General features: G+C 44.6%; 1 long non-coding RNA gene and 2 pseudogenes across 2 annotated transcripts; 2 read left to right on the top strand and 1 right to left on the bottom strand.

Annotated features, from left to right (window-relative positions):
- Positions 1–27,121: 27,121 nt before the first annotated feature.
- On the bottom strand, positions 27,122–31,763 carry LOC110347204 (uncharacterized). Of its 2 annotated transcripts, none has more exons than XR_002391654.2 (3): positions 30,326–31,763; positions 29,301–29,508; positions 27,122–27,686 (listed from the first exon to the last, which is right to left on the bottom strand). It is a non-coding gene; the product is annotated as an uncharacterized LOC110347204 (long non-coding RNA). The 2 variants fall into 2 exon arrangements; XR_002391653.2 differs by having other exon boundaries at positions 29,301–29,501.
- Positions 31,764–56,610: 24,847 nt separating this feature from the next.
- On the top strand, positions 56,611–57,345 carry LOC101696890 (small ubiquitin-related modifier 2 pseudogene; annotated as a pseudogene).
- A 7,176-nt stretch (positions 57,346–64,521) lies between these two features.
- The window catches only part of LOC101699228 (solute carrier family 35 member G1 pseudogene), a 1,157-nt pseudogene continuing 1,081 nt past the window's right edge, over positions 64,522–64,597 (top strand).

Below are 64,597 nucleotides of genomic sequence, written 5' to 3'. Positions count from 1 at the left end.
CACATTTCATTGCTATTTGAAAAACATGTTAATGTTGTAGCTATTGCCTCTAAATGGGAGCCAGGAGGGATGACTCCCTGTGATCTGTGGCTATTTAATACTCCATCCCAGTGGGAATGGCCAATTCAGCTGGAAGAAACTTAGCCTTGAGAAACAAAGAAAACTATGTCTGTTATTTAACTTCTTGTGAGCAAGAGATTATGAATTTTATTTATTATTTTGGTTTTTTGAAACAAAGTCTCATTGTGTAGTCTAGGCTGGCCTTGAACTCACTATGCTGCACAAGCTAGCCTTGAACTGGTGATCCTCATGCCTCTGCCTCCCAAGATCTGTGATCACAGGCATGTGCCACCACACCCAGCTTTTTTTTTTTTTTAAACTATGAGTGGAATTTACAACATTAAACACTGACGTTTCTTACTTCTAGAAGCTTCCCTCTCTCTATACGTTGCTCGACTTATCTGTCTTGGAAAACTACCTTTCTCTTGCCTTAGAAAACCTGACTGGCTTTGCTCTTGACTGCTTTTGAGTTTAGCTTTCTAAGGAGCATTGGAGGAACTGTACGAGATAATGTGACAAACTTGGCATTCCTAACACCAATAAAACTATCAGTTTATTTTGTGTGTGAGACAATTTAAGAGAAAGCAGTATGAATCAACCTCAATTATTTGTAAGTAAAATTAGCTTCAATTTGTCACCTTCCTCTGCACTGTTATTCAAACAAATTGGGAGAATGGTGTTCGGTTTGGATTAGGGAATGCATGATTCTTTTTTTTTCTTCTGGTGCTGGGGATCGAACTCAGGACCTTGCGCTTGCAAGGCAGATACGATCCCACTGAGCTAAAACCCTGGTCCTGCATTAGGGAATGATGGGAGCACAGTCTGGACCTAAACTAGTGATTTTTTTTTTTTTTTTTTAAGACAAGGTCTCACTTTGTAGTTCAGGCTGGGCTTGAACTCACTATGTAGCCCAGGGTGGCCTTGAATTTGGGGCCATCTTCCTGCATCAGTCTCCCAAGTGCTGGGATGACAGGCGTGTGCCAACATGCCCAGTTAAATTAGTAAAATTTAAAATGGAAAATCCTTTAACTCTTAGGGGTGGCACAGTGTAGTTATGAAGAAGGTAGATTCTGGTGTTGGGATATCTGATTGGAGCTTTTTCTCTGCTACATGTTTTCCTGAAAATAAGACCTACCTGGAAAATAATCAGCCTTGAAAACCAGAGATCAAAAATACCAGCCTGGAACGGACTCAAGTTTGATTAGCCCGGCAAGGAGCCAAGTTTGATCCTCTGTACAAAAACAAAAAACAAAACCCCAAAACCCCAGTGGGGGTGGGGTGGGGGTGGGATTTAGCTCAGTAGTGCTGCCCCCTGCCTCACCAGTGCAAGGTCCTGAGTTTGATTCCTGGTACCAAAAAAAAAAAGCTCCAATTAGCCTATCCTTCCTCTACCTGCCATCATTTTTCTCTTGCTTGGTGACTACTCTGTAAGGCAGGTTATTATCTGTTAAGCGGGGATTGTTTGGGTTTGCAATGCCCCAGGAACAGAACTTAGATTCAGGTTATTTATTTGGCAAGCATCCAAGAAAATGTGCCCTGGATGCAATTAAACAGGCAAGAAAGACTTCAATCTGTTTGGGGGCTGAGGGTGCAGCTCCGCAGTACAGCCCTTGCCTGGCACGTGCAAGGTCCTAGGTTCATCCCCAGCACACTCTCCCCCAAAGTGGTATATACACCCATAATGGAATATTGCTCAGCCTTCAAAAGTAAGAATTCCTGCAAGATGGGAAGTGGGGGTGATTTAGGGAGCTCAGGTTGTTAAGAAACAACATAAACGGGTGGTATATATCACAAGCATTCATTTCTCACTGTCCAAGTTTAAGGTGGGGAAGGTTCAGTGGTTGGCAAGGGCCAACTTTCCGTACCTCCTCACTGTGCCCTCATCTGGAGCAGGCACCAGGTGTGGTGGTGCAAGCCTGGCATCCCTGCACTCAGGAGGCTGAGGCAGGAGGGTCACCATGAGTTCAAGGCCAGCCTGGACTACCCAGTGAGACCCTGTCTCAACTCCCCCAATCCCCCAAATCTGGATTTGCTGGTCTTTGTCCTAACTCTTGGCAACCTTTTTCAGAACTCTAACCTCTGTTGTCTATTCTCCGCACTGCAGCCAGAGGGAGCCTTTGCTTTTATGTTTTAGCAAAAGTTTTGGGTTTTTTTTGGCACCAGCGATCTAACTCAGGTCCTTGGTTTGCGCAACAGGCGGTGAAATCACTGAGCTAAATCCCCGACCCAAAAGTTTTGAAATTTGCGTATCACTTTTTTTTTTATTTGAGTCACAAAACAAAATCACATAAATCAACCCATTTACTTTTCTTCCCCTCTGCAGTAGTGGAGATTGAACCCAGGGCCTTTCCACTGAGCTCCATCCACAGCCCTTTTATTTTTATTTTTGAGACAGGCTCTAAGCTGCTAAATTACCTAGGCTGAGCTTGAACTTGTGATCCTCCTCCCTCAGCCTCCCAGAGTGCCAGGGTTACAGGTGTGCGACCCTCCAGCAAATCCACTCACTTAAAAGCCGCAACTGAAAAATCAACCAACCAACCAAACAAAAAGATACCATTGAGTGACATTAAGTACATTCTCAGTTGTATAGAACCACCATCTCTACCTAGTTCCAGAATAGTTTTATCCCTCAGCAGGAAATGCTGTCCTCGGGGAATGTGTGCGCTACTTGGAAAGCAACTGGCCATGATTTTGGGGCCGTGTTCTCACTGTGTCCTTACAGTACCCATCTTTGCTCTCCCTGCCTTCTTGTTTCCGTGTGAGCTGTGTAAACAGTTAATGAACACACCCATTGATTAGTTCATGGACAATCATTAATTGTGTGGATGACTGCTCCAGATGGTGAGGCTCCCTCCGTGCGGCATCCATCCTTGCCTCTGACTGGTGAGTCAGATTAAACCACACAGTTCAGGACCAGAAGTGCTTAGGGTTTCTGATTTTGGGATATTTGCATGTGCTGTGTATATGTTGGGGATGGCACCCAAGTCTAAGCACACAATTCCAGCCAGGTGTGGTGGCGCACGTCTGTCATCCCAGCACTTGGGAGGCTGAAACAGGAGGATCGCTGCAAGTTCGGGACCAGCCTGGGCTACATAGTGAGTTCAAGGCCAGCCTGGACTACACAGTGAGATCTTGTCTCAAACAACCAACCAACTGCCAGGGATTTAGCACAGTGTTTCTGCCACCTGCCTTGCAAGTGCAAGGTTCCAAGTTCAAAAACAAAACAAACCAAAAAAACCCCCAACCAAACAAAAACCCACAGGTTTCCCTCCTACGTACCTTATATGCATAGCCCAATATCAGTCACCTTTCCATCACTTTGACACTTTCCCTACCTCAGGGTCCTTATGAAGAAGCAATTTATTTTTGGCTCATAGCTCTAAAGGTTTAAGTCCAAGATTGGGCAGGTGAGGGTGGCACGTGATGGCAGGATGAGGGAGAAACTGGCTCTGCAGAGCTTAGTAAGAGAGGAAAACCCAAGATAAAAATACACACTAGAGGTCATAAGCTGGGCTATCCTAAGGAAAGCGAGGACGGCAAATTCCTCCTGGCATCTGTGTCTTTTTATACTGTCTACATCTGGAGGAAACCCACGAGAACTTCTACAGATGGGTTCTGAGAGGCAGTGCTGGGAGCTCACGCCTCAGGGCTGGGCCTCCTGTTGAAAACTTGCTTGAGTTCTCTGGAGAAGTCCACGTGCAGGGCTTTTGCCCTGTTGTTTGAGGCAGGAGGTAAGCTGTGGAATTTTCCATGTTGGCATCACATCGATGCTCAAAAAGTTTCAGATTTTGCAGCATTTTGGATTCCATATTTTTGGATTAGGGATGCACAGTCTGTATATATCAGAGGCCCACAAACTATCAGCAGAGGGCCAAATTGGGCCCTTGTGTATGTGTTTTCTTTTTTTGTTGTTTTTTGAGACAGGGTCTCTCTATGATACCATGTACCTACCAGCCAAGCAAGGTGGTGCATGCCTGTAATCCCAGCTCCTTGGGAAGCGGAGGCAGGAGGGTCACAAGTTCAAAGCCTGCCTGGGCAATTTAGTGAGACTCTGTTTCAAAATAGAAAACAAAAAATGGTTGGAGATGTAACTCAGTGGTGAGTACTTGCCTAGCACACACGAGCATCTGGGTTCCATCCCAGTGCTGAAAAAAAAAGCACCTTCTGCTCTCAAGAACACTTGTGTAAACAGCATTCTGTGTAAATTGAGTAGTGCATCCAATTTTTTCCTTTTGTTTTTAATCAACCAAAATTTAGTGCATATATTTCTATGGTAAAGTGAAAGGTTCTGGCATATACATCCATCATGGAACTGTTGAACTGAGCTAATTAACTTGTCTGTCATCGTGCACACTTGTCCTCTGATATCAGTGGGGTTTGGCCCAGGACCCCCACAGATGCCTAGCTGTGCGGAGCACAGTATTGCAGGTCCAGCTTCCTATCACCCTTCAGCCGTCTCTAAATTCTGTACAATATCTAAAATGTCAACGATATGAAAATGACTGTCATCTCGTGTTGTTTGCGGTACAATGACAGGAAAAGATAGTCTGTGCAGGGGGCCTGGTAGCATAGCCTGTAATCCCAGCACTTGGGAGGCTGAAGCAGGAAGATCAAGAGTTGGAGGCCAGCCTGGGCTACATAGCAAGATCCTGTCTCAAAACAAAAACAAAAATAAAAACAGAAGAAACAAAAAATCTGTGTATGTTCAGTATAGGTGCAAGTTTTTCTCTGAATATATACACTTTGTTTTTTGAGAGAAGGTCTTGCTATGTTGTTTAGGCTGGCCTTGAACTCGAAGTGACCCTCCTGCCTCAGCCTACCAAGTACTGGGATAACAGGCATGTGCCACCATACCCAGCTCTCCTGCATATTTCTGACCCACAGTTGTGGACACAGATACCACAGAAACAGGGGCCGGCTTTACTTATGAGTTTGTGGTTGAGAACCTTTGCAGTTTTTTCTGCTAGTGATCTCAAAGTATACATGATGATGATGATGATGATGATGATTTTGTTATTGTTTTTTTTTTTTTTTTGGTACCAGGGATCGAATTCAGGATCCTGTGCTTGCAAGGCAGGTGATGGCACCACTGAGCTAAATCCCCAGCCCTGTTATTGTTGTTTTTTTGAGACAGAGTCTCACTATGTAGCTCAGCCTGGCCTTGAACTTACTATGTAGTCCAGGCTGACCTTGAACTCATGGCAATCCTCCTGCCTCAGCCTCCCAAGTGCTGGGATTACAGGCATGGACCACCATGCCTGGCACAATACGTGATTATTAACTGCAGTCATCGTGCTGTGAATGGGTCCCCAGAAACACATTCCTCCTGTCTAACCAAGGCTTGGGCCCTTTTGCAAACACCTCTCGCAACTCCCACCTCCAGCCCCTGATATCTTGTCTACTCTCTGCTTCTCTGAGCCTGCAATTTTAGATTCCGCGCAAGCATACGTGAGGTCACACAGTGTTTGTCTTTCGGTGCCTGGATTGTGTCACTTGCCATGACATCATCTAGCATCTCAATGGCATGCTAGGCTGTTCCCTATTTCCTTTTCTTATTTCCTTTCCCTTCCCTTCCCTTCCCTTCCCTTCCTTTCTTTCTTTTTGTTGTACTGGGGATTGAACCCAGGGCCTTCATACTGAGATACATCCTCAGCCTTTTTTTTTTTTTTAATTTTTAAATTTTGAGACAGGATTTCACTAAGTTGCAAACTTGCCCAGGGTAGGCTGGAACTTGTGATTCTCCTGCCTCAGCCCCCATGAGTTCTGGGATGACAGGTGCTGCTGATTTCTTTCACTCACTGGCCTCGAGGCTGCCTGGGACTGCACGGGCAGATGCGTGGCCCTGTGTCTGGTCCTCATCCACTGCACTTGGAACTGATTTGTGCCCACAGGAGGGTACAAGAGCTCCACCACGACATGGATCTTGGCAGCTGCCCCAGGAGGAGCCTCCCCCTCCCCGGAGCTGCGGGTGAAGCCTGGGCTTTGCTAGCTGGGCAGCCGCCCACCACTCAGCTGAACTGGCCCAGACAGTTTTTTGTAGCACATGCTTCAGTTTGGGGTTGCCTAGTGTATTCTGAGGATTTGATTCATGTTACGCATTTTTTTCTTTTTTGGTACCAGGGATCAAACTTGGGTCCTTGTGCTTGTGAGACAGGTGGCAGAACCACTGAGCTAAATCCCCTGCCCTTGTTTTTGTTTTTTCTGAGACAAGGTGTCGCTATGCAGTCCAGGGTGGCCTCCAACTCCTGGCGATCCTCTTTCCTCAGCCTCCCTGGTGCTGGGATGACAGGTGTGTGCACTGTGCCCAGCTGTTATGCACTGTTTGGAAGAACCCTTCAGTCATGATGCAGTGCCCTTCTGAGGAACAGCACCGGGGTGCAGGGTGCCTGTTTACCCACGCTATGCTTTGAACACGTGTTGGAAACTTGGTCCCCATGCAGCTGTGTGGAGTGGTGGGATCTTTGAAGGGAAATTGGTCACGAGAGCTCTTCCTTCCCCTTTGGTTAAGCCACTTTTATCCATCTACAGGTTGTCGATGGAGTGGCTTTGCTATAAGAATGAGGCAGGAGGATTGAAAGTCTGATCCCAGCCCGGACCACTTAGTGTACTGTCTTAAAATAATAAATAAAAAGGGCCGGGGATGCAGCTCAGTGGGAAGACCCTGGATTCAATCTCCAGTGCCACACACAGACACGCACAGACACAAAGACACACAAGAATGAAAGGAAAGAAAGAAGGCACTGCTCTAGCCACACTCGGGCGGGGGGGGGGGGCCCACCCTGCTAGAAGGCAGCGGTGCTCTCACCAGCCTTCTTGGATTTTCAGCCGCTGGAAGCCTCAGCAACACAGACCTCTGTTCTTCATGAAGGACCCGGTCTGCAGCGCTCAGAGGTGGCCACAGGAGATGCAGGAAGATGCCCAGTGTCGGCTACAGCATCTTGGTGCAAGTGCTCTGCCGTTTCTCCAGGGTACAGTCTGTAACACACTAAGTATCCTGGGCAGGGGTGACTTGAACTATGCTGACACCTCACTTTTCATCAAACCTTTGATGGTTTATTTATTTATGGTGGTGCTAGGATGGAACCCAGGGCTCTGCCACTGAGCTACATCCCCAGCCCTTTTTATTTTACTTTGGGACAGTCTCTGGTTGTGTTGCCCACGTTGGTCTTGAACTTGCATCCCCCCTGCCTCAGCCTCCTGAGTAGTTGCGATTACCTTGACCACTCATTTTAGCATCTACTGATGTTCTTCTTCAAAAAAATTATTACTGGGCCGAGGATTTAGCTCAGTGGTTCTGCCGCCTGCCTCGCAAGCGCAAGGTCCTGAGTTCGATCTCCAGTACCGAAAAACCCCCAAACAAACAAAGAAACAAAAAATTATTACTGTCTGCTTGGCATTTTTTTTATTGTGGTAAACCATAAGAATGTGGCAGCTGCCACTGTCCTTTCTGTCTCTATGAATCAGACCGTTCTAGGGACTCAGGCCACATTTGTCCCTTTGTGTCTGGAAGCTGGGGCTTACACCGACATCCGCCCCCCCTTCCCCTCCCCTCTGCTTCCCTCCTCTCCTTTCCCTTCCCTGACCCTCTTTTTTCCCTCTCCCTTGCCTTACTTCCCTCTCCTCCCTCCTCTCTTCTTTCCTCTCCAGCTGGTCCTTTTCAATCCCCTTCACAGTCATTAGACTCTTGGGTCCTCTGGGTCTCCGTCCTTATTCCTTTTTCCTCTGCTCCTAGTCTTCTTGCCCACACAATGTTTTGGCTAAAAATAGGATGCTCTCTCCTCTGTCATAGGAATGGCTTCCAAGTTCCCTCACCCTGCTGTTGCAGAGACCCCTCTGCTGGGCGATTTCTAAAGAACAGAGCTTTAGGGGCTGGGGATTTAGCTCAGTGGCACCGTACCTGGCTTGCAAGTGCAAGATCCTGAGTTTGATCCCCGGTACCACAAAAAAAAAAAAAAAAAAAAAAAAAGAAAGGCGCTTCTGTTACATGTGATGCTGGGGCCTAGAGCAGCCTCTGTGGGGACTCAGCGAGGAACTTCTAGCTGGGTCATGGCTCGGCAGAGGGCAATCTCCCTTTTTGTTTTGTTTTTGGGCATTGAACTCAGGGACTTCACACTGAGCTGCATTTGAGGCAGTCTTGCTGAGTCACTTGGGCTTACACTTTTTATCTTCCTGCCTCCGTGCTGGGATGACAGGCGTGTGCCACCAAATCCAGCTGAGGGCAGCTGTTATAACAGTTGGAGCCAGTGAATCTGTGAATGAAGTAGATTCACCCATTCCTGAGGGAGGAGTCCTCATACTCCAGTAACTTCAGAAGGTCCTTCCTCCCAACCCCATTCACACATGGCTTGGAGGACTGGGTTGTTAATGTGTGACCCCTATGGGTAACTCCAGGCCACAGTGGACACCCCAGAAGCTTTGACCTTGACTGTGCCCAAGGTTGACTTCGCTTTATCTCACCCAATCGCTCAATCTGACCCTGGCTTCTCCACAGCTTCCCTAGCCAGAGACTGAGTGTCCCTCAGCCTGGCTCCTGGACGTCTCTCTCCCTCACCAGTAGTCACCTGGCACCGTGGCTCCTGTGTCTTCTCTGACTGGCACATTGGGTTCATCTGGGTGTCACTTGGCCAGTACAGGCATGGTTCCCAGTGCACTCACTGCTGTGATCTTGATGCGGCAGGCAAAATCGGGCACATAAGAGCTATGAAGCAAACCACTGTTAGTATTTTGCAGTGCTGGGGATGGAACCCAGGGCCTTGCTTGTGCATAGCTGGCTCACCACTGAGTGATGTCCTCAGCCCCTAAACACATTCCTGATGCATGAAGGGACCCAACTGCAAATGCATTTCAGGTCTTGGTGACTCAGGGGTGCTGCTAAAATGAATAAACACAGCTGTGACAATAGGGAAGCATTCAATATAGACAGGAACTCAGTTCTGCATACAGCACTCCCCTGCCCCATTTGTGGTTTTATTTCCCATAGTTTCAATTACCCATGGTCCACTGGTCTGTAATATGAAATGGAAAATTCCAGGAACAATTTATAAGTGGTGGTTGTTTTATAGGATATAGTTGTCAATTCTATCCTACCAGAACAAGGAGTTACAGCTACAGGGGAGAAGAGGGGGTGATGAGGGGGGAACTGCCCAAGGCTGGAAAGAACTTGTTTTTCAAGTTAAATGTAGGGTCTGGTATATGCTAAGTGAGTGCTGTAGCACAGGGCAGCACCCCAAGCTAAATTCATAAGGTTTTGTTTTCTTTTTTCTTTCCTGAGGTATCAGGGATTGAACCCAGGCCCTTGGAACCGGGCTACATCAAGAGTCTTTTTCAGTTTTTAATTTTAATTTTGTTTTTGTGGTACTGGGATTTAACCCAGGGCACTCCCATTGAGCTACATTCTCAGTCCTTTTTAATATATATATTTTTTATTTTGAGGCAGGGTCTCATCAAGTCACTTAAATTGCTCAGATTGGGTTGGAACTTGTGATCCTCTTGCTTTAGCCTCCCAGAGCACTGGGATTGAAGCAGGACTTAAAGAAAAACAAGTTCTTCCCAACCTTGGGCATACAAGCCCACCCACCCCATCACCCCCTCTCCCCTGAAGCCATAACTCTTTGTGCTGGTACAGATAAAATTGACAACTATGTTCTACAAACAAAGTTTATGACACTGTGTTCTCATATGATTCATAAGTCTCTGTATTCTTTCAGGGCTAAATCACAAAACTGCCTGCCCTTGTCCTGATTCTATAAACTTGCTTGACATCACTAGAAAGATCAACCCCTTTGACCAAATGTATGAAAACCGGAGCTTCTACTTTGTTCTTTGCTCTTCCTTTGGACATGAGTCTGTCGAGCCAGTGTTCAACTAAAATAAAGTCCTCCTGTTTCCCATTAGGCTCTCTTGTCTCTCAGACTCTGCAACACGATGACAGGCTTGCACCACCACACCTGGCTACTTGTGAGCTCTCTTGAGAAGGTTTCTATTATCGATGACCAAAGCAGATCACATGGCCTAATTTCGGGGCATGAGGACTTTGAATTTGGTGAGAATAAGAGCAAATCTCCAGCCAGGAGCGGTGGTGAGCGCCTCTAATCACAGCACTCAGGAGGCTGAGGCAGGAGAATTGCTCCGAGTCTGAGGACAGCCTGGGCTACATAGTGAATTCAATACCAGCCTGAACTACTTAGTGAGACCTTGTCTCAAAAATAAAAAAAAAACAAAAACAGGAAAGAAAGAAAGAAAAAGATCAAATTTCCACGACACTGGGTTGGATGAGGGATTGAAGAAGTGAGACGGAGAATTCAATCTGCCATGTCACCACTATTTCTGTTTCTCTCACTGGTCTCAAAGCCCCAAGGGCAGATGCTGGGAGAATCCACTATTTTCCAAAGCTTTGAACATAAGCATTCTGTGAATGCCTGAGCCTGGTCAACTGCAGCCACACAGGGCAGTGACATTTCAGCCAATGACAGAGGGTGTGTCCTGCAGGTTTCACAAGAGTGTGCATGACATTGCTTTCTTCTTGGTGACAGGATCGCCTTACATTGCCCAGGATGGCCTGTAACTTGCTATCTTCCTGCCTCAGGCTCCTTTGTGCTAGGATCACAGGTATGCACCACCAACAAGCTCTGTGCCCTCGGCAGTGGAAGCTGGGATGGCTTGGACAGTGTGGTGCTGCTTCTTGGACCTATAGCTGAGATGGTGCCCTGATTCCACAGCTGGGCATTTTGACACAGATATGGAGCACAAGGAAAAGAATGTGTTTTGCGCAATGGCTTCCACTGGCTCTTGGCATCTTATCTCCTCTGGGCACTCTCAGGAGGCACTCGACAGTTGTGGTCCTCATGGGGAATCTGCCTGGCATGCTGGGAGGGCATGGAAGAGAAGACAAAGCTGCCAGTCCTGTGAAACCCCTGGCTTGATCTTCCAGAACCTCATGTCTGCTGCATTCTGTTGATCAGGTTTTTCTGTGGGGCTGAGGATCTAACCCAGGGCCTCCAGCATGAAAGGAAAGAGCTCTACCACTGAGCAGCACTGCCAGCCGTACTGGTTATTTCTTGATGGGAAGAATGTTAAAAATGGCCTCTGTAAAGCACCACACTACAATTTTAGGTGCTTTGAACTTTCCAAGATGAGAACCAGATTTTAAACTCTCTAAGGAGAGAACCAACAAACAGGATGTCTAGACTGTGCTGAGGAAACACCTACCTAGTCCTTGTGGTTTATTTATTTTTAAAAATTGTTTTATCTTAATTTTATTTTTTAAAAGTACTAGGGATTGAATGAATCCAGGGCCATCATCTCCAGTCCTATTTATTTATTTTTAAATTTTGAGACAGGGTCTTGCTAAGTCACTAACTTGCCTAGGGTGGGTTAAATTTGGGCTCCTTCTGCTTCAGCTTCCCAAAGTCCGGGGATTACAGGTGTGCACCACTACACCAGTTTCCTGGTGGTTTAAATAGGGACTGGTATACCTTTTCTGTCAGGGCCAGATGGTCGATATTATTGGCATTATGAGCCATATGACTCTGTTGCAATGATTTAGTTCCGTTGGAAGTCAAAATTAACAGGAAGATGAATCTGATTGGTAATTAAATGCTTGCACCCGGGAGGGATAGAAGATGTTTTTTCTTGAACCTCATTGGTCAGAACAGGTCATGTGACCCTCCCAAGGGGCTGGAAGTACTGTCTATCCATTACTTGGTAGACAGGAGCAGGGACTACACGGGAAACACCGATAGAGGCAGGGGAGGGATATTCCAAGCCAATGCATGCTATGGCAGCTGAAGTTTCATTTTGCCCAGGTCTCTGGGAGACAGCGCAAGGCTCATGCTTCAGAGTGGGCGCCAAGAAAAGGAGAGAGTGCTGGAGTGTTTATTCATCAGCCTTTGTCAGTTATTAGTTGAGAGCTCCTCCCAGGGGCATTAATTCCTTGAACTGAATGTGGCGGAGCAAAGCACAGCGGTAAACAAAAGCCCCCAGGACTGAAGCTAGGTGTTGTGGTCACCCCTGTCATCTCAGCATCCAGGGAAGCTGAGGCAGGAGGATTGAAAGCTTAAACTCAGCCTGGGAAAATCAGCAAGAACTTGTCTCAAAAGGTAGTTCAGTGTGAAGGCCCTGGGTTCAGTACCCAGTACCTACACATACACAAAGCCCCAGTTCTGGCAACTGGAAGACAGTCTGGGTGAACTTACCAGTAAGGGCAAGGGGGCACATCTAGATTACCTGTGCAATCAACAAACTGGAGGGAAATGGACATGTGTGGCATGGATGCCTACTGGACCCTGAGTACCCATTCTATCTAATTCTAACAGAATCCAGTCTTCATATCTCTTGGCAATGAAAGTATATTTAGCTGAAAATCTACGTTTCCTTTTCTTTTTTTCTTTTTTTTTTTTTTTCCAGTAATGGGGATTGAACCCAGGGCCTTCACACTGAGCTACATCCCCAAGCCCTTTTTATTTTTATTTTTAATTTAATTTAATTTTCTTTTGAGACAGGGTCTCACTTTGTAGTTCAGGCAGGCACTGAACTCACTATGCAGCCCAGGCTGGCTTTAAACTCTCAACAATCCTCCTGCCTCAGCCTCCTGAGTGCTGGGATTACAGGCATGTGCCACTACACCTGTTGAGCCCTTTTTATTTTTTTGCATTTGTCCTAGTTCCTTTTTTCTTAACATTGCCTGGAACATGGATATGACTGGAGCTACAGCAGCCATTCTGTGGTCATGAGGCAACCTTGAAGATGGAAGCCAAGATGACAGAGCAGTGGAGAATTGAAAGGCCCTGATAACTGAGTTGCCCAGTATCAAAGAACTGCCCACTACTGTGCAGCTACATGGCAGAAAAATATACCTTTTTCTTGTTTAAGTTACTGTTATTTGGGTTTTTTGTTCTATGCAGAATTGAATTCTAACTGTATTCATATACTGAAAAGGGAACTAACATTACTATTTTCTCCTGTCCTTTTCCCCCTCCTCTTCCTTTTTTTTCTTTTGCACCCCCACTTCCTTCTCTTTGCTAAAATGTGCTTTAAAGGGTCTGGGTGTTCGATGATCTCTGTGAAACACTGGTACCTAACTCTTTCTTACTAGGTTGTGACTTGGGTCAAATGAGACAACACACCCATAGCACACAGAGCAGTGCCTGGCACTGAGCAAGGGCCTAGATGGCAGCAGCTTTTCCTGTTCTCACCCAGAACAAAGCAGAAATCCCTCTTCCTCTAACGGGAACCTTTCAGTGCCTGTGTGCCGTGTGCTGATGAATTCGTGGCTTGGCATTCACCGTCCCAGGGGAAATAATGTACTGAAATGCTTTTCAAAAATCCCCAGCATTTGGCTATTTCTTTGTATGTGAAACCCCTAGATGGTCTGTTGATTTAATTGCCCTGATTGGAGCTGGAAGAAATTGCATGTAACATCTGTGAGCAAGGTTTTTATGATACGGGCTTTAGACGAGATCTGTAGGTCATGATTACCCCATCCTGACAGGAGGAGAGCCCCTGCTGGCAAGTTCTGATGTGCTTTGGACAAAAGCCTTTAGGGTTAAAGCTTCTTCTTTGATCTTGGATGCAATTCAGTATTCGAGGATCTCCCTGTTCATCTGCAGGGTACAGATTTTTGTCTGTGTATGCACGTGTGTGTGTGCATGAGTACTGCAAATTGAACCCCGGGCCTTAGCACTGAGCTCCATCCTCTGCCCTTTTTTATTTTTTATTTTGAGACAATGTCTCGCTAAGTTGCTAAGTTGCCCAGGCTGGGCTCTAATTTGCAAGCCTCCTGCCTCAGCCTCCCAGAGTGCTGGAATTACAGACATGCCCCTCCTTCTCACCACTTGCCTATATTCTTAGGGCTGAGAACAGAACTTGGCAAGGAATGGATGAATGGACAGATAGATGGACCAATTAATTCTTACATTTCACTAATTCCTCTTCTCAATAACTCAAATTTTCTCTATCTATTGACCCAGAAATTGGAGCTTGGACATTATAGGGTCACCAGAGAGGCTCTTGGCTTTAGACCTTTCCATTGGCAACCCTTGACTGCAGGTTAACTCAGCCAGACCTCAGCTCCTAATCTTAAGGCTACAGACAGCTCCATGCAGCCTCTATAGCTCCCAGCATCCTGGCTCTTTTTAGGACAGAGGAGGGGTGTGACTAAGAGTCACCTTCAGGGAGAAGCATCCCTTCCCGCTGGCTCAGAGAAGCCCACTCCTGGGAAAGACTCAGGTCTAAGAAGCAGATGGTCACCCAACATGTTTTCTCCTGCTGTGGGCCACTCCACCCCATCCCCTCCTGTACTGGGGGTTGAACCCAGGGCCTTTGTACTCAATTACATCCCCAGCCCTCTTTTTATTTTTTATTCTGAGACAGAGTCTCCTTAAGTTGCCCAGGGTGGGCTTGAACTTTTGGTCCTCCTGCCTCAGCCTCCTATAGTGCTGGAATTACAGGTGTGTGCCACCACACCCACTCTGATATGGGGTTTTGAATGTCGGGCAGATCGCCTGCTGTGCTGATATGAATGCTTCGAGATCACGTCAGAAAAGCCACAGAAGGCCCTAGAAAGACTCTAGATGTGTGGCACCAGCTGCCGAAGAGTTGTTTTGGATACTCAAGGAATGTAGGGATCAGCTCAGTCAGTTAATTAATTGCAGCAGGTGTGATTTCAGGCATTGGCAAACATCAGGGACTGAAATAAACAATTCCTGCCTTCACAGGGCTGGCAACTTAGTTGGGGAGTCAGACAAGAAACAAAATAAAGAGGGAAAGTATACACCATGCCAGATATTGGTAGTTAATATGAAGAACAATAAATTAGGCTGAATGCAGTGGCTTGTGAGTAATCTTGGCTACTCAGGAGGCTGAGGCAGGAGGATCACAAGTTCCAGCCCGGCGTAGGCAACTTAGCAAGATCCTGTCTCTAATAAAAAATAAAAAGGGCTGGGGTGTAGTTCAGTAGTTGAGCATCCCTGGGTTCCATCCCCAGTACTACACACACACACACACACACACACACCGCACATACACGCACACACACACACACAAACATAACACACAATCAGTTAAAGGAGAAGTGCAGGGCCAGAGTGGGTGGTTGTATTAACCATGTGTTGCTTTAAAAACTTATATTTTATTTTATGGTGCTGAGGATGGAACCCAGGGGTTCATGCATGCTGGCAAGTGCTTCAACACTGATTGTTCTGGTTTTGTTTTGTTTTTTTGGTACTGGGGATTGAACTTGGGTCCTTGCACTTGCGAGGCAGGCATCGAAACCACTGAGTTAAATCCCCAGCCCAGCACTGATTGTTAAGACTAATTGTGCACATAATTGTGTCAATAGATAGGCACCAATTATGTTGCATCAGTGGGTCTGGGGTCTAGGGGTCCCTAGCCTCACCCTCGTTGGGCTTCTCTCTCTCTCTCTCTCTGGCATAGAAAGAAGAGGAATCAGAAGACCAGTGCAAAGCAAAAGTTACTTTATTATAGGTATTGCAAGAGGAAGTGGTACAAGGCCATTCCAGAGGAGTAGGGGGCCAGAGCTCAGACACTGAGGAATCTGGGGCTTCAGTCCTGTTTTATGGGGTAGGGGCCCTGTCTCCTCCCCTCTGAGGGTCGACACTTGGTTGACTGGATATTGGGCTTATTGCTAGGGATTTAGTCTTATGGGCTAATAGGGGAATTAGGGTAGGCATGGCAACCTGCACTGGGAGGTACAGTGCTGCCTGCACAGAGGAGGATGCTAAGCCATAACCTGTCAGCTTCAAAAGAAAACCACAATGCTGCTGGAAAACTGCTTTCTGCTCATAGCCACACAGAGGCTGCTTTTTCCTTACCCTCAAAAAAGGCCCAGGAGGGGCTGGGGATTTAGCTCAGTGGTTCCCCCGCCTGCCTTGCAAGCGCAAAGCCCGGAGTTCCATCCCGGGTACCAAAAAAGCAAAAGGGCTGAGGGCTTTATTTTAACCCTACCTAAGGGTCCTTTCTGTCCCTACAAGTATCATGACAAAACTTAGTAATTGGCATATCCTCCAGTTCAACCATTTATCATTTCTTTTTTTTTCATTTATCATTTCTTTATGGTGGGAACATTCAAACTTCTCTCTTGTAGTTATTTGGATATTCACATTCTGTCTTGTATTGTTTTGTTTTGCTTTTTTTGTTTTTGGTACCGGGGATCAAACTCGGGACCTTGCGCTTGAGAGGCAGGCGCCGGAACCACTGAACTAAATCCCTGGCCCTTGTTTTGCTTTTTTTGAGACAGGGTCTCACTATGTAGCCCAGGCTGGCCTTGAACTTGCAGTGATCCTCCTGCCTCAGCCTCCCAAGTGCTGGGATTACAGGCGTGCACCACTGTGCCTGTTAGGACTTCATTCTTTCTTTCTTTTGTGGTATTGGGCATCAGACCCAGAGACTCACATTGAACTGGATCTTCAGCCTTTTAAAATTTAATTAATTTATCTTTTGTTTGTTTTGGGGTGCAGAGCATTGAACTTAAGGCTTTTGCACTGAGCTATATCCTCTGCCATTTTTAATTAATTAATTAATTTTGGTACCGGGGATCAAACTAGGGACCTTGCACTTACGAGGCAGGTGGCGGAACCACTGAGCTAAATCCCTGGCCCAGTTGCCTGATTTCTGACCACTCATTTGCCCTGGGGTCAGAGCACATCCAGGATGTGCCACCCACAAGGTCTGCATATCCAGGGCACTGAGGAGTCCACGATAAGTGCCTGGCACACAGGATGTGAGGTGGCCGTGACACCGGGCCCCCTTACCATGCATCAGATTGATCTCGGAGCCCAGCAGCAGGAAACGGATGAACTTTGAGGACATTTTGCTAAGTGAAATAAATCAGTCACAAAAAGACAAATACTAATGTGTATGATTCCACGTATATGAGGTCCCTGGAATAACTTCTTTTCAGTACTGTGGATCAAGCCCAGGGGTGCTCTACCACTGAGCTGCATCCCCTACCCCCTTTTTTTTTTGTACTGGGGATCGAACTCAGGTTCTGGTGCTTGCGCAGCAGGCGACGAAACCACTGAGCTAAATCCCTGGTCCCCCCTACCCTTTTTGTTTTATTTTGAGACAAGGTCTTACCATGTTCCCCAGGCTGGCATTGAACTTGCAATCCTCTTGCCTCAGCCTCCCAAGTAGTTGGGATTACAGGAATGTGCTGCCATGCCCAACAAACAGTAAGTTTATAGAGATAGAAAGTGGGATGGCGGGTGCTAGGGGCTGTGGAGGGGAATGGAGAGTGTCTTAGCCACTTTCTTGTTGCTGAGACACACTATCCAACACCCACAACTTAAAGGAGGAGAGGTTTTGCTTTTGCTCATTTTCAGAAGCTCCAATCAGCAGGCTCAAACACACTAAGGACATGGCAGAAGGGGCTGGGTGGAGGAGAGCTGCTCACTTCATGGTGGACAGGAAGTGGAAGGAGTGAGGAGGACTAGGGAAGGAGATATACCTGCCCAGGCTATGCCTCCCCGCAGCACACTCAGCAGCTGGGTACAGTGCTCCTACAATCCAACCACCTTCTGAAAGCCCTGTCTCCAAAACATGAGGCTCATGTGGGACAATTCCAGACCCAAACCTCAACAAGGAGGTAGAGTTTACATCAGATCAGTTGAGGAAGATGAAAAAGTTCTAGAGATTGGTTACACAACAGTGGATGTGTATAACACTACTGAATATACAGATAAATTTGGTTATGATGATAGTTTTCTTTTTTACTACAATTAAAATTCTTTGAGATTTTAAAAAAGAGATCTTTTTTTCATGTGAGTTAACTGTGGTGGGGAAGGTGGAGGGTCAGCTTGATTGGCTTTGGGAGTCACTCAGGGTAAAGGATACTTCTGGGTGTGTCTGGGTAGATCACAGAGGGGTGACCTTGGGGTCTCTAGCTGGTCCCTGCCTCCTTCCTCTCTGGCACTGCTTCTCTGCTCTGCTTCCTGTGCACCATGAACTAAGCAGCTGTGCTCCTCTACTCCCTTCCACCGTGATGGTTCTGCCTTGGAACCGGCTGACCATGGACCGAATCCATTAAAGCCATGAGCCAGATAAACCTTTCCTCCTTTAAGTTGTTAGTGTCAGGTATTGTGTCTCAGCAATGGGATAGCTAACTAAAACACTAACCTTGCCTGGTCTGTGGAGACTTAGTTTATATTGATCATGCGTTGCTGTACCACAAAAGCTTGCTGCTATATTGCCTATGCAACAAGCTCTTATCTCCTTCTAGAAGTTACACATAGTCCCTTACACTTTAGCAAACTTTACCTTGTATCTAGCTTCCAGGACCTGCCTTTCCTCATCCAGTTTTTCTCTTGCAGCCAGAGTCTGTTTTATCTTCTCTGTGATAGCTAGAATTGCTGGGGAATTAAAGTTTCTTGAGAGCATTCTTCTACTAGTGATTGTGAGAAGGGGTGGATCACTCCAGCTTCCTCCCCCTCAGCTGAGATAATTGTCAGTTGCATGCTGTCCTCTGGCTCCCAAACCTCCCTGGAGGATCAGCTTCTGTGTTCACAGGGGTAATTCCTTTGCTAATGCACCCTTTACTGGCTGCCTTGATAGCCCTTTCTTAATGCCCGCCCCCTTTCTCCTCCTGCTCCTCCTTCTCCCCTGGTTCTGGAGACTGAACCCAGGGCCTCTGGACGGAGCTACATCCGCAGCCTCTTTCTTAATTTTTAAAATTTTGAGAGATGGGGGTCTCACTAAATCACTCAGGCTGGGCTTGAACTCTTGATCCTCCTGTTTCAGCCTTCAAGAGTGCTGGGGTTACAGGTGTGTGTGAGCCACTACACCTAGCTTTTAATTCTCTATTCTTTGATGTTCCTGTGACTTCTTCCTAAATACAGTAATCTACTTATCCTCAAATCCTTGTCTCAGGTTTGGCTTCTGAGGGAATTCAAATTAAGATGCTTGCAGTATAGACTGAGAAACTTACATCTACCCAACTTGAACACGATTATTTGTGTGTGTGTACATATATAAATAAAATACACTTAAAAATTGTTTTTTGAAATACACTCTTAAAAACAGCTAGCTTGGGTGGGGATTTAGCTCAGGGGTTTCACTGCCTGCTGCGCAAGTGCAAGGACCCGAGTTCGATCCCTGGCACCAAAAAACAACAACAACAACAAACAACAAAACCAACTAGCAGGCAAATAAATTGGTCCAAACTGCCTTCCGGGCCATGAAACAATTTTTTTTTACTTTTTGACCTTGTAGAAATTTATTTGGTGGAAATCATCAGAATTATATACAAAGATATAACTAAAGAAAATTCTCTGCTAATTTAAAAACATAATTATTAATACATATTAATTCTACAGATTAATGGGATTCACTGGAGTATTTCCATACTTGCATATATTTGGAATGCATAGTTTAGGAAGGTGGGAAACTTGTAAGGAGTTGGGATGGTTCTTGCACAAGGCTTAGTTGTGAAATTTCTTATCGCTCATGGAGTTAAGACCCTGGTAGAGCTGTGTGCCCTAGAAATGGCTGAATTGATCTATGATTTGAATTATGGAAGAAAAAAATCCCATCTCTACTATCAACTCAGAATTGGTAAAAGTATCTTTTTTTTAAGTATTAGGGATTGAACTCAGGGGCCTTCACACTGAGCTACATCTCCAGCCCTTTTCATTTTGAAACAGGGTGTCACTAAATCACTAAGTTGTCCAGACTGGACCCAAACTTGAGATCCTCCTGCCTCAGCCTCTTGGAGTGCTGGGATTACAGGTGTGGATCCACCACACCTGGCTTCTTTTAGCATGTTGGAGGGTCTCCCTTCAGCACGCAACTGGATGGAGCCTCAGATATTTCTAAGCACTAAGAGCATCTGCTTACCCATCATGTGCCCACTGACAACATCAAAGGAAATTTTCTGTTTTCTGACCCTATTTTCAAAACTCCAGAGCTGTTAATATCTGTAAAAGGCTGAACAGTTTCTTGGCCAAACACCACTTTTTCCTTTTTTTTCTTTTCTTTTTGCATTGCTAGGATGTAACCCAGGGCCTTATGCAGCTGGCAAGCCTATCACTGAGCTACACCCCAGCCCCCAACACCACTCCAGTGGGAAGAAACTGTGTTTTCCAGCTCAGGGGCATGCACCTGTGTTGTTGGGCATCCCAGCTGGCTCAGCTGCTCTGGGGCTAGTGTAGGGCCGCCTGCCCTCCTGAGCACCGCCCCCGCCCCAGGCTGTCACCAGAGACTGCTAGCCCCTGCTGGCAGCTGCTTGCAGCTGTGCCCAGTGCTGGGTACCTCAGAGCAGTACCTGCTTGTTCCAGGGGCTTGGTCAAGAAATGGAAGCAGAACATGCATTCTTTTCTGTTGCACAGAAGTTGGCTAGCTTTCAAAGCAAAGGCTTTTGAGACACATGCTTGATGGGACTTTGGGCAGAAGTTTTTGCTGTTTTACTCTGGCTTTCAGATCACTTGGACAGGGACACCAAGAGGGAGGGGTTGGCAGTGCTTGGTGCTCATCTGAAGGAGGGACATCAAGGTTCTGCAGTCACCATTATGGATATGAGGAAAAAATGGGATTCTTTAGGTCAGATTGCCAGCTGGAGGAGATGAGAGACCTGCTCTGTGGAACATTTTAACTTGAGCAGATTTCTTCAGAATGGTGTGTGGTGATAGAAATCTGGAGAGCTATGATTAAAAATTGGTTCCTCTGGCTCGGCATGGTGGTGTGCACCTGTAATCCCAGCATTCAGGAGGCTGAGACGGGAAGACTGCCATGAATTCAAGGCCAGCGTGGACTATATAGTGAGTCCCTGTCTACAAAAAAAAAAAATTGGTTTCTCCATTGCAGTACTACATAGTAGGAACTCACACAGGCCTTGACTCCACCTCCATGTCCCCATGCCCTAGCTTCTTCACATTTGTCTGCCACCTGCTGTTATGGTAAATGTACCCCCAAACGCTCATGTTTTGAGTTTGGTCACCAGCCTGTGGTGTATTAGGAGGTGGTGGAACCTTTAAGATGTGGGGCCTAGTGGAAGGAAGTGAGGTCTCTGGGCCATGGCCTAGTGAAGGAAGTGAGGTCACTGGGGGTATGACCTCAGAAGGGATATTAGGATCCTGCCCCCGCCCTCTCTCTGCTTCCTGGCCACCATAATGTGAGGAGCTTTGCTCCATAAAACATTCCTGTCATGATGTTCTACTTCACCATGGTCCAAAGTGATGGGGCCAAGCAATCAGGGACAGAAACCTCTGGAACTGTGAGCCAAGGAAACCTTTCCTCCTTTTAGGTTGTTTTTCTCAGGTATTTTGTCATAGAGATGGAAAGCTAGCATATCTGCTCATACATGTCACTTTCAAAGGGTGGCTCCTGAGCCCTGGAGCTCCTTGGCCATCTAGAGGGCCAGAAGAATTTGCTCTTCCTTTCTGGGTGCGGGGGACAATTGCCTATGCATTTAGGGATTGGTTATGGACAATGTTTGTGTATCCCCCATTTACTGTAAAGCCCTGGCCCTCTAATGTGACTGTATTTGGAGACAGGACCTTTAGGGGGTAAAATTAAATGAACTTTAGTAGGGTAGGGCCTGCATGAGATAGGATTATATTCTTATAAGAAGGGACAACAGTAACTGGGGGCAGTGGTGTGTGTCTGTAGTCCCAGCTACCCAGGAGGCTGAGTCAGGAGATCACTTGAGCCCAGGAGTTTGAGGCCAGCTTGGACAACATAGCAAGAGCCTATCTCTTAAAACAATTCCCAATGCACTAAATAATGAGTATGGAAGAGCCGTGCCTTTCAGAAGAGGAGTCATAGCTCTTGAGTTTTCAAAGGGCTCATGACTCTAAAATGTTATGAACCACTGAATTATAGGAAACACGTTCCCATGAAGCTACCACCTGAGTACATTTGCAAAGGGAACTTAGGGCTGCTGTTGATGAGTGAAGCCGTGTATATTTTAATTTCTCTTTGGTGGATTTTCATGTGGGATTTTATTTCTTTTGCTGGTGTTGGTTCTGGATGCAAGTGATGCTTGATTCTCTTGCAAGTGGATATCGGATACCGTGTGAATGACAACTCAGTAGCCATATGGCTTCTGGATGCTAAAGCAATGCTTCTTGTATCAGTCAGTGATTGCTATAATAATGCTGTGTATCAATCACCCCAAATGCACTGATTTACTCACAACAAGAGACTTATTCTTTTAAAAATTAGAAAATTTAGGGCCAGGGATTTAGCTCAGTGGTTCCGCCACCTGCCTCGCAAGCGCAATGACCCGAGTTTGATCCCTGGTACCAAAAAACAAACAAACAAAATTTAAATGGACACTTGCAAACATAAAAGTATGACATACTTACAGGGTACCATGTTGTAGTTTGATACATGTATAAGTGTTTAATGTTTAAATCAGATTGAACATATCTATCTCCAGGTGGTCGCAGTGGTCATGCCTGTCATCCCAGCACTCTGGGAGGCTAAGGCAGGAGGATCACAAGCTTAAGCTCAGCCTGGTCAATTTAGCAACTTAGCATGACCCTGTCTCAAAATAAAAAATAAAAAAGGGATAGGGGGTGGAGCTCTACACAAAGAAGTCTGTCTCTCCAGTTGCCACTTCTTTAGGGTGAAAGCATTAAAAATTCAACCTGGGGCCGGGGATTTAGCCCAGTGGTTCCGTCGCCTGCCTTGCAAGCGCAAGGACCTGAGTTTGATCCCTGGTACCAAAAAAAAAAAAAAAATTCAACCTGTTGGCTGGAGTCTTGTGCATCAAATGCTCATCTGGTGAGCTATGCCTCAGCTCTTCTTTCAATTTTTTTGATTCAGAGTCTCACCATGTAGTTCAGGCTGGTCTCGAAATCACAGCTATCCTCCTGCCTCAGCCTCCCAAGTGCTGGGATTTATTTCTCTGTGTTGAAACATACACTACAGTATCATTATCGGTGGTCACCATATGGTGCAATAGCCATCAGAACCTTCTTATCTTAGTGCTGGGGCTAGAACCCAGAGTCCTGTGCATGTTAGGCAAGCACTGACCACTGAGCCACACCCAACCTGCATGTCAGAACTTCCTGGTCCTAAGTATAACTTAATGACCATTGCTCAGGCTCTCCCATCCCATCCACTCCCTTACTCTCCCTTGTCTCTAAAAACCTCCACTCTACCCTTCTGTGATAGCAACACTTTTAGATCCCACACATGAGATCATGTGGTTCTTGCATTTCTTTTTTTGGATCATTTCACTCAACATCAAGACCCCTCGTTCCAACTATGTTGTCACAAATGATAAGATTCCATTCTTTTTTTTGGTACCGGGGATTGAACTCGGGTCCTTGCATTTGTGCAGCAGGCAGCGAAACCACTGAGCTAAATCCCCCGTGCCAAGATTCCATTCCTTTTAATGGTTGGGTAGTATTCTACTGTGCCAATAATAAGCCTTTATTCTGTGCTCACGGTCTGCAGGCTCAGCGGATCTGTTCAGGACATGGATAAGTGACTTTGCTCAGGCTGTGGATTGGCTGAGCTTAACTAGTGCTAAATTGAGAGTTGGGCTTATTCTGCTCCATATTCACTCATCCTGTGGCCCTGGATAAAGAGAAAGCAACTTCCCAGGCATGCTCTTGTCGGGCACAATGCTAAATTGTATGGTGACATGTATGTCTGTTATTCATATAAGCCAATATCCCACTAGCCAAAGCAAGTCATAGTACCAAGCATACAGGTTGAGAATCCTTTATCCAAGCTGCTTGGGGTCAGAAGTCTTTTGGATTGTTTAGGATTTTAGAATGTTTGTGTGTACCTAATGAGATATCTTGGGAATGGGGCCCAAGTCTAGACATAAAATTCATTTATGTTTCATATATACCCCATACACATAGCCTGAAGTTATTTTTAATTTAATATTTTCATTAATTTCATGCCTGAAATAAAGGCTCATAGTGTGGAATTTTCCACATGTGACATCCTATTGACATGAGAAAACTTTTGGATTTTGCAGCATTTTGGGTTTTGGATTAGGGTTGGGCAACCCTAATCAATGTGGTGGGAAGATATATTTCACCTGCAGCTGGAGGTCTACAGTTCTAGAAATGTGATCCCATCCGCCTTACTCCCAAGCTGAGGCTAGCCCACTGGGGGCAGGTGGGTGGGATAACATCTGTGGCAGTCCGGAATCCAGCTGTGTTCTGAGCCCTGCTTATCCCTGGGCCTCCCAGAGTTATCAGCTGGTCAGCTCCCTTCTTTCCCCCCTCATTAAACCATTTCTGAATTGGGATCCTGTTACCCGCAGCTACCGAGTCTCAGTACACATTCCCCATGCAGTGAATCAGAGTACTCATGTCCCCTGCACTACCGCAGCACTTGGTATTTGTATTAGAGTTTCCATTGCTGCCACAACCTGAACCCCACAACGTTTTATGTTTTCTTTTTTATTAGCACATGTTTGCAGTACATATGTTTACATCCTCATGTGAGGCCGGTGCACGTACATAACATACTCTGATTCCTTTTTATCATGACTCTTCCCTCTTCTTTCTCCCCCTTTCTCCATCTCTTGATCTACTTCCCCTCTGAGAAACCTCTCTCTACTTCCTATTATCTATCTTTTATTTTGTTCTTTATTTATAATTTGGGTTTCTCTTATAAGAGAAACCATGTGATACTTAAACTTGTGGGTCTGATTTATTTCACTTAACATTATGGTTCCAAGGTGCATCCATTTTCCTTCAAATGACTCAAGTTTATCCATCTTTATGGCAAAGTAGTATTCCATTGTGTGTAAATACCACATTTTCTTTATCCATTCATCTGTTGGATAGGCCACTTCCAAGATAACTAATATGAGTTGTGCTTCTATAAATGTGGGTATGCATGGATCACTGTAGTATCACATCTTTAACTACCTGGAAGCTGGGTCAAATGGAACCTCTATTTTTAGTTTTTTGAGGAATCTCCATACTGTTTTCCATAGTTGTTATACTAGTTTACATTCCCACCAGTAATACAGAAGGGTTCCTTTTTTCCCCGCAGCCTAACCAGCATTTGTTGTTATTTGATTTATTGATGATGACCATTCTTTCTGGGGGTAAGATGGAATCTCAGTGTTGTTTTAATTTGGATTTCTCTAATGGCCAGTGATGTTGAACATTTCTTTGTGTATTTATTGGCCATTTGTACTTCTTCTTTTGCAAAGTGTCTATTCATTTCAGTTGCCTATTTTTTGACTGAGTCTTTTATTTTGGGGGTCTAATATTTTTTAGTTCTTTATATATTCCAGATCTTAGTTCTCTGTCTGAGGAATAGCTGGCAAACTTTTTCCCCATTTGGTGCTTTGTCTTTTTATTCTGTTGGTTGTTTCTTTTGGTGTGCAGAAGCTTTTAAATTTAATATGATCCTTTGTTGATTCTTGGTACTATTTCCCATGCAACTGGAATTCTGTTTGGAAAGCCTTTGCCTATTGTGACTTTAAGAGTTTTACCTATTTTATCTTCTAAAAGGCTAAAGGTTTCATTTTAACATTTAGTTCTTTGATCCATTTTAATTTTAGTTTAGTGCACGCTGAGAGATATGGCTCTAGATTCAATCTTCTGCATCTGCATAGCCATTTTCCTAGGAGGATTTATGAAAGAGGCTATCTTTCCTCCAGTATAAGTTTTTGGCTCCTTTATGACCTTCACAACTTATAGGAGGAGAGTTTTATTTTGGCTCATGATTTTTAGATAATTCAGTGCATGGCTGGTTGGCATGGCAGAGGGCCATGGTGGAAGAAATGCGCTCACCTCATGGTAACCAGGAAAGTGGGGGGGGCAGACACAGGAACAAAAGTATACCCTTCCATGCCATGCCCCCAGTGTCCACTTCCAACGAGGCCCCACCTCCCAATAGCACAGTGAGACATGACCTCACAAGTACAGGGCCCCCACGACCCAGTTATCTTCCACGTACATGAGAATTTGGGGAGGCATTTTAAACACCTAAACTATAACAGTATTAGTACTCATTTTTAGTTTTTACTGATTTCCTATGTGTAGAGTGGTGTGTTGTTTAATAATTTATTTACAATTAATATCAAACAGTCTCCATATGCTTACTGACCATTTGTGTTTTTCCTTTGTGAACCGGATCTGTCTTACTTTTAGAATGTGATGATTTCTCAGCCTGGAGCTGGGTTTGCAACCAGAATACATTTTCTGAGTGTTTTGGGTGCTTAAATGGGTTTTGCTATTGATTATAATATCCCCCCAGGCTTGGGTAGTTTTTACCCGAAGGCAGCTGATATTTCTTGTTGAAACAAGCACAAAAGACTTATGGTTTTCCCGTAAGCAGCCTCAGTAAATGCTCTTTTGGATTAGAGCCCAAGAGTAAGACAAGATAGAAGGTTGAGACAGCTGTCACAGCGTCTGCAGAAAGTGGCATCAGGCCTCACAATTTCATGGTGACTGCTCTTTGGAAGCATGACACCTTCCTAGGGCAAATCCCATTTTGAAAGAGTATTTGCCTATTAAAAAAATCCCTGAATATATGAATATAACCAATTTCCAGGAGAATGGAATAGTTCAGAAAGAGAAGAAAAGTTTTAGGAACCCAAGCTATTGACACTGCGATTTGAGTTGGGAACAGAACTTGGGAATCTGGATGCTTAGTTTCTAATTCTTAGGGGTTTACATCTTTCCTGCTCACATTATGATTTGTTGGTGTAGCAGTGTTGGCTTCATTTGGGATGTGTTAGTCGCTTTCTGTTGTTGGGACAAAATACTGGCATACACAACTTAAAGGAGTTTAGTTGGCTCATGGTTTCAGAGGGTTCAGTCCATGGCAAGCTGGTTCCAACACAGAAACTTGGTGGTAGAGGGTATGGTGGGGGAAAGCTTCTCATCTCATGGAAGTCAGGAAGCAAAGACAGCAGGAAGAGCCAGAGAGAAGGGATGTAGGGACAGGACTGCCCCCCATCACGCCCCAGTGATCTACTTCTGCCAACCAGGCCCCACCTCCTAACAGTACATTCAGCTCTGAACTCATCCATAGATTCATCCATTTATGAGGTCAGCATCCCTGTGATCCAATCACTTTCCAAAACCCCCACCTCTGAAGACATCAGATTTTGGTGGGCACATTTTATTTTTAATCCAAACTGTAACAGAGGAGCTTTATACAAATGCAGATTCTCAGCCTCAGCCCTGGAACTTGTGAGTCAGAACTTGTGTGTGTTCTTTAGAGCTGAAGGAATCTGGCTTCTGATGTTGTTTGCACCACATGGTTTGGGAATTGTGGGTGAATTTATTATTATTGTAAAGCCTCGGGCTTCTGGCAGTGATAAGCAGCCTCCCATCCAAGCACCAAGCAAGCTTGTAAGATTGGGTCCATTTAGGGCGGTTCAGCGATAGATTTGGGCAAATTATTCAGCCTTCTCTGAGCCTCAGTAACCTTACATGTGAAACAGGAATAATAATAGTAGCCAACTCTCTGGGTCATTGTGCACCTTAAATGAATGGCCTATTATAGAGGGTGAAGGTTTAGGATGCTTGGGCAGAGAGCTCCTCCTCCAACAGAGGACGGATAATTCCCAAGTCTTTCGCCAAGTCTGTGATGAGAGTCCAGTTGGCAGCTGTTCCAGTCCTTCCAGGATCCTGCTACTTTTCATCTTGTTGGTCCGTCATTCCTTAGGGAATTGTCCTCTTTGGATAGATAGAGAACAGGTCACAAGCACATCACATTCTGATTCTTGGGCAAATAACTTATCCCATTGGCTTATGTTTCATTGAAAAGACTCTACTCACCTGGCCATGCCCAGCTTCCCATCCATCCATCCATCCATCCACCCACCCATCCACCCGTCTGCCTGCCTGCCTGCCTGCCTGCCTGCCTGTCTGTCTGTCTGTCTGTCATCCCTATGTTGCCCAAGCTGGCCCCAAACTCCCGAGCTTAGTCCTCCTGCCTCAGCCACCCAAGTAGCAGTCTTGGACCACTGCACATGTACTGTTTTACCTGTGATATTTTTCAGCCTGACACACTTTGAAGTGTTGCTCCTGGGCACAGGTGTGATGTATCACTTCCTCTGTTACTTGGCGGTAGCAATTACCCAGGTCTAGCTAATTACCTGGTCCACAGGGAATGAAGGCGCTGCAGTCAGCCTGGAGGCCCAGCGCTGGTGTATTTAAATACTTCCCCACAGTGTGAGGTTGATTAGCTATGTTTGCTAAGTACCTAACAGCTGCTTTTGTCTTTAATGATCTTAATTCCCAAAGTAGCTTGGTAACAAAAAAAAAGAAAGAAAGAATAATTCTTGGGAGTTCTCCCAACCCCACTCCGGAATCGCAGGGGATGTGTGTTTGTGCTCAGCATCTGTGTATGGGGGCCCAGGAAGGAATGTTGGCTGGATTCTGAAGGGTTCTAGCCTTGGGGGATGGCATTCAGGCCCGTATTTGGCAGGAAGCATAAACTCTGAGATTGAAATGACACTGATCTCATCCTACGGGCAAATGGATTATATTCTCAAAGCACTTGTCTTTACAGATTTGCAGGGAGAAGATTTTGCGTTTCTATATTCAGTAACAGTTTGTCTTGGTGCTAAACTGAAAGTCAGTTGCTTTGCTAGCTTGCTTGTTCACAGACCAAGACACATATTTGCATTCCCTCAAATAATCACTTTGTAGCTATGTGCAACGTCACCCTTTGGAAATGGATTTTCTTATGGCTGCTTCTCCTTCTCGCCTTCTCTTCCCTCTCCCCCCTCCTCCTTTCCCTCCCTCCTCCTCCTTCCTCCCTCTCTTCTTCCTCCTCCTCTTTCTTTTTTGGTCCTGAGGACTGAATCCTGGGCTTTGTGCTTGCCACTGAGTTACATCCCCAGCTTTTAAAATTTTTTTTTAAACTTTGAGATAGAGTCTCACCGAGTAGCCCAGACTGTACTCAAACTTGCGATCCTCCTGCCTCAGCCTCCAGAGATCACAGGTGAGCATCACTGCACCTGGTGTAATAGTCTTGTACCACTTACTAGATGTATGTCACACTACTTAATCTTTCTTTCTTTCTTTTTTTTTTGCAGTATTGGGGATCGAACTCAGGACCTTGAGCTTGCAAGGCAGGTGTAGTGGCACTGAGCCAAATCCCCAGCCCATTAATCTTTATTTTCTCATTAAAATAGGATTCATAATAGTAGCTGCTTGATAGAGTTGAAGATTAAGTGAATTAATACAAGGATTTAGAACAGCACCTGGCACATCACATGTAAATCTTAGTTTAAATCTTAGTGTATTATCACTATTACTGTCACTAAAAACAATTGAGTTCACCCCAGCATGCTCCTCTTCCCCTGCTCCCTGCGGTGGCATTATCATCTGTCCCAGGGGTCTCTTTCCGCTTCATACTTTTGGTAATTGGTGTAGTTGTGATGCGTTTTGTCCACCAGGAGTTCCAGTGTTGCAGGCCTGGTCCTCAGCATGGAGTGAAGGGTGGTGGGGCCTTTACAGGATGGACCTCGTAACCCTCCACATCTGCAGACTCAAACAACAAAGGACTGAAACACTCAGAACTGTACATGCACAGAATTTTTTCTTGCCACCATCCCCTAGTATACTATAACAGCTATGTACATAATGATAGCATTCTGTTAGGTATTCTCCATCATGCAGGGACGATTTAAGGTGTATAGGAGGACAGGTTCTATACAAATATTGTGCTATTTTATTTTAATTAAGTAATTAATTTTAGTTTTTTGTGACAGGGTCTCACTATGTAGTCCAGACTAGACTTGAACTCTCGGAGATCCTCCTGCCTCAGGCTCCAGAGTGCTTCGATGACAGGCATGTGTCACCACACCCAGCTCATTCCTTTTACTTGTAAATGGTCTTGGCTATCACCAGTGATGGGGGTCACGCTTTCCTCTACTGAAAGGACCACTGCCTTTCATCTCTTCCTAGAGACTCACAGCCTCCTCAGATTTCTACCCCCAAGTCCTCATTAATGTATGCAGCTCAAGGCCGCAAGCATGCCTCTCTCTCTCTCTCCTTCCCTCCCTCCCTCCCTCTCCCTCCCTCCCTCTGGCCCATGCTCTATGTCTTTGAGTGTGTTCTTATAAAATTCTATCTCTTAAATCCCTTTACACCTCTTACGCGTCTTGAAAATTCTTTCTGCAAGGAGAGTCAGCGAAGTCTCAAAAGGGTCTCCACCTCCTCTCTGGGGACCTCCATGGAGTCTGCTCAGTGACAGAGCCAATTTCCCCTGGTCCTGAGGGAGGGCTGTGTTTCTTGCCATCCGTCCTGCTCAAGACAGGCTGAGCTGAGCTTAGTGGGGGCAGTGGAGGTGGGTAGAGACTTACTAAGTGGGCAGTCAGTGCCCGGAAGCGCATATGGTCCAGTTGTATTGCATGGAAGGTCCACAGGAGGTGCGTATTTAACAACAGCATTGCTCAGGATGAGGCAAGAAAGAAGAAATATAAAAGGTAGAAAGGAGACACGGAAAATCATAACTAAAGATTGTACTTTTAAGAAGACAGAAACTTCTGGGATCCTGTGGAAGTCACTCAGGGTGTTGATGTTCCCTTGGTCACATTCAGGCCCCTCTCCTTCCAGACCCATCTCCCCCAACATGCCTCAGGAATCCCGAGAGTCCATAAATTGGCTTAACTCAGAAGGAAAAGATCAGAATCCTAATTCTAAGATAAAGGGACAGATTGAGGGAATTAAAATAATGCTTACATAATCCATCTAAAAAACTCTGGGCTCATATTTGTAACATGGGACAGCACCTGTAATATGAGGGCTCAGCCACCTTTTCCTGGGGTTTCCAGTCCCTCAAGAGAAGCATAAATGTCCCAGTTCCGGGAAATAAGGTGCCTCTCTCTCTTGAGGGCTTGCACTCTATTCCTTTGAGTGTTATTTTTAAACTTCTGCCTAATAATTCCCTTTGTGCCTCTCATTGATGTGTCCTGAAAATTATTTTTCTGTGATGGGAGTCAGTGAACCGGCAAACTTACTCTACAGGTCGTGTGGGTTAGGTTTCTTATCGCTCCTTAGTGCAGAGGGCCTAGGTTTAATCTCCAGTATCACGAAAAAAAAAAAAGTCCCACTACCTCCCAGCAGCACCACAGGCTGGTGACCAAGTCTTAAACAGGTGGCCTTTGGGGGACTTTAAAGTTCCAAACCATAACAGAGATTACATGTTTTTCCAGGCCTTTGAAATAAAACTCTGTTCCATCAGAAATATACCCTGGGGCCGGGGATTTAGCTCAGTGGTTCCAGTGCCTGCCTTGAAAGCGCAAGGTCCTGAGTTCAATCCCCAGTACCATAAAAAAAAAAAAAAAAAAAAAAAAGAAATGTACCCTGTCTCAAAAAATAACAGTTTTTGAATTTAGCCAAAGTGCTCTTGCTTTGGAGGTTAATGTTATGTGAGTGATCTGCTTTCCGGAGCCACTGGAGGCCCTCGCCCAGTGGGAAAAGACCAGATTGGCTCCTGGAAATTAGTCAGGTTCCCAGTCTTCTCTTTTCATCTTATTCTCTCTAAGGCACTGGTTTCTAACTTGGCCACACATTGAATTCACCTGGGACACTGGAAAAAAAAACCCAATACTGATGCCTGGGCCTCACCTCACCCCCAGAGGTTCTGATTTAATTTGTCTGTGTTGTGGCCTGAGCATGGCATATTTTAAAGCTCTCAGGAGAGACTTTAATGTATGCTCTTTACAATCCCCATCCTATAGCATTTTGTCTGTGTGGTCCACTCCGCATCACTGTTTGATCTCAATTCCAGCCAACAGCAAGGGGGAAAAGAGTGTTCTGGAAGTGTTTGTGATGTCATAAGACTTAAACCAGAAAGTGGAACTTGTTACTTCCTCTCACACACCATTGATAGGAACTCAGCCATGAGACTACCGAGCTGCACAGAAGGCTGAGAAATATCAAGGTGGGCAGTCAAGTTCCTGGCTATCATTCCATTATTTTGGAAAGAAATGGATTTAGAGACAAGGACTATAGCTCAGGGAGCCAGTGGATCTGGAGTTTGAATGAAGAATGCTTCTAGCAGTGACTAGCACTGGCCAATGTGTTAAATTCTGAGAGCAGCCATAACAAAGTACCACAAACCGAGTAGTTAAAATGACAAATTTACTCCCTCATGGCTCTGAAGGTTAGAAATCTGAAAGCAATGTCTCTCAGGACCATGTTCCTTTAAACCTATAGGGAAGATGCCTTCTTTGCCTTTCCCTGACTTGTGGTGGCTTGCTGGAAGTCCACCTTGGAATTCTTTGGTTTATACCTGCTGTAATTAAATCCCTGCTTATGGGCACATGGTGTCCTTCTCTCCTTGTGTCTTTGTGGTTTTTATCCTTCTTCAAAGGATTCTAGTTATAGTGTATTGGATGAAGGACCCATCCTATTCCAGTACAACCTCATTTTTACTATTCACTCTGTAACAACTCTAGTAAATTTATGTTCAGGACACTGGAGGTTAGGATTTAACCATATATTTTTTGGGTGACACAATTCAGTCCATGGTAGCCAATAACCAAGAATCAAAATGAAAAGGAACTCTTCAGTGGGACCAATGTGGAGAGATAATGATCAGGGACTTTATCCTACCCTCCTGCCTCTTAGATCCTAAGCAACCCCCAGCCCAGCAGAACTGAGATGTAGTACCAAAGAAAATGATAGAAATGCCTCAAGTAGGCTGAGATGGAGTTTCCATTATCCCTGAAGAATAGGGTTTTGAACTAGCTATAAATTCACATGCAGAAAAACTAAGGTTTACATCTCTTATTTATCTAAACTGGGGGCAAATTCGTACCTGAAACATCTTAACAAAAGGAAGTCTGAACTCCTGGCCAAGGGTGGGCCAAATTTGGACGGCTGCTTGTTTTTGTAATACAATTGGAACACAGTTCTGCTCATTTGTGCAGGCTGACTATAGCTGTTTTTGTTTTTGTTTTGCTACAACTTCAGAGTTGAGTCTTTGTGACAAAGAGTGGATAGGTTGCAAGAATGAAAATATTTACTAACTGGTCTTTTACAAAAGTTTGCCCAACCCCTGTCCTAGATCAAGCTTTCAGGACCCTCTACAGTTTAAGATTAGTTTTTCAAACAGATACAGTTACCCCTCCTTAACTGAGGGGTATGGATGTCAAGTCCCCCAGTGCGATGCCTAAAACGACAGGTGGTACTGAATCCTATATTTACTACACAGTATGATAAAAATACAGTGTGTGTTTAAAAGACACATTGCTATTAATCCCTCTCAAAATAAACCCCCTGTCTTCCAATACATTTATTCCATCATTCCTACTACTTTCTTTCTTTTTTTTTTTTGGAACCAGGGATCAAACTTGGGACCTTGCCCTTTCTGGGCAGGCGCGGTGCCACTGAGCTAAATCCCCGGCCCTACGGCTACTTTCTCAAGCAGTTCCAGAAATTGTTTTGAGTTGTGCTGTCCTGGCTGACTTGACGTCCTGAACTGATTTAAAACATTTACCTTTTATCTTAGTTTCTTCCTTATTGATAGGACAAAATACACGACACCCACAAATTAAAGGAAGAAAGATCTTTTTTTTTCCCCTTCCATACTGGAAATTGAACCCAGGACCTTGCGCTTGCCAGGCAGGCATGTTGCTGCTGAGCTCCATCCTTGGCCCAGAAAGGTGTATTTTAGCTCACAGTTTGTAGAGGTTTCAGTCTGTAGTCAGCTGGCTCCAAGGCAGGTCAGCGCAGCAGAGGGGCATGGCAGAGGAGAAACAGTCCATGATGTGGCAGTCAGGACACAGTAGCCCTCCTCTGCTTTCCTTTTTATTCCATCCAAGCTACAAGCCTTTTGTGGTTGGTGCCACTCACAACCAGGGTGGGGCTTCTGTCTCAGTAAATCCATTCAGCCACACCCAGAACTATAGTAAGCCATTCAGTGGACTAATCCAGTTATCAAACCCTTCATCCATATTCACACACCCGTGATCCAGCCACCTCCCAAAAGCCCCACCCAAAAGCACATAAGACTTTGGAGGGGATATCTAGATATAAACCATAACACCTCTCATAGTCATTTTGACTTTAGGGAAGAGCCAGAATCCACACGGTGCCAGATATGGTGAATATGATAAATGACCACACACTGTAGGGTCTTACAAGCCTGTGTTTCAGTTGGATGACACTCGGGAACCACATTCACCATATTTTTTATCACATTTGTAAAGACCCTCACAAAAGAGAACTTCCAGAACTACTTCAGAAAGTAGCAAGAATGCTAAGTGAGTCTGAGGCGTGGGAGAGCGTTTTGAGGGATATTCAGGGCAATGTGTCTTTTACTGTGATGCATTTTAAAGTTTCTATTTAGACACGAGTGTCTTTGTTGGTTATATGGCATATGTCTCCCTGTATATATACATGACACAAGGATATGCTGGATGAAGGGACGACTCATGTCCCTTTGAGGCAGAATGGGATGGGGTGAGATTTCATCACATTGCTCAGATTGATGTGCAATTTAAAAGTTATGCATTGCTTATTTCTAGAATTTACTATTTAATATTTTTTGCACCTTGGTCAGTTATGGGTAATAAACCACAGAGCACTAAACTGTGGATAAGGGGGAACCACTGTGCTATACCCCTCTACTACATAAACATTTTGATATTAAAACAAGCACTGTATATGCAAATTCCTCTAACCATCTGTTCCAAAATTTATTTTTTTTCCTCAGCCCAATTAGGAGAAAATCAAGACCTCACCTGTTTCCACTTCCCAGTGGAAAAACAACTAGGCAATAAAAATGGAATGCCATCCTAAAAGTGTCCTAGAAGTTGGGGGAGTATGAGTACATCTGCTTTAGCAATACGATACAGATGATTCCTATTTTCACTCAATGCATACAGGACTTAAAGTCTATTTATTGAACAATTATAGACCAAAAATACTGCTGATGCAAATGAGTGTTATTAAACACTGTAGGGATTTGCCAAGCAACCCACAACAAATTAAATTGATAATAACAAGCTAAACCCACAGTAATTTATCATTAGCTAAGCAAAAAGAACAGCAGTTGCAAACCCCAGCCAACTGAAGATAACAGAGTGTTCCTGCAGGACGGGGTGGAAATTGCTGCTATCCGTGAATGGTCCTGTACATTGCTGTGGGCTGCTGTCCTTTGTCAGCCAGACTTCTAGGTGGAAGGCCAAAATAGAGTGCTCAGAAAACTACATTAGCTTTCTATTTTTAATTTATGAACCTTGTCTTTTAGCAAGCTTAAATGATTCTATGTTTGAATGTGTGGCCCCAAAAGCAGGTATTGGAAGTGTAATCCGCAGGGCCACAGGGCTGGGAGGTGGGGCTTAATGGGAGGTGTTAGAACGTGAAGGTTCCACCACGTCTTAGTCATTTTCTCATTGCTGGAACAAAATACCCAACACCCTCAACTTAGAGGAGGAGACGTTTATTTTGGCTCACAGCTCAAAGTTTCAGTCCATGTTTGGCCATCTTTAGCAAAAAATGAAATGGCAGAAGGGCTTGGATGGAGAAAAGCTCGTAGTGATCAGGAAGTAGAGAGCGAAAGAAGACAGGGAGGGCAGTTGACCCCTCTGGTCCAGACCCCGAGTGACCCATCCCTTCCCATCAGGCCCCACCTTTAACAGCAAATCAACTATGGATTCATTAGTGGATTAATACACCAAGTAATATAGCACCCTCATGAGCCAACCACCTTCCTGAAGCCCTGCCTATGAGTGTGTGAGGCTCTTGGGTGACATCTAGATAGCACAGCCTCATGAATATATTAATGGCAATTATAAAAGGGCCAGGGCTGAGGTGCTGAGGTTGATCTCTCTCTCTCTCTCTCTCTCTCTCTCTCTCTCTCTCTCTGTCTGTCTGTCTCTCTTTTTTCTCCTATACAATATGACAGGTCCCCCCCTTGCCTCCATGCTTTTTTTCCCACAGAATGTTTTGTTCTAGAAATGTAACAGTTTGTGCTGCTGGGCAGCCCAGGCTCAATGTATCAAAATGTTTTGTAACTGTTTGAACTTTATGACCTCTCAGGAATGTTCTGTTAGCTTCACCCCTCTCAGGAATTTTCTGTTAGCTCCACCCCTTTTAAGAAAATTCTATAACTCCACCCCCTTTGCTTATGTGAGCATGCTCACATACCCAGTAGACCCCTATGGAAGGAGGCTCCCATTTCTAGTCAAGCACTCAGACTTCACTGAGTCTGCCTTCGTAATAAAGGTTTTTCTCTGCCTTTTCGAGTGACCATCTGATTCTTGAGTCTTCAAATTTCAGCAGCTGTGACACGGAGCTGTAACACTCAGCTGTGCCTCAGAGCTGTAACACTTGGCCATAGCACTGAGCTGTCGCTTTGCCACAACATATTCTCTCTCTCTCTCTCTCTCTCTCTCTCTCTCTCTCTCTCTCTCTCTTTCTCTCTCCTCTCTCATCCTTCCACCTCCTGCCATTGATGGTATTGCAAGAAGGTCATCATCAGATGCCAGCATCTTGATGTTGCAGTTCCTGGTCTTCAGAACTGTAAGAAATAAATTCCTTTAGATCTCCTTTCTTTAAATTGCTGTGGATTAGAATGGTTTCAGTATGTCTCCCAAAGGTTCACGCGTGTAAGCTTTGTCCCCACTGTGGTAATGTGCAGAGGTAGTCAGACCTTTAAGAGGAGATCCTTGTATGAGGTGCTTGGATCACAGGAGCATTGTTCTTAGAAGCTATTGGTGTAGTTCCAAAGGGTTTCCTGGTTAGCTCTTGGGAGACAGTTGTTATAGGAGAGCAGGACTGGGCCTTCCCCTGACTCTCTGGATTCTGTTTTGTCATATGTTCTTCCATCCGATATTTGTTTGAGTCAAGATGCCATTGACTGTGATGTCATAAAACCAGGGGCCTCTCACCAAACTCTGTGCCATGCTGTTTGGACTTTTACCTTTCAAAACTGTGAATTTTGAAAGCTTTAATAGAGTTTTTTTTGGAAGACTCTTTTTTTTAATAAGTTAGGTGGCCTGAGCTATTTTGTTATAGTAACAAAAAATAGACTATTACATGAATTACCCAGGCTTAGGCATTGTGTTATAGCAGCATGATGCAGACAAAGGCAGACTTGCTTAGCATGGGTGTAGTGAACCTCTGTTGGGTTGGACTGCTTGGTATCCATTTCTTCTGATTTTCCTTTGGGAACTGTAGTAGTCAATTTCTCATCACTGGAATAAAATACCTGACACCCACAACTTAAAGGAGGAGAGGTGTATTTGGCTTATGGTTTCTGGTAGATTCAGTCCATGGTTGACTGGATCAAAAGCAGAAATGGCATGGTGGAAGGGCCTGGTAGAGGAGAGCTGGTCACCCCATAGCAGCCAGGAAGCAGAGAAGGGAGGAACCAGGGACAAGAATACACTTTCAGGTCATGTCCCCAGTGACCTGGCTTTTCCAACCAGGCCCCCACCTCCTAACAGCACATTCAACTGTGGCTTAATCCATGGATGAGTATAGTGGCCCCAAGATCCAACTATCTTACAAAAATTCTACCTCTGTATACCTGAGACTTTAGCGAGAGGGATTTATGTATAAACCGTAACAGGAACCATTTTCCTATATTCATCTATGTGCTTTGAGAGGGGTAAATTTTAGAATTGAGCATGTGAGCAAGACTAACTGGTCAGTATATTCTATCTCTGCCTGTAGCTCACCTGTGAGCACAAATCTTAAGACAAGCCAGTGGGACTTAATCCTGGAGTTGCTACACTTGGAGAATAAAACTGTCCACAGAAGGGAGAGCTTGATAGCTAATGAAGCCAACACAGAGGACAGCAGAGCCAAGAATGGGGAGAGAGACTTGGCACTATTTGAGCACCTGGATTCAGCCATACCTGAAGCCAACATGTGACAATCTCTTTTAAGAACCAAAGGAACCAAAGGAGGGATTTATGCTTTGTAGTGCCTCAAACCATACTCTGAAAATCCTTAACCTAAACATCCCAATAAAAGTTATAAATGTTATAACTGAAGTTCCACGTCCCAGGTTCTTTACCAATATTTGCCATTTTTATTGTTGTTAACAGCCATCCTAGCCCAGGCATGGTGGCGCATACTTGGGAGGCCAAGGCAAGAGTATTGCCATGAGTTTGAGGCCTGCCTGGGATACACAGTGAGCTCAAGGCCAGCCTGAACTACATAGTGAGACCCTGTCTCAAAAAACAAACAAAACCAAACAGCCATCCTAACAGGTGTGAGGTGACAGCTCACTGTGATTCTAAGTCTTCTTTTCCTGATGATGAGTGATGTTGAACATCTTTTAATATATCTTTTAATCTTCTTTGGAGAAATGTTTTTTCAAGTTGTGTTTCCATTTACAAAAAATACAAGTTATTTATATTTTTGCTATGGAGTTTGTAGGAGTTCCTTTTATATTTAGGATATTAACCACTTCTAAAATGTACAGTTCACACATATTTTCTTCTATTTTCTAGGTTGCTTTTCATCCTTTTTATTCTTTTTTTTTTTTTTTTTGGTGCTGGGGCTCAAACTCGGGTTCTTGCTCTTGTGAAGCAGGCGACGGAACCACTGAGCTAAATCCCTGGCCCCATCCTTTTTATTCTTTCCTTTGCTGTGCAGATTTATTTTTTTGTACCAGGGATAGAGCTCGGGTCCTTGCACTTGCGGGTCAGGAGGCAGCACCACTGAGCTAAATCCCTGGCTGTGCAGAAGATTTTTTTTTTTAATTCTTTTATTGGTACATTTTAGGTATACAATATGTTTACGTTTATCATTGGGTGTTTGTACCTGTACATGGTGTATCTTGGTTCTTATTTTTTCCTCCATTATCTGTCCACCCTTCACCACCTCCACCCTTCCCTATTTACATAGATTTCTTTTCCATTTTTTTTCTTTTCTCATAATTTTTCCTTTCCCTTCTTCTTCTTTTTTTTTTTTTTTTGGTACCAGGGATTGAACTTGGGTCCTTGAGCTTGTGAGGCAGGCGGCAGAACCACTGAGCTAAATCCCCGGCCCTCCTTTCCTTTCTTTCCTTTCCCCTTCCCTTCCCTCCACCCCTACCCCTTTGAAACTTTTCTTCCTATTTCAAATTATCAGTGATTCATTTTAGTCATTTTAATCCTTATTTACACTTTCAGTTTCTCACACTAGAGAAACTATTCAGTATTTACACATGTGTCCTATTTATTTCACTTAAGAGTATGGCCTCAATGTGCATCCATTTAGCTATAAATGTCTCTAGTTTCTCGTTCTTTATGGCTGAGTAGTACTCCATTTTATAAATAACCACATCTTCTTTATCCAGTTTCCAGTTGATGGGCACTTGGGCTGTTTCTAAGCTTTAGCTTTTACAAACTGTGCCGCTATAAACATAGGTGCACATATATCACTGTGGTATGATTCTTTTAATTCTTTGAGGCAGATACCCAGCAGGGGAATAGCTGGATCAAATGGGTGTGCAGAAGATTTTTAATGTGACATTGTTCCAGTTGTCTGGTTTCACTTTAGCTACCTGAGATTTTGGAATCTTATCCAAGAAATCATTGCTAAGGTCAATGAGAGTATTTCCTTCTATGTTTTCTTCTAGGAGTTTTACAATTTCAGGTCTTATTTAAACAATTTGGATTTATTTTGAGTTAATTTTTGTGCCTCATGTAAGATAATGGCCCAATTTTATTCTTTTGCATATGGCTATTCACCATGCCCATCACCATTTTTTGAAGAGATTATCCTTTCCCAGTTGTATATTCTTGACCTCTGTTGAAGATTGGTAACCATGTGTCTGTGAATTTATTCTGTGCTCTGTATTCTGCTCCATTGATCTCTATGTCTGTCTTTATGCAGGTACCATAATGGTTTTTTTTTTTGGTACTGGGGATTGAACTCAGGTCCTTGTGCTTGCGCAGCAGGTGGCAAAACCACTGAGCTAAATCCCTGGCCCTCATAATGTTTTATTTACTATAGCTTTTGTTATACATTTTGAAATCTGGAAGTGTAAGGCCTCTAGGTTTGTTCATTTTTCTCAAGATTGCTTTGGGTAGTTGGGGTCTTTGGTGGGGTTTTTTTGGTGGGATTTTGATCATATTAAGTCTTACAATCTATGAACATGGTATGCCTTCATTTATTTGCATCCTCTTCATTTCATCAATGTTTTGAAGTTTATAGTGGCATTGGTTACTTTTATTCCTCACTATTTTATTCTTTTTCTATACTATTATGCATGGGATTCTTTTCTCATTTTCCTTTGGGGAGGCTTGTTTTTAGTGTACAGAACAACCTGGCTCTACATATGCTATATGGGATGAATGCCATTTTATTTTCAAAATGTCACTCATTCCTTCTAAATGATTCTTTCTTCTGACCTTTAACTAAAGTTAAATTCCTTTCAAGGCCCACATGGGGAGTCCTTTGATGGGAAGGATTTGTTGCACAAGCCACCCTTCCATGGTCCCTCTAGTTTTACTCCCCGCTCAGCTCCATTATCTAGCATTGACCTGTTTATCTGCAGGGAGAGTGCTTTCCCATCATGCTGGAGGACTTGGCTTCAATACCCAGTTCTGGGAAAAAAAGGAAAGAAGTGGATTCTAGTAGGAGGTCATCAGGGTCAGTGCCCTTGCAAGAGATTAAGGCCATTTTTATGGGACCCCAGTTAATTCTCCTGAGATGGTTGTTTTAACTGAGGAAACTGGCCCCTCCTCAGGCACTCTGGCTTCTTGCCTGGTGATGTGATCTCTTTCTCTCCGATGTGCCCCTACCATTAGGATGCCATCACCAGAGCCAGGCCAATGCTGGTGCCACACCCTTGAACCTCCAGAACTGGGAGCTGGATCAACCTCTTTTCTTTATAATGTTACTCAGCCTCAAGTATTTCATTAGAGGAACAGAAAGCAGACATATATGACAGATAACCATGACACTGAGTGAAGGAAAGCCAGAATTTTGCTAAAGAAACTTGGCTTCAGAAGGATGCAGAGAAAGTAAAAAAGGAAATAATGACCATGCAATCCATATAATAGATGAAAATTTGCAACACTAAGATTTTTCAGTCTCAGATTCCACCAGTCTAGGCTGATTAGGTGGTGCCTACCTGCTCCCTCTCTCACAATGGCCAACTCCCCCAGGCCATGAACAATGCAAATTGTGCATGTCAACTGTGCCACCAGTGGAGAGGCCTGGAACCTGAGGGAGCAGAAATGGGGGCCAGGCTTAGAATACATTTTCCTTTTATGCAGTGCTGGGGATTGAACCCATGGCCTCACACATGCTAGGCAGGTGCTCAATCCTTTTGTAAAAAATGTTGTGAAACAGTGTCCCTAAGTTGCCCAGACTGGCCTTGAACTTGTGAACCTCCTGCTTCAGCCTCCTGAGTAGCTGAGATTAAAGTGTGTGCCACTTTCTCCTGCTCAAAGAATAATTTTGATCCACAGCTTCTCTCTCTTGGTTTGTCAATCCCAAGAAGCCCCTGAGATTTCCTGCTTACTGAACAAACATCTGAATTATCAAAGGCCAGGTGCCTTATGACTTCAGAAAATCCTCATGCAGGGCCAGGGATTTAGCTCAGTGGTTCCAGTACCTGCCTTGCAAGGGCAAGGTCCCGAGTTCAATCTCCGGTACCAAAAAAAAAAAAAAAAAGAAAAAGAAAATCCTCATGCAAACTCCTCCTTTCCCCATGAATGAGAGATGTGGTTTCTGAGGCAGTGAAGTTAACATTTACTCCAAGTTTGTTTCACATCATTGATTGTTTCATTTCCCGGGAAAAGGAACAACCGAAATAAAGCCAGATGCTGTGTACAATTTCTGTACAACTTACAGTGATTGCAAGTAAAGTCCAGTGTGAGGATTCTTTCTTTTTTCTCTCTCTCCCTTCCCTCTTCCCTCCTTCCCTCCCACCCCTTCTCTTTCTTCCAGTGCTAGAGATGGAATCCAGGGCCTTACACGTGCTAGGCACATGCTTTGGCACTGAGCTACAACCTAAGCCCTTAGGGAAAACATTTCTATTTTCTTTGCTTTCTGTCACTAGAGAATGCGTTTTCAAAAATATCACCCTGAAGCAATGTGGCATCAAGCTTAAATTAAGCCTCTTATCCAGGTGTGGTGACCCTGAGGCAGGAGAATCATAAGTTCGAGCCCAGCCTAAGCAATTTAGGAAAACCCTGTCTCAAAATAAAAGATAAAAGAAGGCTGGGGATGGAGCTCATTGCAAAGGCCCTGAGCCCAATCCCCACTACTGAAAAAAACAGGAAGAAAGAAAGAAAGACCTCCATATTAGATCCTGCCTGACAGCTAGTGAAAGGGGCGGGGGGCTCCAATGGCCAAGCCCAGCTTCCTCTTCCCACTCTGTGACATGGAAAATGTCCCCAGCCTGACAACACTTTGATCAAATGGACCAGGCATGGTTCCTATTTATCCCTGAGCACCAGGCCAGCTCCCCACTGGCTCTTGAATTATTTAAACTGCCAATTTTGGCTTCCCATGGGCACTGGGGGTTGCCGCATCATCTTGTTCCAACTAAGCCTGCCTCCCACAGGCCCTGGGTGCTCAGGCTGCTCCTGAGTCATTCATCTCTTCGTGTTCCTGAGTGTCTCCTTCTCCCCTGGCTGTGAGGACATGTGCCCCATCGGCTCCAGGGATGGTGTCGTGTGAGAAGCCGTCCCCACCACCATAACTTGACAGTCTCCTGTGCTCCCGTGCCGTGCAGTGCAGGGCAGGCAGCTGAGGCAGAGAGTGTTCCTGACCCTGCCTCTCCCCTACCAGCCCACCTCTGCATACCTAAGGGGTGTGACATACTCTTGTTAGAGACCCTGTCACAGGCATGTGTGTGTGTGTGTGTGTGTGTGTATTAATGGAAGTGAGGGCGTGGCCTGTATGTGCGGGAGGGGCTACTCAGCAGCTTGGATGCCTCTCAAGGTATTATTGGGAGTGACAAATGCTACAGTGTGGTGCGATTTCATGTATATAACAGTTGTAAAGTGACCAAATTATAGAGGTGGAGAGCAGATTAGTGGTTGCTGGGGTTAAGGGAGGGAGCGTGTGATTTCCTAGGGTTAGCGTGGTGGAGCTCTTATGGACATGCAACAGTTCTGACAGTTCTGTATTTCTGTATTTTGATTGTGGTTAGTCATAGTTTCTTTCTTTCTTTCTTTCTTTCTTTCTTTCTTTCTTTCTTCTTTCTTTCTTTCTTTCTTTCTTTCTTTCTTCTTTGTAGTGCTGGGGATTGAACTCAGAATCTCATGCATGCTAGGCAAGTGCTCTGCAGCTGAGCTGTACCTCCGGACCTTCTTTGGATGTGACTTGTTACACAGATCTGTGCAGGTGATAAAATAGCATAAACCACATGCATACAGACACACATGCATACATGCCCCAAGATAATTTTTCAGGTCCACGCAGTACCACCTCTAGCTGTGAAATCTAACTTCTTCATTGCCAGTTTAATACACATAGTCGATATGCTTACTGATTGAAAAACTCCATCAGCAGTCAGATTGCTTCTAGTGTCACAGAGGGCTTGCACTTTTTTTTTTCCAGTTCCAGGGATCAAACTCAGGACCTTGCACTTGCCAGGCAGGCAAGGCAGGTGAGGCACCACTGAGCTAAATCCCTAGCCCAGCCCTACACTTTTATAAGGAGCAGAGAAGTCTGTGCAATTCCCCTGAGTCTGAAATGGTTCAAGAGCTCCTTTGGTGAAGGCTGGGTCCCCAAGTGTCCATCCATGTTCAGAGGGGGGCTCTTTGGGGGTGACTGGACCAGAGGGCTCTGAGCTCAGAAGCGGATTAACAAGATTTGCTAGCCGTGGGGACCTTAGGAGGCAGGCCTGGTTGGAGGAAGGAGTCATTGTGGGTGGCCCTGGAAGGGATATTTTGTCCCTCCCTGGCTGTCATAAGCTGACAGCTTCCTCCTCACCCTGCTGCCGGCCCCAAGCAATAGAGCCTGCTGACTTCTGAAGATGTGAGCTCAAGTAAACCTTTCCTCCTTTAAGTTGATTTCTTTAACATGTTTTGTCATGATGAAAACGTGACTAACACAACTGCCAACCAACACATTTTTATTGAGTAGTGGGCTATGGTGTGGGTTCATAGCTCCTTGGCCTTCATGTTTTCTTTCTTGCTTTTTGTGATGCTGGGAATTGAACCCAGGGCCTCACGAATGTTAGGCAAATGCTCTCCCACTGTGCTACATCCTCAGCCCTTTAAAAATTTTTTTCTTTATTTTGCGAAAAGGTCTCACTAAATTGCCTAGGCTGGGCTCAAATTTGGGATCCTCCTGCCTCAGCCTCCCAACTAGCCGGGATTACAGGCTTGCACCAACATGCCTGGCAGCCACCACCTGTTCTATATATGTCAATAGCTTCTCACTGTCAACAGCTTGGACTCTGGCTGCAGGAACCTGCTCCAGTCACGTATGGGACTGGCTAGATTGTGTGTCCCCGCCCCCCCCCCCCCCCAAGTCTCAGAATTCCCTTCAGAACATTTCCCAGTGACCTTGTTTCCTCCTGTCAGGCCCCACCTCTTGACCTCCTAGAATAGAGTGGAAGAGTGGTCAAGAGAAGCCAAAGGGGAAGAAGGGTATGAAGGAGGAGGGTTCTGGAGACTAGGCTTCAGTTAGCTGCGAGGGATGAGGTCTGGTGTCCCTCCCCTGCCCTCTCCTCTTCTCTCCTGTCCCCTCCCCTTCTTCCCCTCTCCTTCCTTCCCCCTCCCTTACTGTCCCTTCTCCTTCCCCTCCCCTCTCCTCCACTTACCTTCCCTCCCTTATCCCTCCTCTCCCCTCCCCTTTCCCTCTCCCCTTCCTTCTGCTCTCCTGCCTTCCCCTCCTTCTCCTCTGCTTCTTTGGGGATTGAACTCATGGGCTTTACACTGACCTACCCCCTCTTTTGTCTTTTACCTCTTTTGAGACAGGGTCTCCCTAAGATACCCAGGCTGGCCTGAAACTTTCCTTCCTCTGGCCTCCACCTCCTGCGATGCTGGGATTACAGGTGTGTACTACCGCGCCTGGCTAAGTTCTACTGCGCTATACCACGACAGTCACAACCACATATCACTATCTTATAAAGAGCTAGCAGAGAAGAGGTTGCAGTTTCCAAACATACAGATGTGAAAGTTGGCACAGATGGAAATACTGATTACTCTGACTTGGTCATTACACATAATGTACGTTCACATCATCACGCTGCACCCCATAAGTATGCATGGTAGTTACGCGTCGATCAAAAATAAATTGAAAGGACCCGAGTTCGATCCCCGGTACCAAAAAAAAAAAAAAATTGAGAAATGTTCTTGTGTTTGTTAGGGGCATAAAGGGAAAAGCCAAGCTTTAAAAATTATAAAACACGTTGTTATTTAGAGTAGTGGTTCTTACACTGCAGGGCCTCAAGATGCCTTTGCATTCTTAAAATACCAAGGATCTTCAAGAGCTTTTGTTTATTTGAGTTTATGTCTGTCAGTATTTACTATTTTAAAATTAAAACAGAAAATTTACAATACAGATTTAAATTTATTTAAAATAACATACAATTCATTTTGCACATGGACACAATTCATATTTCATTATGTTTTCCAAAACAAGGAAAGAATTAGTGAGAAAAGTGGCTTTGCTTTCGTGTTTGCAGACATCTGTGCTGCCTGTTTAACAGGAGCTAGCTGTCCTCACAGTGGGTGCTACATACTCTGTGTCATGCTGTTATTTTGGTTGAAGTCTATGGAGTCTACAGACCTGTGGTTGGCAAAAAGGAGGGAAAAGGATGTAAATAGCATTTTCATACAATTCATAAATTCTTCTTTGATACTACACCAAATTCAAAAAGTCATAATTTTGCTAGGTGAGGTGGCGCATACCTGTATTGCCAGGTACTCAGGATTGTGAGGCAGGAGAATCACAAGTTCGAGGTCAGCCTGGGCAACTTAAGACTTAGTGAGATCCTGTCTCAAATAAAAGAGAGCCAGGTATGGTGGCACATACCTGTAATCCCAGCACTTTGGGAGGCTGAGGCAGGATTGGAAACTATAGTCCTGCCTAAGAGTCTGTTTCAAAATAAAAAATAAAAAAGGGGCTGAGGAGGTAGCTCAATGGTACACTACCTCTGGTTTGACCTCCAGTACAAAAAAAAAAAAAAAAAAAAGCAGAAAGGGCTGAGGTACGGTTCGGTGGTAGAGAAAGCACTCTATCACGAGTGAGGCCCTGGGTTCCATCCCAGCACCACAAAGAAAAAAATAGAAAATTGTAGTTTCTTCCAGATCACAGGTAGTGAAGGAGATGAAATTATTTTAATGGGTTCTCTTTCATTAAATCCACTGCTCTACCTTGTACGTTGGCTACTTTTTACTCCTGCACAGGTGTTGACTTGATCTTTTGGAAACAATCAATTCACTAAGATAGGTAAATCTTCCAAATAGTGACACATTTCATTCCATCAGATTAAAAAATCCCATTTTTTAATATCCCCAATAGACTTTCTCATAAGGAAAGTCTTCATCCATCCATCCATTCATTCATTCTTTTGTTTTTTGAGACAGGGTCTCACCATGTAGTTCAGGCTGGCCTTGAACTCATGGTGATCTTCCTGCCTCAGAGGTACTGGGATTTCTGGTGCACACCACCATGGCTGGTTTCATTAGAAGTCAGGCTGGGGGCCGCAGCTCAGTGGTGAGTGCTTTTGCAGCATGTGCAAGGCCCTAGGCTCCAGTCCCAGCAGCCCCCAAAACATCTTTCACTATTGGGAGCTGTCAAATCCCTGGTGACAGATACATGCCTACCAAAATTCTAATCTGAGCGTCCAGTTTTATCATTGTCACAAGGACAACCAGTTGTTTTCTTTTTTCTTTTTTTGGTACTGGGGATTGAACTTGGGTCCTTGCACTTGCAAGGCAGGCGTTGGAACCATTGAGCTGAATCCCCCGCCCTAGCCAATTGTTTTCTTGAAGAAGCAGGCTCTTACTTCATTCATCTTGGAGGAAATTTCTGCCCAACACTGAAGTCTAAATCACCATAATTAGTCTATCAGTTGTTCATTCAAATAAATTTTGTATTGCATGAAAACCCCAGTCAATTCAGCTCTCAACTAAGATATCCATCATTGTCCTATTTTTAATGCAATATTAAAAAGACATGTGCTTCAGGGTCAAGATTTAATAAAATTAATAATTTTTAGTGAGTTTGGCATGGTGGCCCATGTCTGTAAATCCCAGCACCCAGGAGGCTGAGGCAGGAGGATCATGAGTTTGAGGTCAGCTTGGGCTCCATAGTGAGACCTTGTCTCAGAAATATTTTTTAAGCTATTATGAATTGTGCTGCTATAAACATGGGTATGCTTATATCACTGTAACATGATGACGTCAACTCTTTGGGGGAAGATACATAGAAGGGGAACAGCTATTTTTAAAAACCTATTTTTAGGTTTTCGAGGGATCTCCCCACAAGCTTAAATATCACATGGGTTCTCTTACATGAGGAACTCAAAATATAAATAAAGAGCAAAATAAAAGGCAGGTAATAGGAAATAGGGAGATAGATCTTTTGCAAAGGGGAAGGGACCAAGAGATGAAGGAAGGGTGGAGGGAAAAGAGGAGAAGGGGATGAAAAGGGAATTAACCTGTGTTATGAACATGTACCAACTCCCTGTGAGGAATGGACTCACCATGTACTGCAAACGTGCTAATAAAAAATTGAAAAAATCTTTTACTGCTTAATCGAAATAATCTTATTTTAATTAGAAAACGTGTTTATTATGGAAATGTAAACTAAAACTCATAAAATATACTACAGGAGATATATATCTCTTACAAAGTATGTAAAAAGATTCATTCAGCCCCTTCTTCCTTTTTTCTGATGGAAGAACTGGTGAGCATGTAATCGAAATAATCTTAAGTGAAGTTGTTTCTGTTCATCCCTCCTTCCCCCATCATGTCTCCCTTCCTTTCTCCTTCTTTCCTTACTGTGGGTATGTGGTGAAATCCAACTACTAGTAGTGCTGTGATGCTGCACTGATTCCTGCTAAGGGGCCAGCGATTTTCCTCACCATTGCTTTTGTACCAAGAGTGCAAGTAACAACATAGAGAAAAAAAATCATGTCTTAATGTTACCAGTAGTGCCATGCTGATTGATGTTTAACAGCTATTTCTCCCCAGAGAGACACTCTGCATGCCATTTCCCATGGTGTAAATACTTCTTGTAGGGCCAATTTCCAGCTAACACCTGACTCACCAATGCCAGACAATTTTAACACGAGGCTTCTCCTAGAAACTTGTGGCTTTTTTAGGTGCTAGGGTGCTAATCTGTGAAGTCATGGGTTCCATCCCCACCACCACAAGACAAAAGAAAACAAAATACCTGAAAGGGTCCTAGGTTTGGGATTCACAGGGTATACCTAGAATACCTAGACTTAGAGATAGTCGAAGAACACATTTCAGAAGGTCTTAGTTTGGGAAGGTGGTTTCCAGTTTTGGGGTCCTGAAGATTCTTTCCAGGTTCTTGGTGTCATAAACAAATAATTGGACAAGACATGGAAAAGGTAGTGAGGACTGACATTTATTTAAAGTAAAAAAGAAATACACTGTACAGAGTAAGAGCAGCTGCTGAGAAGGTTCACAGCACAGGCAAATGGTGGGCTCCTTGGTATTTCCGGTTCCTAGAGTACAGCAGTCCCATGCAACAAGGCATTTGGGGCGATTGTCGTATTAGAAGCTCACTCAGCTGACATCAGATCTAAGGTGTCCTATCAAAGGCCTGCTTGTTTCCCTCCACATATAAATGAAGAATTGAAGGTGGTGCTTTCTGATTGGTCCCTCTATAGAGTCTGGGAACTTGTTTAGTTATCCCAGATTCTGTGTTTTGTGCATGTATTTTGAGTCTTTGTGATTGACAGGTCATGGCCACTTGCTTAACTGTTTTTGCTCCGCCCTACACCTGCCTCAAGATGGGAAGCAAAAGCACCTTTGAAACCATGTTTTGTTGTTTACATTTAATCTGATTAGGTTGTGTCCTGAAAGCTGTCAAGGCTGCTAGCAGAATGGCAAGAGTCCTGGACTGGGTGGGGTGGAGCGCTTTGTCCTCACCTTGCTGTTGTGCCCATGACAAATGTGGTGGGCATGTGGCTATTATTAGGCACTTTTTGAACCCTTCTGATCCTTTCACTACCTCTGGGCTTTGCTGATCCCATTACCACTTCAGGTGCTAGGTGAGTCCAGCCTCTGGGACCATCTCAGCATTACCTCTGGATGCTGGGGCTCTGCTTGCTTGGAGCAGGAGCCTCCTCCCTGCGGGCATTGCTAGGGTTTAAGTATGAGTAGTGTCCCCTAAAGGTCCATGTGTAAAGGCTAAGTCTCCAGGGTGGTGTGCTGTAGGGAGGTGCTGTGTACCTTTAAGGGGTGGAGCCTAGTGTGAGGTTTTAGGTCATTGGGGGCATGTCCTCACAGGGATTATTGGGCCCCATCCAGCTGTCTGTGCTTCCTGGCTTGAGATGTGAGCTCTTGCTCTGTGCACATTCCCTCCATCTGCTGCCCTCAGCAGAGACTAATCCAGTGGGGTCACCTGATTTTGGACTTGGACCTTCAAACTGGGCATGAAATAAATCTTCTCTCTTTATAATTTAGTGCCTCAAGCCTTTTGCTGTAGTAACACAGAGGTAACTGATGCAGGCCCTGTAACTGACAGCCAGCTGCTTTGTTCTGGCTGGGCCACATGGCTTTGGATAATATCAGTGTTGCTAAACTGGAGCTGTGTTCCTCAGATTCCCTTCCCCGTGTGATTCTGGGTTAGTGATGGCCACAGAGTAGTCAGCATGAGTTTGGGAAATGGATGTAAAGCAGTGACCACAGTTTTCTGTTTCCCTTCAGGGTGCTAGGCATAGCAACACATGTTCCAGACTGGCCGGGTCTTCTCCAGCTCCTGCCAGATCTTGTCCATCTCTCCCTTAGAACTGGGCCAAGTGACCATGCAGCACCAAGGTGCAGGATGCAAGCTTCCCCTGCAGGTTGCCAGTGACACAGCTTTCCAGTGCTTGATGGATTCAGGTTGCTGTTCTCCTTCTGTGGGTTGACTTCCTCCTGTTATCACGTGGATCCAGGGAAATCATATATTTGCAAGTACAGTGTTTGGAAAAATATGAAGTCAAGAGAAAATATTGCTGAGAGCTCATATAAACAAGAAGGCGAAGGTCACAGGGCAAAGGTCACAGAGAGGTGGTAGGTAAGAGGGAAATGATGCCCTGTTTTCCTGTGGAGACAGATAAACAGCAGCACGAACACAGACACTTGGAGTATGCCTGATTCACAAGTCCAAAAATAAACCTTAAGACTGTACAGAGAAAGTATAAATATAGCAATATTAGCTCTGAGTGGCAGCCAATTAGAGGACATAGAGATGATTTTGAAGGTCTCCATGCAAGGCACTGTGAATAGCTGTAAAAATATTTGATGTTTATAGCTCAAGAAGGGGAAGAAAATTAAGAGGAGGCAGTTCATGATCTGATTGTGCATCTGTCATGTCCCTGCCTGCCCCGCCTCTCCTGTCCTCCACCAGGACCTCAATGCCTGCCTCCTACCACAGCCAGCACCTGCCTTCATTTGCCAGGGTGCTTCCTCTGGCCTTTGAGGTGCACATTGTGATCTACACATCAGGCCAGATGTTCTGAGGAACTAATGCTTCCTGTGAGTGGCCATCAACAGAGACTGACCATAGGTAGAGGATAAATACCTCTGCTTCCTTCTTTCTTGGGTGGACAGTTCCAAGATCTGTATTCTGAGCTGCCCCCTGAGGTCCCCAGCAGACTGAGCTCTGGTTGTGCACAGTGGAAGCTTGCTTGATCCTGGCTGCTTTCCTTCTGTCTTACTCTCCATTCCCCCACTGAATCTCCTGAAGCCATCTCTAAAATAATTTTCACTTGAATCAGGTACAGTATTCAGGTTTGCTTCTGAGGGAGCCCAAACTAAGACACACTTCTCCTCCTGCATGTTTATATTTTTCTAAGAATAGTAAGTCTTTATACTTTTTTGCACAGTATTTCACATTTTTCAAGGTACTTTAACCCACAATGAACTATTACTCACAATGAAAAAGAATAGAATACAGACACAATATCGATGAATCTGAGCTGCTTTAGTCCCAGTGAAGGAAGCCAGACACCAAGGAGTACGAATTGTATGGAATTGTCCTTCAGGATCTATGGAGGATTGGTTCCTGGACCCCATGAATACCAGAATCCCATGTGTAGGGAACAGGGAAAGGGACATTACTAGAACTTCTGCAGTAAGTCCTCGTCTCTTGTGAGCCACGATAGCACAAGGCAAGTTAATTAATTATACAGAAAAGACAGAAAAATGAGACTGAGAGAAGAAGCTGAGCTTTGGGCCTGATCAATGCTGCTCTGGGCGGCAAAGACAAAAGACCTGGAGCTTGCCACACCTTTATTTGGTGTAATACCGGGAGTAACAAATGTAACAGATGACCCAGAGGGCAGCCAATTCAGTGCATCGGGAGTAACAAATATAAAAGGTGGCTCAGGGCTGCAGTAGCGAAAATCCTAGAACAATGAGGAACTATGCAGATGAAGATTTTGTTCCTCCCAGCATGTCCTCAGCTGGTGTGATCTTGCCCTGGAGCGTCACAGCATCACTGGACCATTGAGGTTTTAGCTGTGACAGGAAATGAAAATAGTTATGTCTCGACATGCCACAGCTCGCCTGTAGGCAGGAGAACTAGGCCTAATCATAATTTTATTTGTGAGATGATTTTCCCCCCAAATTATGTAGAATTGCTCCCAATATCCATGGATGCTCATACCTCTTTAATAAAATGGCGTGCTATTTGCATAAAAATTATGCACATCATCTTGTAAACTCTGAATCATCTCTAGAGGACTTGTAATATTGAACAAAATGTGAATGCTAGGTAAACAGTTGTTATACTATTTTAAGGGAATCATGGCAAGAAAAAAGTCTGTACATGTTCAGTACAGATGTAATTTTTAAAAAGATTTGTGATCACATCCTCTGGTGTCTTGTTGGTCCTTGAGATGTTTTTTAAAGTTATATGGAAAAATGTTTAAGTGCTTTTCAGTTTTATTTTGGTTGAGTTCTACTGTATTTGAATATTATTGTAGTGTTTTTTTCTCTTGCATTGTTCTTCTTTGAATGGTTTTAATTTCTGTATGTGTGTGTGTGTTTGATAATAAAGTTAGGTTATAAAAAAAGATTTGTGATCTAAGGTGGTTAAATTTGTGGATGTGTGTATTAGTCCAGGTGTCCCCTAGCCCACTGCATGGACCAGTACTGGTCTGTGGCCTGTTAGGAACTGGGCTGCATAGCAGGAGGTGAGCAGCAGGTGGGCGGGTGAATGAAGCTTTGTCTCTATTTTCAGCTGCTCCCATTGCTCATTACTGCTTGAGCTCTACCTCTTGTCAGATGAGTGCAGCGTTCAATTCTCATAGGAGCACAAATCCTACTGTGGAGTGCACATGTACAAGATCTAGGTTGTGGACTCCTTTAAATCATCCCGAACCTACCCCACCTCCCAGTCCGTGGAAAAACTGTCTCCCATGAAACCAGTTACGGGTGCCAAAAAAGGTTGAGGACTCCTATTCAGTTTTCTGTCCCTAAAGAAAATACCCGAGATAATGAACTTATAGAAACTGGCTTTGGCTCTCAGTTTTGGAGGTCTCATCTGTGATCGATTGGCCCATGCTGTTGGGACATAGCAGCACTTCATGGATGGTGTGTGAGGTGAAGCAACATCACTTACATCGAGTCAGGAGCAAAAAGGAAGAGTTTGGGGCCCCACAATCCCCTTCAACACCACACCCCCAATGACCTCACTTCCTCCCACTAGGCCCCAACTCTTCAAGGCTCCACCACCTCCCGGTGGTGCTACTCTGGTTTCTTTTTTTTTTTTGGACCTTGAGCTTGCAAGGCAGGCGGCAGCACCACTGAGCTAAATCCCTGGCCCCCAGTGGTGCTACTTTGGACACCAAGCCTCTCTTACTGAGGCCTTTGGGAGACATTCCAGACCCAACTATAGCAGTGTGGAACCCATGGATACAAGAGCTGAATGGCTGTCAATCCATGTGGTTTTCTCGGGGGGGAAAAATTTTAGGGATAGATAATTAATGAATGCTCTGGACTGAGGGTGGAAAAGGCCAACTGGGGCACTGGAACTGTCCTGTATGCTGATTTTGGTGATGGTTACACAACTGAATGCATTTGTAAACACTTATAGAACTGTACATTAATAGTGAACTTCTTTCTCTGTAATTTATGCCTCAATAAAAAATCAAAAAAGAGCATCCACCGGGCTGGGGATTTAGCTCAGTAGTTCTGGCGCCTGCTTTGCAAGTGCTAGGTCCCAAGTTCAATCCCCAGTACCCCCCCCCGCCCCCCGCAAAAAGAGCATCCACCATCATTATGTTATTCAGTTGCCATAACAACTTCACAGTAATCAGGCATCACTTTGAAATTTTTTCAGCCAACTGTTTTGACAGGTGTCTTTTTGGTGGCTATTGCAGAATATTGGACACTGGGTAATTTATAAAGGAAAGAAGTTTATTTAGCTCATGGTTCTAGAAGCGGAATGTCCAAGATCAAGTGGCTGCCTGTGACAAGGGCGCCAACCTGCATCACATCAGCAGAGGAGTAGAAAGGCATCCAGGCATGTGTAGGAGAGGGAAAACAGGAGGGGTAAGCTTCCTTTCTACTGACCCATTCTCATGAGAACTCACCTACTCCCACAAGACTGGTATTCATCCATTCATAAGGATGGAGCTCCATGACCCAAACACTCTTACAGGTCCTACCACCTCTCAGCACTCTTACATGGGAGGGGAACCAAATTTCAGAATGATCTTGGAGGGAACCAACCTATTCAAACTATTGGAAGAGGTGCCCTAATGTGGTAACTCCCCTTCTCTCTGATGGCTCCAAACCTACTGCCATTGTCTTCCTGCCCACTTTTCCTCTCTGGTTGCTCTCACCAAGGTCACTAGTGACCTGGCATTTGCTCAAAGCCATGGACACTCCAGCTGTGCCCTCCTTGAGCGGCTGTTGGTATCATAGATACTCCTGGAGCCCAGGGACTTCTTCAGCCCATGGTAGATGTAGCTCATGGTGTTTCTCTGTCCCACCCATCTTTGTTGATCCTTTATCCTTCTCTCCCCCTTTACCTGGCTTTTCCTCCACTCCTATTTGGGGTTCATCAAGGGAGAACCACCTTTGCGGCATCAACACTCACACATAATCTGCTGGGGTATGGCTGTAGTTTGAGTTAAGACCCCCTCCCCAAAGGTTCATATGTAGACGTTTGGTACCCAGAGTGGTGGCATTAGGTGATTGCAGAACTTTTCAGAAGTGAAGCCTGACAGGTGAGCTGGTGCTGAGGTATACCTGGGGGGCTGAGGCAGGAGGATTGTGAGTATAAGACCAGCCTGGGCAACATAGTGAAAACTTGTCTTAAAAAACAGAACACAAAAACCCAGAATAACAGCAAAAAACAATAAAAGGAGCACTTGCTACAAAGTGATTAGGTAACGGGGAGCACTGGCCTGGTAAGGGATTAGTGTAGTTCTCGTAAGATCCTGCTTAGTTCCCTCAAAGCAGGTTGTTATAAACAGAGCTGTGCTGGGCTATAAATCCTTCTGTCTTCCTGTCTTGCCATGTTGATATCCTCTCACCTTAACCCCAATTCCCTAGCCCTAACTCTTACATGGTCTCCTGTCATGATGCCATCTATGGCATTGTGATGTAGCCAGAAGGCCCCCAGATCTTAGCAGATGCTGACAGCATGATCTGAAGTCTCCAGAATGGCGAACTTAATCAGCCTTTCTACTTTGTAAGTTCCCAGCCTAAGGTATTTTATTATAACAACAGAAAACAGACTAAGAGGTATACTTAGGACTTCCAAGTCATTTTCACGTTTCATCTCCTTACTATCTGGTTGTCTGGATTTCTAATTTGATGTTCAACAGTTTTTTCAGCCTCCACATATACAACTTATAAATCAGGTATTCATCTTACAAAGTTTCCAGAAAAAACCCTACAGCTCAGGGGTATTGTTATAAGATCTAGAGGGTAAATTTCATCTTATAAAGTCAACTCGAGAGCACCTCCTCAAACCCTCATGGAACCATGAGTAATGTTAAAGAATACCTAAAGAAAAGGGTATATTCTGAGACTTAGGACACATAGATTTTACCTAACTCATAAACGAGGGAACCATTCAATACTAGTTCAGAGGACAATTCAATAGCAGACACAATTACAGATCAGGAATATGGGGCTGGGTGTAGCTCAGGGACAGAGCGCTTTCTCTGCGTCTCCTCCACACACCACAAACACACAAAGAGGAAAACTGAAGTTGCAGTATAAATTGGGCTCTTTCACTGTGGTGGAGGCAAATGGGGTGAACTTCTGATGGGTTTTACAGCTTTTCCATGTATATAGAAAAGAATTGCAGATATTCCACAATTTATAATGGAATTTCATCCTGATAAACCTAGGGTAAAATGGAAAAATCATAAGTCAAACCAGTGCATAAGTCCGGGGACCACTATAGTTTGCATTTTGTTAGGTATCAAGAACTTTCAGAATTGTAAAATAGCTCAAAGGAAGGGAGGGAAAGGCTAGAATCAGAATAACCTCTAGCCTAGGGCTTGGAAAGCATTTTTGTTAAAGGACTGGGTAGTATCTTTTTTTTTTTTTGGTACCAGGGGTTGAACTCAGTACCGTGTGCTTGTGAGGCAGGCACCGGAACCACTGAGCTAAATCCCTGGCCCAGGACTAGGTAGTGTCTTAGGCTATGCAGCCCTGTAGTTTCCTTGATGGTTAATCTTACTGTCAACTTGATTGGCTAGAAAGACGTCCGGGAGATTAGTAAAGTACACTACTGGGGATGCCTGTGTGGGTCGTGGGGTGTGACTGTGGGGACTACATCTAGTCTCTGGCCCCTTCCTCTGGGGCTTTCCCCCTGCTTCTAGCTCCTCAGGTGCCATGAGGTGAGCAGCTCTGCTGCCCCATGCCCTTCTGCCATGCTGCTCCTGCCTCAGACTTCAGACAGAACCCTACAAATTGCAAGCCCAAATCAACTTCTTCTTCTTGAAGTTTTGTACATTAGGTTGTTTCTCTCAGCATCAGAAAAGCTGACTAATACAGTCTCAGTGACAACAACTTAACTTGGCCATTGTAGCCTGAAAGCAGCTGCAGATGACATAAATAAGTGGCTGAATTTGGCTTGAGGGGTGTAGTTTGCCAATTCCTGTTGTAGATGGACAGGACATAGGTTTCCACTGAAGCAAATATTTTTCCCTGAAATAAGGCAGAAAGTGTTTTTCTTTTTTCCTGTGCTGGGAAGGATTGAACTCAGGCCCTTCACACTGAGCTACATCTCCAGTTCTTTTTATTATTTTGAGGCAGTCTTGCTACATTGCCCAAGGTGGGATGCAACTTACAATCCTTCTGCCTCAGCCTTCTGAGCTGTGGAGATTATAGGCATGCAGCAAAATGCCTGGCTTTCCCAGAAGTTTTAAAAATAAAAAGATATGGTGCATGCGCCCTCTCCCTCGGCCACTGCTGGCGCCTCCTTCTGCCACTCCTGGAGCTGCTTGTGTGCTCATTCAGTGCGGACCTGGTACCTCTTTTGTGATGTGGCAGCTGAGAAGACTTGGGCACTCATTATGGCCGATGAAAAGCCCAAGGAAGGAGTCAAGACTGAGGACAATGATCATATTAATTTGAAGGTGGCGGGGCAGAATGGTTCTGTGGTGCAGTTTAAGATTAAGAGGCATACACCACTTAGTAAACTAATGGAAGCCTATTGTGAATGACAGGGTTTATCAATGAGGCAGATCAGATTCCGATTTGATGGAGAGCCAATCAATGATACAGACACACCTGCACAGTTGGACATGGAGGACAAAGATACAACTGATGTGTTCCAGCAGCAGACAGGAGGTGTCTACTAAAAAGGGTAGCTGCAACAACTCTACTCCAGAACTCTGTGCTTACAGACCAAGAATACATTCTCAATTAGAAAACTGCAATTTGGTTCCACCACATCCTGACTACTACAGTATAGTTTTCTCTATTCTTTCATTTATCCCTTCCCCATTCCTTTATTTTACCTAAAGTATCTGGTGTATGTGCACAAGCATATTGCTTTTTTTTTTCTTTTTACTAAATGGCCAACAATATGTTTTGATTGACATCAGATGGAGATGGGATGGGGAGATACTGTTTGTGTGAAAATAATTCCCTCTCTCCATTAGTGGCATGCTCATCAGCTCTTATCTTTATATTCCAGTAAGTTATTTTGCTCTCATTGTTTTAACAGAAAAGAGAACAACATAAAAATCCTTGCATACCTTGTTTGATTGGAGAATTTTAATGTTTTTCATTTATCATTGTAAAACCAAGGACAATTTTATAAACTTTTTTATTTGTAGCTGTTACATGTAGGACAATCTGTCTTTATGTAGGAGTAAATTACTCTTTAAAAGAAAAAGAATCCTAGATAGTTTTCTCTTTAAGTCAAGTGTCTTGTTTAAATAAACCTTTTGTTTAAAATGGAAAAAAAAAAGAAAACAAAAGATACGGACATTAAAACACCATTTTAATAATTATTTTATTATTATTTCTTGCAGTGCTGGGGATGGGACCCAGGGCCATGCAGGTGCTAGGCAAGGACTCTACCACTGAGCCACAACCACAGCCCAGCTCATTTGAATAATTATGAATGGTGCACTAATCAGATTGGTTCCTGGATTGGTTCCTGGTAAATGTCCCCATTGTAACTTACTGGAATTGGGGCTGTGATGGAAATCCAATAGAGGTCACAGGGGGATTCTGGTCAGCTTTACTTTGAAAGTTCTTAGGTTATCACATGATTAGGGGCCAGCTAATACAGCCCACAGCCCAAGCCCACATGGGCTGCAAACCCTAAAATGTTTACTGTCTGGTCTTTTGTGGAAAAAGTTGCAACCATCTGTACTTAAGGATTAGGAACAAGCACACTTTGATTTTGCCCCTGCCTTGCTGTGTACCTTCAGTTCACTTACTTAGCTTCTCTGCGCTTCTATTTTCACATCTGTGAAATGGAGACATTAGTGGTGCTGAAAAAGGCTGTGGCAAGAATGTACCTACTTGTTACACGGGAAGCTTTGGGGGTGGTTCCCAGGATATAATAATCTTTCAACAAGTGCTAGAGAGCTGAGGAAGGAAGAAGAGGAGTGGATTAGTTACAGCTAGTGGGTTGCCTTAAGCCTTCTGTCAGGCTTTGCCTTTTCAAATATGTCCCTGGTTGCTCTGTTCCTGCCATTATGACGCAGCGCTGGGCCCTTGCTTTTGGTCTGCCCAGTCTCCAGACCTATGAGCCAAAATAAGCCTCTTTTTTATTATATAAATTTATCCAAGTCAGGTGTTTTGCTATAGGCACAGAAAATATATTAAGACTGTTATCTAGCATCCCTGGTTAGTTAGAGTTGGACTTTCCTTTATGTCCCTGTGTCATCTCCTTCTGTCACTGTAACAAAATACTTGAGGTGATTAACTCATAAAGAGAAAAAAAGGTTATTTTGGCTCACAGTTTTGGAAGTTTCAGCCCAGCATTGAATGGCCTCATTATCTTGGGCCCCAGCAAGGTTGTATATCATGGGAGGAGGCAGTGGGTATTGGAAAGCTGTTCACTTCATGACCCGGAAGGAAAAAGAATGGGGAGGAGGGGCTGGGATCCTCCCACCCCCTTCCAGCGAGGTCCTGCTAAGACCTGAAGCCTCCCGCTAGGCCTTGCCCTCTTGAAGTGCCACCTCCTCCCACAGCGCCACCTGGGGGCCTTCTGGGGAAGTTCAAGGTCCACACCACAGCAGCTTCTGCCAGACTCTACCTGGAGTCTTCCTTCACACATCGTGCATTCACCCAGCTTATTTCTTGCAGTGCTGGCAATGGAACTCGGGGCCCTGCACATTTAGGCAAGCACCCACCACTGAGCCGCACCCCTGCCCCTGCCTGACATTTTTGGAGACACTGTAAAGTGCTTCCCTATTTCATAATCACTTCATCAAGATTATTCATCCGTTCATGACTTAGCCTATTTTATAGGCAGGAAACTGAGACCCAGGTTAAGTAACCATTACGGATTGAATTGTGTCCCCAAAAGTTTGTATGTGCAAGTCTTAACTCACAGTACTCCAGAACGTGATCTTATTTGGAAATGGGGTTATTTTAGGTGTAATTGGTTAAAATGAAGTCACTAGGGTGGGCCTTAGTCCATTCAGGCTGATATGACAAAATACCAGAAATTGGGTAAAACTTTTATTTTCTGTGGCACTAAGGTTTCAATTTGTGGCCTTTGCACTGAGCTACATTCCCAGCTTTTAAATTTTTAAAAAAAATTTTACAGACAGTGTCTCTCTCAGTCATGAAGTTGCCCAGGCTGGGCTTGAACTTGTGATCCTCCTGCCTCAGCCTCCTAGAGTGTTGGGATGACAGGCTTGCGCCACCACACCCAGCAAGACTGAGTAATTTACAAACGACAGCAATTTACTTCTCACAGTTCTGAAGCCTGGGAAGTTCAAGGTCAAGGGCCGGCCGATTCAGTGTCTAGTGAAAGTCTCTATCCCTGCTTCCAAGACATGGAAGGGGGATATCCTACCTCTATCCCTACCCCCTGACATGGCAGAAGGGGCAAAGGGCAGAAGTTTCCTACCGCCCTTTGTAAGGGTTCAAATCCCATCCATGAGGTCAGAGCCCTTCCGACTTCATCACCTCCTCAAAGATTGGCTTTGCTTCCCACTGAGTTGTGTCTTAGGTGTGAACACAGGAATTTTGGGAGGACATATCCATTCCAACCACTGCAGGCCCTGATGCAGTATGATTGGTGTCCTTAGAAAGAGAAAATCTGGGCTGGCTTGCAGCTCAGTGGTAGAGCATTGCCTGGCATGTGCAAAGCCCTAGGTTCCATCCCCGGCACTGAAAACAAAAGGAAAACTAAGGGGAAATTTGGACCAGGCCTTCACACAAGAAAAACATTCTGTTTTTTTTGTTTGTTTGTTTTTGGTACCGGAGATTGAACTCAGAACCTTGAGCTTTTGAGGCAGGCGCTGGAACCACTGAGCTAAATCCCCGGCCCAAGAAAAACACTCTGTGAACACAGAGCCACAATTGACAGTCCGAGACCCTTCCTTGGCCAAGACCTGAGGCAGACCCTTCCCTGTGAGCTGCACAGGAACCAAAGTCATGAGATCCCCCTGCCTCAGCCTTCCAAGTACTGGGATTACAGCCTCTTTTTTTTTTTTTGGTACCCAGGATTGAACTCGGGTCCTTGCGCTTGCGCAGCAGGTGGCAGAAACCACTGAGCTAAATCCCCGGCTCCAGCCTCTTTTGGTTTTAAATGATTGGTTCACACAGGTGAGGAGGAAGGTTCTGGTGCTGGGGATGGAAGCCAGGACCTCCCACAGGCTAAGCAAGTGAAGACCACTGAGCCACTCCCCAGCCCTATCCCACTTCTTCTTTCTTGTTTTTCTGTCCTAAGTACCCTTTCCTCTCCCCTAATATACAAGCAGGAATTTTCTTGCCTGGGAAAATGGGAAATGTGCTCACTGTGCCTTGGTGGCTGGGTGTCATACTTCCTAGTGTGCTTCGTGTCACTCTCGGGAAGAGACCTCTGTCACCACTCAGGGCTTAGAGATTTGGCCAATGGCCTGCGAGGAAGAGGAATGTGATAGGGCGAACGGAACTGTAGAGTGACATTCCCTCTTTTCCTGGTGGCTGTCTCAAAAGCAAATGTCGCCAGAGATACACATACCTGTGTGGTGGAATTGTCCTTAAGATTTATTTGGGTGGTGGAATTCTCCTGGAGAATCCATTTTCCTTTTTCTTTCTTTTTTTCTGTTTCCTTTGGTAGCAGAGAAGAAAAATAAACAAAATGAAACAAATAAGCCACAAGCAGGCTCCTGAGAAAATGCGACCTGAATTGCAGTGACTCAGAAAATACTGCTGATAGGCAGAGGATTTAGCTCAGTGGCCCTGCCGCCTGCCTTGCAAGCACAAGGTCCTGAGTTTGATCCCTGGTTCTGGAAAAAAAAAAAGAAAAAAAAAATACTGCTGAGACCATGGTGACCAAGAACCGGTGGAAGGAGAATGACTGGGGTCCATTTTCACACCCACCCCCTACGCCCTGGGCAGCTGAACCCAAAGACGGCAGCCAGGGTTGGATGCGCTCTTACTTTCAGTCTGGTTAGCCAGGGCAGGCGCTCACAGGGGAGTTTACGTATTTATAATTTAATAATAACAAACTGCTGAAGAGTTTATTACTGTGACCTCAGAGGTGCAGAATTTTGCTTTTCCTTTTTAAAAAATATTTTTATCACCATGTTTGGAAAATATAATAATTGCATTTATCTTGGGGGATTGGTACATAAATATATTGCATCTTGATCATTTTTACTTCTCTTTCCCTGCCTGCCCTCCTGACTTTCCCATGCCCCATTTCCTTCCCAGCTCTACAAAGTCTACCTCCCCATTTCCTATCATCTGTCTTTTACTTTGCTCTTTAAATTATTTATATTTTAGGTTTCTCATGTAAGAGAAGCCGTATGATATTTATGCTTGTGTGTCTGATTTATTTCACTTAACATTATCATCTTAAGGTGCTTCTATTTTTCTACAAATGCCTCCAGTTTATCCTTCTATATAGCAGAGTCGTACTCCATTGTGTATAAATACCATATTTTCTTTACCCATTCATCTGTTGATGGACATATGGGCTGCTTCCCAGACCTAGCTCTGAGGAGTCATGCTGCTATGAGCCTGAGAATTTCGATTGAAAATGATTTCCTCTGCTTCCTGTCTTCTGGTTGCCCTGAGTCATGTGCATCTTTCTGCTGGAGGCCACACCTCCTGCAGGCTGTTCTCTCTGCACTCTTTTTCTGTGTGTTCACTCTGATAACTTCCCTTCTTTTCCCTCTCTGACTGGGGAGGTGATATCTCCCTGTTGTTGTAACATTTCTTGTAACACCCAACTGAATTAAACACCTTGGGAATTCCTGTGGGTGAGCGTGCTCTGTTTCTGCATGGCCCTGATGGATGCTATTAGTAGTAGCAGCAGCAGTGACTAACACATGTGTGTTACCTTCTCCAATCCTATGATGTAAATGTGGACACCATCATGTGCATCTTGCAGATGAAGAAGTTGAGGTACAGAGTGGTTAAGTAGACCCTGAAAAGTCACACAGAGATAATGGTGGTGATGATGATGATGATCCGAGCAGAAGCCAACATAACGTACATACTTGATGTGTCCAGCCCATGGTTGGACATAAGTCAAGTGTTCTCTGGCTACATAAAGCTCAGGAATCTGCAGAGTGAATGAACTCTCACAGCGTCTTTGAGTTCCCCAAATGGGGACTTTGGAGTGTGATATTCGAGGCTAGAATCTCCTCCGTAGTCACGTTCATGGAGAGCCACACGTGTCGCCAGCCATCTGGGCGATTCTTAGTCCAGACAAGGTAACACCCGAAATGTGTTGTCCCAGCTGCAACAGAAGCCAGTCTAGGCACAGTGGGTTAAAGCAATGTCATTTGTCCCCATGCCCCTGCGAGTCAGTGGGGGCAGGCTGATCTGTAGGGCTTAGCTGGGTGACTCTGCTGCATAGCTCTTTTCCTTCTTCTGGTTCTGGTGAGGGCAAAGGGGGAAGAGGGAAGGTGGGAATCTAGGCTGCTTCGGAGGCCCGGGGTTTGAATGGGTTCACTGCCATTTCTGCCCACAGTGTTTCTGATGAAAACAAGTCATGTGGCCAAGTCCGAAGCCAAGGGGTGGGCAGTGCATGCCACCCACAACGAGAACAGGGCAAAGATACGCAGACAGGAAGTCGTGAGTGATTGGGGCCAACTGTGCAGTCTCTTCATGGTCACAGACACAAACGTCACAAGGGTTCAAACGATGGCTGATTCAGGATGGTCTCATTTGCACAAAAGAAAAAGCGGGACTTTTTGACATTTAAAAAGACTTTTAAGGAAACTAGGATGGCTATTTATGTCCCCCTTGAAGTGACTCATGCAAGTCATGTGATTTAAAAATAGGAAAATTCAATGTTAATTGCACAGATTTATGGTTCCCTGTACAATAATAACATCTTATATTGCATAGCATTTTTGACTTCACAATGCATTTTAGTAGCCATGTCTTATTTTATATTCAAAATAATCTTTCTCAAATTTTATTATCCTAGTTTTAAATAGGAAGGGATACGGGCTTAAGGGACTTTCCCAGGGCCACACAGCTTACAAGAGTCAGAGCCTGGCATCTATGAAAGCACTGTACATGGAGCCGATGATAAACGTTCACATAGCCCATAGATCACTAAACTAAGCTTGGAGGCTGGTCCAACTTGGAACTAGTTTTTATAAATAAATTTTTATTGGCGTGTAGTCAGATTTACAAAATATCACGACTACTTCTACAGGGGTGGAAGGGGAAAGGAAAGATAAACATAAGTGACCTTTGCTTCTGGTCACTTTGCATTCTGTATGCTCTCTCCAAGCTGCTGAATTAGGGGCTAGACTTCACCACAGAGAGGCCATCCCAGCCCGTCAGCAGGGCCTGCATCCTTCCTGTCCCCTGACCTTCCCACCTCCTTAAAGGAGAAACCTTCAGGCATACACAAAGGACAGGAAGGAACACAACAAAAGCCACAGTGAACCCCCATGCCAGACTCACTCTGCATTTTCAGGTAGTAACTTGTTCTGCTTTGTCCTTGTCTTCCCTGCTCCTTTCTGAGGAAAGCTTTTTTTTTTTTTTTTTAAATGGAGGTGAAATTCACATAACATGAAACTCATCATTTTAAAGTGTATTAAAAAAATAGAATAAACATTAGGGCTGAGGATTTAGCTCAGTGGTGCCGCCGCCTGCTTTGGAAGCACAAAGTCCTGAGTTTGATCCCTGGTACCAAAAAAAAAAAGAAACAAACAAACAAAGTGTATGATTCAGTGGTGTTTAATATAGTCACAGTGTTGTGCAACCATCACTACTTTCTAGTTTCAAAGCATTTTCATCACCCCTAGAGGAAACCCTATGCCCATTAGCAATCACCCCTCTTACACATCCACCTCTCTCCAGCCCCTTATAACCACTAAAAGTCTTTCTGTCTCCAGGGATTTACCTGAACTGAATATTTCATATGAATGGAATCATGCAGTATGAAGCTTATATGTCTGGTGTCTTTAACTCAGGTTGAAATTTGTGAAGTCTATCCACATTGTAGTAGGTATTAGTACTTTTCCACTTTTCTTGGCTGTATGATATTCCATCGTATAAATGTACTCTGTGTTATTTATCGATGTTTCACTGATTGGTATTTGAGTTGTGTCCTAGAGTTTTTCAAATATATGTTTTTATCAGTGCATATTCACTTTACAAAACATTGGCCTCACTGTGGCATTTCCATACATGTCTATTTTGATTGCATCCATTCCTCTAGTACTGCTCCTTGTACTCTTTTCCTTGTACCTTCCCCTTGTCCTCTTGTCCTATTTCCTCTTGAGATTCTTTTAAAAAGCTGTTCCTCGCAGGCAGCGGAGCAGCGGCTGCGGGCGCCAGACGGACGGTGCACTGGCTGCGGGGAGAACGCTGGCCTCGAGATGGGGCCTCAGGAGAGTGCCCGGGAGTCCG

This window comes from Heterocephalus glaber, unplaced genomic scaffold, assembly GCF_053883595.1.
Source record: "Heterocephalus glaber isolate CG9 unplaced genomic scaffold, H.glaber_assembly_v1.0 deba00001760, whole genome shotgun sequence".
Classification (NCBI taxonomy): Eukaryota; Metazoa; Chordata; class Mammalia; order Rodentia; family Bathyergidae; genus Heterocephalus; species Heterocephalus glaber.
The sequence above is the reverse complement of the archived record's forward strand: the minus strand, read 5'-3'. Positions and strand labels throughout refer to the sequence as shown.